Source organism: Nymphaea colorata, chromosome 10, assembly GCF_008831285.2.
Source record: "Nymphaea colorata isolate Beijing-Zhang1983 chromosome 10, ASM883128v2, whole genome shotgun sequence".
Taxonomy (NCBI): domain Eukaryota; kingdom Viridiplantae; phylum Streptophyta; class Magnoliopsida; order Nymphaeales; family Nymphaeaceae; genus Nymphaea; species Nymphaea colorata.
The window spans coordinates 20,580,975-20,641,922 of record NC_045147.1 but is presented as its reverse complement, the minus strand read 5'-3'; the positions used below and the strand labels follow the sequence as shown (position 1 = coordinate 20,641,922).

The 60,948-nt window shown below is 40.2% G+C and overlaps 7 protein-coding genes and 1 non-coding gene across 20 annotated transcripts; 4 read left to right on the top strand and 4 right to left on the bottom strand.

Moving 5' to 3' along the window:
* Window positions 1-2,027: 2,027 nt before the first annotated feature.
* On the bottom strand, window positions 2,028-3,308 carry LOC116262918 (RING-H2 finger protein ATL2-like). The gene has a single exon (XM_031642453.2). It carries the CDS (start codon window positions 3,151-3,153, stop codon window positions 2,599-2,601), a length of 555 nt encoding a protein of 184 aa, XP_031498313.1. The 5' UTR covers window positions 3,154-3,308; the 3' UTR covers window positions 2,028-2,598.
* Window positions 3,309-18,664: 15,356 nt separating this feature from the next.
* Window positions 18,665-19,904, top strand: LOC116262407 (uncharacterized). The gene is made up of 4 exons (XM_050080204.1): window positions 18,665-18,821; window positions 19,350-19,476; window positions 19,591-19,705; window positions 19,778-19,904. The coding sequence occupies exons 1-4, from the start codon at window positions 18,670-18,672 to the stop codon at window positions 19,846-19,848; spliced, it is 465 nt and encodes a 154-aa protein (XP_049936161.1). The 5' UTR covers window positions 18,665-18,669; the 3' UTR covers window positions 19,849-19,904.
* An 868-nt stretch (window positions 19,905-20,772) lies between these two features.
* Window positions 20,773-20,853, top strand: TRNAL-AAG (transfer RNA leucine (anticodon AAG)). Its single transcript has one exon. It is a non-coding gene; the product is annotated as a tRNA-Leu (tRNA).
* Window positions 20,854-25,382: 4,529 nt separating this feature from the next.
* On the bottom strand, window positions 25,383-29,760 carry LOC116262406 (cation/H(+) antiporter 19-like). Of its 2 annotated transcripts, none has more exons than XM_031641746.2 (4): window positions 29,627-29,760; window positions 28,593-28,854; window positions 27,293-28,294; window positions 25,383-26,861 (listed from the first exon to the last, which is right to left on the bottom strand). In XM_031641746.2, the coding sequence occupies exons 2-4, from the start codon at window positions 28,779-28,781 to the stop codon at window positions 25,641-25,643; spliced, it is 2,412 nt and encodes an 803-aa protein (XP_031497606.1). In that variant the 5' UTR covers window positions 28,782-28,854; window positions 29,627-29,760; the 3' UTR covers window positions 25,383-25,640. The 2 variants fall into 2 exon arrangements, with proteins under 2 accessions (XP_031497606.1, XP_031497607.1); XM_031641747.2 differs by lacking the exon at window positions 29,627-29,760 and adding an exon at window positions 29,306-29,579.
* Window positions 29,761-31,811: 2,051 nt separating this feature from the next.
* LOC116262968 (mannan endo-1,4-beta-mannosidase 1-like) lies at window positions 31,812-33,142 on the bottom strand. Its single transcript, XM_031642522.1, has 4 exons — window positions 32,981-33,142; window positions 32,700-32,894; window positions 32,413-32,535; window positions 31,812-32,126 (listed from the first exon to the last, which is right to left on the bottom strand). Exons 1-4 carry the CDS (start codon window positions 33,140-33,142, stop codon window positions 31,917-31,919), a joined length of 690 nt encoding a protein of 229 aa, XP_031498382.1. The 3' UTR covers window positions 31,812-31,916.
* A 2,865-nt stretch (window positions 33,143-36,007) lies between these two features.
* On the bottom strand, window positions 36,008-38,600 carry LOC116262073 (mannan endo-1,4-beta-mannosidase 4-like). The gene is made up of 5 exons (XM_031641123.2): window positions 37,929-38,600; window positions 37,622-37,816; window positions 37,168-37,290; window positions 36,869-37,074; window positions 36,008-36,593 (listed from the first exon to the last, which is right to left on the bottom strand). Exons 1-5 carry the CDS (start codon window positions 38,253-38,255, stop codon window positions 36,194-36,196), a joined length of 1,251 nt encoding a protein of 416 aa, XP_031496983.1. The 5' UTR covers window positions 38,256-38,600; the 3' UTR covers window positions 36,008-36,193.
* A 4,262-nt stretch (window positions 38,601-42,862) lies between these two features.
* Window positions 42,863-50,990, top strand: LOC116262071 (flap endonuclease 1-like). Of its 12 annotated transcripts, XM_031641113.2 has the most exons (20): window positions 44,182-44,431; window positions 44,512-44,551; window positions 44,721-44,807; window positions 44,909-45,100; window positions 45,190-45,306; window positions 45,417-45,475; window positions 45,673-45,732; window positions 45,830-45,883; window positions 45,982-46,030; window positions 46,144-46,257; window positions 46,379-46,429; window positions 46,512-46,631; window positions 46,707-46,791; window positions 48,292-48,373; window positions 48,506-48,620; window positions 48,728-48,784; window positions 48,871-48,917; window positions 48,992-49,043; window positions 49,538-49,696; window positions 50,750-50,990. In XM_031641113.2, exons 3-19 carry the CDS (start codon window positions 44,805-44,807, stop codon window positions 49,688-49,690), a joined length of 1,410 nt encoding a protein of 469 aa, XP_031496973.1. In that variant the 5' UTR covers window positions 44,182-44,431; window positions 44,512-44,551; window positions 44,721-44,804; the 3' UTR covers window positions 49,691-49,696; window positions 50,750-50,990. The 12 variants fall into 12 exon arrangements, with proteins under 12 accessions (XP_031496980.1, XP_031496976.1, XP_031496982.1 ...); XM_031641111.2 differs by lacking the exon at window positions 44,721-44,807 and having other exon boundaries at window positions 44,181-44,431; window positions 49,538-49,716; XM_031641118.2 differs by lacking the exon at window positions 44,721-44,807 and having other exon boundaries at window positions 44,947-45,100.
* Window positions 50,991-55,189: 4,199 nt separating this feature from the next.
* Window positions 55,190-57,863, top strand: LOC116261888 (uncharacterized protein C24B11.05). The gene is made up of 8 exons (XM_031640817.2): window positions 55,190-55,509; window positions 55,802-55,867; window positions 56,033-56,098; window positions 56,244-56,341; window positions 56,705-56,830; window positions 56,951-57,247; window positions 57,328-57,393; window positions 57,533-57,863. The coding sequence occupies exons 2-8, from the start codon at window positions 55,816-55,818 to the stop codon at window positions 57,686-57,688; spliced, it is 861 nt and encodes a 286-aa protein (XP_031496677.1). The 5' UTR covers window positions 55,190-55,509; window positions 55,802-55,815; the 3' UTR covers window positions 57,689-57,863.
* The last annotated feature ends 3,085 nt before the right edge of the window (window positions 57,864-60,948 follow it).

Genomic DNA, 60,948 nt, shown 5'->3' with positions numbered 1-60,948 from the left:
ACCAATATTAATAACAATATTAGTAGCAATAATGTTTGACGAGCTGTTTGTGAAGATGTAACAAAGGGGAGAAAAAAAAAAGGAAGGATGTATGGGAGACGTTGTGTGAGTTTCTTGCTCGCCTGATTTCTCCAGCCAGCGGGATGGATCTGGCAAGAATTAGAAGATGAAGAGATGGCGAGATCCGGCGAGGGCCAACAAGTTCATGTGGGTTGTGGCAGAGGAGGGCCGTAGGGAAGAAGACGGCAACTGTAGACCAATGCCTTCTCTCATTGCTTGTTTGTCAATGGGTGAGCAGAGGAGTCACCCTTTTGCCGTTCTCCACTTTCAATTTTTGAGTTTTTGCTGAACGGAAACAGACAAGACGAAAGATCCTAATGAGTCATTTGGCAATGGAACTGTAACAAACTGTTTCATGAATCTGCCTTGAAGATTGGACAGATTCATGTAACACTACGTTACAGTGTTTTATGAATTTACCCAGTCTTTGGGTCCCATTTATGATAGCTTGTTACTGTTCTTATTGCCAAACAATCCATGAAGAGTATCAATGTCATTTTCAAATTATTCAGGGGCTCCACCCATTCTTTTTTGACATTCTGATTCAGTGAAAAATTAGCAGACCTGTCAAACACCTTTGAATATTCTTTGCATTGACAACTTAAAACATGCCCGGCATTCTGCCTTGACGAAATTGTTAGTTGGGATTCTGTCTAGATGTTGTAAAATTCAAATATCTCAATGCTAAGCAGTTTTGGTCACCTAGAATCATATAGATGTCATGTGCATGATCTGTTTGGTTACATATGGTTCTTGAATGGGACTGAAATCGATGGTCACATAAAATGCCAAAATTTGATGACCTAAAAGTTTAATTTTTACGTCAAAATAGAGCAATTTAAAGTTATATTCCTATGGGCATTTGAATCACAACTACAAGAAAAGACAATAATTAAAAAGTCAACTGATTAACGGTTCTTCTGAAATGGACTCTGGTAAATCAATTGTTTTGGTGCGATCAGTTAACAGTTTCTGTTATGAGGACTCGGTTTGATGTTCTATTTGAATCATCCATAGCCTTTTGAGATATGAAGGCCCCATTTTTCACCTACCACCCACGACTCCATATTAGCATCTCAGACTTGAACTCGTCGCTGACTGGAAAATTTTTCATTCATGCATTCAAATTATTGGACTGTTAACCTCATTTGACTCGAGCAATTTTTCTTCATCAACGTCACCGTCCTAAGAAGCTCGTTAAAGTCGGTCAAGGGCAGCTACTCATGGTGGTTTCCTAGTAATTTCGTGGGGAACTCGATGTCATGCACTTGGAAGAAGGGGTCAAACCCTTCAACTCTTTTCTTGATCTTCTTTTTCTTCTGTTTATGTTTGAGGAAATAAAAGTCATCTTCATTTGCTGTCTGTTTTATTTTATTATTTTCTTAAGCAATAACCCTTCGAACTCTACGTAATAACCACACAGAGAGAGAAAGAGCCAATAAAATGAGAACATATAACAAAATTTGGGGACAAGAGATCCCCTAAATACAAAATCAATCCGCAAAAAAGAGAGAGAAGTCAAGACTGTCTAGCCTAACACCCCAGAAGTTTAGTCCTGTATCGAAGATTGTGAGGAATCTTCAAAGACTTATAAAGGAAGGCCACTAATGAGATGATTGTCCTGGTTCCTAGCCTTTTTAGAATTGGAATCGAAACTGCTAGGGGACGGGTTGAGATCCGTCAAACCAGGGGCCCGAGCCCGAGAGTGGGTCGGGTTGTTATAGTGGTATCAGAGCAGTATCAACACTCGGACCTGGGGTCCCACACGCGCGGACGCGTGTGCCTTAAGGGGGGTGGATTGTAACACCCCAGAAGTTTAGTCCTGTATCGAAGATTGTGAGGAATCTTCAAGGACTTATAAAGGAAGGCCACTAATGAGATGATTGTCCTGATTCCTATCCTTTTTAGGAATCCAAGCCCGAGAGTGGGTCGGGTTGTTATAGTCTAGCCATTCGCCAGGGTAGTAATTTTTTGAAGGAGAAAAAGAAATAATTTTATTTGATGATTCGACTACAAAAATGTCATTGGCATTCAAAGAATTTTATTTGATGATTCGACTACAGAAATGTGATTGGCATTCCTTGTACATTGCTTGGGATGCCATCGTAGGTATATTAACTATGTACTCCAGCCCATCTTGTTTCAAAATTAATGTAATCCCATCTTCTTTTTTCCCCCAGTTTGGAGCATATGTGCCTCGAAAACTTAAAATGACGGCCTCCTTGGTAATTCCAAAACGATGCTAGAATCCTGGTTTTAGCATCAAAATTAGTTTAACGAATTTTATGCTAAAGCCAGGATTCTAACGTGGTTTCGTTTTTAGTAGATGGACAGATGAGTATTGCCCTTACTCATCCATGCACCAATGAACTGCAACGACCTCCATGCTCCAGCAACCTTTTCTGCTACTCCCTGAGAGAGGAAGCCCGTCTGCTTGACGCTCCGACACCAATTGAAGGCTGACTAAAGCTCCCATCTCCCCCAAATCCATCTCTGTTGTGTCCCTTAAGCAATTCCTGGGATCGCCCACAAGAAAATTTACTCCCCAATTGGAACTGAAACAAATTGCTCCCTTGGAGGAACAGACGAAGAAGAGGCAGCATCATTGGTACTCTGTTTCTTCAAGACCTGTGCCTGAGATTCTGATTTATGGCAAGGGTCGACTGCCAACCTACAGATTGGACAAGTACAGTGAGATTGGAACCACATATCAATGCAACCGATATGAAATCGATGATGGCATCCTGGAAGCTCTCTCCCTATTTCCTTATCCTTGAACCCCTCCAGACAGATGGCACAATCTAAGCCTTCCTTCTGGGAATCCGCCGCGAAAATGAGGGTGGGGAGTGACTGAACGATTGATGGATCCAGGCCTTTGGGAGAGAGGCGCCTGAAGCGGGCAGAGGTTGAAGAAGGACCTTGAGGCTCACCGAGGTTGAGGTTCCTTTCAGGAAGGTGGTAGGTGTCACATGACATCTCAAGAATGAAACTCACGAAGAGCTTCAGAATGGGTAAGAGATGAAGGGTCAGTAAGCACACGACACAGACTATTAAAAAGATTAAGAAACCTGCAGCTATGCTTGTGAAATCCATCCACGTAAGAAGAGGATGGAGAGAGCAAGAGAGAGAGACGAGGAGCAGAGAAGGAGAGGCTTCAATGCTTTGGAGTTTGCACCATGTTGATTTTATAGGCGTGACCGATGTTTTAAGAGGATATTTGGTTGGACATTCCTTCTCAGACCATGGTTGTGAGGAGAAATTTCTAAGAGCGGAGAGGACTTGTTATAGATTAATATTTGTGGGTGGAAAATGCTGCAGGCGACCACCCGGAGATCATTCAAAAGGAGGAACTGGCAAACTATCGTTAATATCGTTTACATACAGTCAAGAATAAACAATTATTCTTGCTGGTAGTTCTTTTTCTGTCTTTATGGAAGACAGATGCTGGCAACTGTCGTTCATATCGTTTACATACAGTTAAGAATAAACAATTATTCTTGCTGGTAATTCTTTTTCTGTCTTTATGGAAGACAGATGAGCAAACTTGAAAATTTTGCAGTTGGAAACGTTAAATCTGTAAGTATTTCTGGTAAAATCACTCTTTCTTGACTTTGAATTTCAATAAGCTTGTGCGTTGTGGAAAAAGAAGAAAACTCGTTGGTATATTTTGGAGGTTCATTCATCGAGATTTACCTTCTTAAAGGATAATTTGTCCAGGATAAAACTTGTGACGTCTGTTCTTGGAAAATTCCACGATAGCGCTTATGACTTTGTGATTTTGTTGGTTTGCACGGCAAGCCTTCATATGCCCATTTATTTCATTGGAAGCAGTAATCTTCACGTCTCTGACCGAAGATCCTTCTGTGGGACAGAAGTATGCTAAAAAGCAGTATCAAAGACGCCGGGGATTCAGTTCCCGGGCTACAAGTTATTGTTTGATTTCCATATGCGTCACTTTCTGCATAAACTAATTTTGTTTGTTTTCTCCAGAGTTGGGCAGACTCCTACTTGAAACCAAACCGAATTCTTCCCTTGAGCACTCTTTGCAATATCTTAAGTTCTCCGCCGGCCAGGCGGCCGGAGTTCTTGTTGGCAGAGACCAAAATGAAAAACATGAACGCGACTTGATTTGTAGGAACTTTTACTCTGCCCGAGCGAGGAAGGTTCAGTCTCTGTTTCGAACTTGTTCAAGAAAGTAGTAAAATAACTCAAACCATCTCTCTCTCTCCCTGTCTCTGTGTTTCTGTCTCTCTCCGAACCACAAGAAGCAGCTAAGGATGTTAATTTTAAGGAACAAGGAACAGACGAATGCCAATTATTTGATGGGAGTTGCTTGTAGTTCCAGAAGCAAGAAACGTCTCTCAACTTCCCATCCAAATCTGGCGGCTGAATCGCCCACCGCCTTCCCATTTTTTGAGCGATTATGAGTGGTGATCTGTTGAAAGTAATGGGATTAAGAAAAAATCTTTTGTCGTAAACAAATTCTCTTCAGACTTGTCAAGCTTTAGCCCACAAGAAAAAACACAGGTTCAAATTTCACTGCCCGTGATCAACCATTGGTTGATATTCACAAAGCAAGAAAACATAAAGGCCAAGAAAACAAATAAAATAAAGGTTTCGAGTGTGGATCTTAGGTTTAAAGCAAGATCCTCGGTTGAATAAATGGCGGACTTTACTGTGAATGAATCTTTTATCACATCAGATTCATAGATTTCAAATCTGAAGTAATCGAATTCCCAAGTTTACTCTGTTGAAAGGCTCAGTTCACGGATCAGAGACCAGGATGGTGTTTGTTTTCTCAAAATATATCAAGAAGCTTGTCCTTCGTAATAATTGTTTTGATAATTTAAGATTTTCCGCTGCTTATAATAAGCTTTGTCATCATAGTCAGAACCGTGTGTTTTCAATGCTTTTGAGATTATCTGAAAAGAACACGAACCATGATCACGGTTTTGGATCTGATCACTGTATCTTGGATCAGATCCGATCTGTTTTCCCTTGCAAAAACAGAGTGGCCCTCAGCCATCTCAGAGGGGTTGTTCTTTATTTCACTTTCATATAGAGTCGTGCACGATTTTAGAACTTTCGGGAACCCACGTATGGATAAGTTCAAATACAAGGGGAGGGGGCAGGGTTTCGGGCCGAGGTCCACTTTGTTGGGCATTCGGCTGGCCCGACTCGATAAGAAGTTGGGTTGAGACTGGGCCACAGACCATGACCATACATGGGTTAACTTGATTGCGCGCAGCTAAGGTTTGACTTGATTGGAATAAAAAATACATATACTTTTAATATATAAATACATATGTTTAAATAAAATAATATTCAAAATAACACTTGGGCCTACACCCAATTTTAGGGTTCAAACCTGAGCCCGAGCTAGACAAGGTACCAGCCGCCATGCTCACCCCTAAAGATCGGGCTGCATGTGGATTGGGTCACCCCTGAATCGCTTACTCTTGCCATCCATTCCCAAGTTTCGATTTTAATATGATTAATTTGAATATAAAACAAAGAAGGGGACGGTGTTTGAGTGATTTATTAATAATTAATTACGTGCTCTACTTGATTTAAGAAGGAAGGGCAGTGCAACATTGATGACTTTCTTGTTACTGCCGTCAGTGTTTGTCATCCTTCCAAGGACGCCTTGCTCCTCTTCTCTATATCGTTCCAATTTTATTGGATGTTTCCACAAAGACATCAGGGTTCGCTGCCGGAATCAGGTTATCGGCCGATTTCAATTTCAGAAAATGGCGACAAACGTCGATCTTTGATAGTTTCGTTACTGTAATATGACTACATGTCTCCGGAACTTCTCTTTTCCTCGAGAAATTTGCTGAAGACTTTTTTTAGATTTTGTGTTTTCAAAACATTTCATTACAAATGCAAATTATAGTCAAAGCTATAATTCGATACCATTTTACATAAGTGCATGGGGATGGAGGGGACGTGATCCGTTTCCGGCTTAGACTTGGGCGGCAGGTCGAGCCATCTCCGTCAATCTTCTTTCAAATCAATATGGAGCAGGGACAGAGCCAAAATGTTTCATAAGGCGGACTTCATTAAAGTTTTTAAATTTTGAATATGACCGAAATACTATTTTTTAAAATTTTTATATAAAATAAGTGACATTTTTTAAATTTTACAAGTAAATTTTGAAGATTTTTTTTTTTTTTTTGGAGGCAGGGCCCGGGCCCATTTGGCCCTACCTTGGCTCCGCCCATGATAGGGAGGGCTTGGTGCACCAGCAGCTATGGAGTAGACGAGTCCATGGCTGGAGCGATCTAAACGAATCGGGTTTGCGGCCAAGATTTTTGTAATTTTTGGTTGTATTGGATCTGATTCACGTCAAGTTCTGTACTTGATGTGGATCTGATCTTCTTGGAGACTTTAGTTTTAGGTGCCCATGAGGTTGTTTGACAAAGTCTAAAAAATAGGGCAGTTCATTGTTGGATGAATCTAAGAGCAGAGCCAAAAATTTTGAACTAAAGTTTTTAAATTTCAACAGGGGCCGAAATACCAACACATTGTTCGATGAATCAGTCCCATCTTTTGGAGCTAGTTTGGTCCGTGTACTGTAACATTGATATGGAAAATCTTCTAAACTCAAACCTGGATCCGGCTCGCGTTAGATCCGACCTTTAGAGTCAGTCTTATTCAAACGCCCCACTGCTAGCAAACACCTATGCAATAACACCATTAAATCAAGTGATTCGGGTTTGGAAGGAACTGCTGGAAAAAATTGGATCTTAACCGGAACGAACTTGAGGCAGGAGCTGATCCAAACCTTACTGGACTAGCTCACAAGGATCCATTCAGACAGTAGCGGAGCCAGCGTGGGGCGAGCGTGGGCGCCTACCCACACCAGCGCAAGAAAGCTCCATAGTGAAATGGAGCCTCAGTCTGCCTCATGCTTGTGTTGACGCCGTGTTGCCCACACCAAAAATCGATCCGGTCCCAATCTGTGCATCTTACACACTCTTTCGTTTCGCCGCCACAGCAGTTCTCCACAGCTACAACATCAGGCTATCAGCAAGTTTGCTTGGATCTTCTCCCCTCTGCAGCTGCAGGACAGAGCTCCGGCAACAGCAGGTCTGCTGACTCTGCTCCTCCTTTCGACCTTCCCTCGTCCACCGCAGGTTGGCTCTTCCGCTTCTCAGTTCTCCCCTCCACATCTTCAGCCCTGTAGCGATTTTGGGTGTTTGGTTTTGGGCGTTTAATGTCTATTATGTTCTCTCTCGTTTGTGTGCTATTTAAATTTCATATTACTGGCATTTTTTGTTTGTTTTTGGTTTCATTTTTGTTTTCTGAAATGTGATTGAAGTTGGACACTACATGGTTTTTGTTGTTTTCGTTTTTGTTTTTGCCTTTGTTCGTGTGGAGACCAGGGGATGAACTTTAGCGTTTAGCCCAGCTGAGACCTTACACTTGATAAAGCAAGTGCAGCAGTTCGTCGCAGCGATATTAAAGCTGTACAAGAAAATGCTTAATGAAGATTTCTTTTACTAATGAAGTATTACAAAGTTGGTTTGAAATAGCCTTCAAGATGATCAGGCAAAGAGACAAACGTTGGATGTATACCAATGTGGGCAGAACGGGAAAGCTCAAATTTGTCCCTCATATGAAGAAAATTTGATCCAATGTAACAGAAAAGTTGTCTATAATAGGCTTAGTCTTGATTCCTTGCAACAGAAAATTGTCTATGATTTGACGAAGAAGAAAGAGATATGAAAGTTACTTTCATATACTAAGTGCTGAAATTAAATCCAATGTACTAGTTACCATGAAATTTAGTAGTTAAAAAAATAAAATTTTAAGTTTAAAGTAATAGAAAAGTTAGTTTTTTTTGGAAGAAAGCTCTCAAGTAGTTGAAAATGCTTACCAACTTTTATGTATTTTAAAATAACATATATTTTAATTTAAGAATTTTTTCACATACTATGAATTAGTGTCTCATAGCAAAAAATTTCTGGCTTCGCCACTGCATTCGAGTTTACGATGATCTTTCCATTTAAGATTACGTTTCAAGACTAGAAGCCACATTCGAGATGTTGTCAATCATCTTAAATAAACGACCAGTTAGGAAGGTTTGTTTGATTATTATTTACACTTAGTCTTGCTTTTATGTGACTCTCCTTGTCCATTAACAGAAGAGTTCCATTGTAATAAGACAATGTTTAGACCTGAATGACATTATGAATTCTCATTTTTACCAATTTTCCATGCTTGGACTCCTATGTTTGCAATTCCTTGTCTGACTAACTAGCTTAATTTTCTATATAATCTTTTGAGGTGAACAAGAGTTGAAGTTTTTACCCAACCCTTTACCCCTTTAAGAGGTCGTTTGATTGCTGTCCATTAGAACAGAACGGACAAGACGTCATGTCCATTATACTACTGTCATGTCCTCATGGACAATGATATTCCTTGTCTACCGTTTGATTACTTTACGAACAAAATACTATGTTCTTTTTGTCCGACGTTTGTTTCGTATATGTCTGTTCTGTCCATTCTGTCTGATATTTGCTTTTGTCTTGCCCGATCTATTGATACTGTTTGGTGTTTGTTTTTATGTTTTGTTCGAACTGTCCCTTTTAAAACACAAAGAATTTTCTACATAATCTTAGTTTCTAAAATCATTGTGGGTCTACCTTTGTTTCAAACCAATGGTAGAATTACATTAAAATTTGAACACCACAGATATTCCTTCATCCAGACGTTGGAAAGTGCAAAGTGATGGGGAATAATAATATGAAGGAAGCTTTAATTCAAACGGAGGCTGGGCAAAAGAGGGGGCAGGGATCCAAAACCCTTCCATTTCGCTGGGCCAGTCATTGTCTCTCTGCAAAGTAAGAGGAAGAAGAGGACTCAAAGTGGGGGCTCTTCAATGCAAGGACCGTCTTATTTAAACTCCACTCCAACCGTTGGAGGAAGATTCTCTCTCTCTCTCTCTCTCTAAGGGTACCGACATTTGCTGCATTTCGGCGACACATGTTAGAATGGGGATGAGAGAAGAATAAGATTTTCCCACATATCATATGAATATCTTGTAGATTAATTTTATATGATTTATTTTTTTCTAACTCAGTTTTCATGTTTTTGAAAGTTATTGTTAGTTAATGTGTAATGTTTTTATTCATATCACTTGTTTATTTAAATGTTGCCTTCTTTTTTATTTTTTATGATATTTTACATATATACATATATGTATATTGTGTCATACTTCATATTTGTATTTTCTAAAGTTTTGCTCTGTTCTAACCCATATTTCCGTACTCATACCCATGAACGGTTTTTATACCTATGTGACTTAGCTTATAAAAAGTAGTACTAAAAAAATTATTTCCCTTTTCTTGAAAGGAAGGAAAAAATGAGAAAAAGAATAATGTGAACTATTATTGGCATTTTAAACTTTGTGAAAATTAAAACAATAACGTTTTCTTGTGATTTGTTCCACAAGATTTTTAGTATATTTAAATTTTTTGAAGTTTGTTTTAACATTTTAATAAGCCATTTTGAAATCGTATCAACATTTTATTAAGTAAATAAGTATCAGATTTTCAATTCTTTTCGAATTTCCAAAATTTTATTGATAATCAAAAGCAAGATTCACAATCAATATGGCAGGAAACCTCGCGGCTCTCATAACCAAGATTGGTAGAGAGGTAGGCCGCATCCACACCCCGATTCCATACATTCAAAAATGAAAGGAACACTTATAGAAAGACATTAACATTTGAACTCTAATGCTTCACTTCACAACTAGAAGGTGAAGCGAAAAAAGAAAAAAAAAAGGTCCAATTTTTAAAAGCAAAAGGAAAAGTAAAAGAAAAAGAAAAACGCTGACCATTTTAAAATCAAATTTTTCGTTTGTAAGTTTTCCCAAAAGCAAGCACAAATTTGAATTCTACACAATCAACACCTTAAATTAATCAATTATAAAAGAAAGAAGCAGTTAGAATGGCCAAAGAATATATATGGGTGAATAAATGTCATTCGGTTTGATTTTTGTAGGTGTTATTCTTTTTATTTTTGTGGGTGTTATTCTATTAAATATAATATAAAGTATGGCGCCGCACTCATTCTCCCTACCTAAACCAGAATGGAGCTCTAAACGAATTGGTGACAAAAATGAACAAGAAAAGAAGAGAAAAAATCACAAGTTTCACACTGCATAACCACTTGCCATACATCTTGGTTCTAAAAATCAGTTCAACATGAAGGAAGGGTTTTATTTTTCTTCGAAACGACAAAAATACAGATGGAAACTTTAAAAAAACAAACGCAGAATTGCTACAAACACATAACCTGTCCATTCCATGAGTGAAGTGTAAATGACTCAAACACGAACAGTTTTGTTTCTGATTATTCTATCGAAATTCGAGGCGCCAATTTTGTGATGGATGTGATGTGATTCATGCAATTGACTTTTGAGGAACCAACCCTCTTGAATGGCGTTCGGGCTTGAAGTAACGAGTAGGTTTCTCGATATCCGGATACTCAATAACTTTAAAAAAAAAAAACTTGAAAGCGTAATTAAAAAAGAATAAGGTCGTGTTCTGTCAATAAACAATTTGCTGTGGGCGAGACTTGCTTTCCCCGGCTCCACGCCAAAATGAATGAATTGCCGCAAGCAATCAATGTATTGCTTGGATGAGACTGTGTTTGTTTGAGTAGAAGACATCCGTCGTTCCTTTAGCTGTTAAGAATTGCACCTTCGCCTACTCTACCCCTCCGACCTGTTCTTGTTTGAAAGAACACGTTCTCACCACTTCGCTTGTGGTCACATCGTGGCCGCACTGGTTCCTGCATATTATTTTTTTCATTAGAAGCAAACGCATGGCTTACGCAAGGGCATCTCATCATCTTCGATGTGGTGCTAGAATATGCATGCGTCATGATCCTTACCAACCATACAAATAGCATAAACATAGCTATATGTGTAGACGCATGTTAATAAATCTCCTCATTTATGTCGACTTTCTTGTGTTATACACAATAATAAGTTCCCCGTACATATCAAGTTACTTGTTATACACATGATAATAAATTCCCCGTATATAACAAGTTGATAAGAGATTGCCTAGGTATTAACATCACAGAGATGAGAGAAACGGAATCCCGTTTCCATGTATAATGTAACTCCGTTATTGAAGATTTACATGACATGGTGGATGGATATCGACGTATGCATGACCGCGAGCACTTGCTTACGTGTAGCCACGACTCGGAGAGAGAGAGAGAGAGCCGTAGCGAGGCGGCGCTGCACGACCCCGACGGCATCTTCCACGTTCCGTTTCAAATATTGAATCCTGGACCAAAACTGTTCAGTATAAACGCGCACCTCTCTCTCCTTTGTGCGGTGGCCGGTGGGGAAGGGTTGCGTCCTTTCTCTCCCCGCGTCTCCTTTTTCTCTCTGTCACTCGTCCCCTTTACTAATACAGAGAAACCAACCTCCTTTCTCCCTTCTTCTTCACTTATCTCTTCTTCTCTCGCTCTCTCACGGAACCCTGTACTCTGCCATCCTTCTCTCTAGGAGATCTGTGGTTATGGCGATGGTGAGCATCCCCTCGATGCCGATATTCAGGCCGGACTTCGCGTACTCGGACCACGGCTACCCCAACTCTTGCTCATCCTACTTCGAGAAGCGGCAGGCTTTCCTCCGGAGCTACCACTTCTCCCGGAAGAGGGGTATCGCGGAGAGGATCAGGCTCTCGCTCGCCCGCGCCAAGAGGGCCGTCTGGCGCAAGCTGAGGTCGGCCAGGAGGGTCCGTCGCACCTTCTGGCTCAGGCTGAGGAACGTCGTCATCGGTCGCCGGAGATTCCACCGCCTCCTCGTCCGGTCCTCTCCCTCCGACTACTTCTGCCCCTCTTCGTCCTCCTCCTTCTCGTGCTGGTGACCGCCGACTCCATCTTCGAGTCCGGTTCGGTAAAGCTGCTCTTTCTTACAGTGGGTTCCCCAAGCCCATTCTTCCTGCGTCCTCGATCATCGGTCCGCAACGGCCGGGACGTCCACTGGTGAGGCCTTCCGGCGTGCTTGTAATATAAATCCCTATGTGATAGAAAGGAATTGCTGCATTAGCGGTGCATGTGATTGCTTCGGTTTATTGTTCCTTTGATTTATTTTAAGAAAAGAAGTTGTTACTGCAAATCAGCGCGTCTTCCTTCTCTTGGTCCTCTCAGTTTATGACTTTTGCAGGCAAGAAATTTCTTATGCAAATTGCACTGATCAAAAGCGTGATCACCGATCAGGGAAGGTTCATTTTTCGCCGATTGTCCTGCTTCCGGTCCGCTGCCGTGGATGACGCACGCGTTGCCTTTGGCTGTATGCTAGATTCAGGGGCGATGGGAAGGGTATCTGAATGTGGGATGCATAAGGGCCCAACCTCGTGGCCGGAAGTATTGCCGGAAAAGGTTCCGGCCGAGAAGTGTTGCAGATTTTCGGTGGCCGTAGGTCATTGATGGCGGGCGTTAATTGTTCTTGCGTTTCTTTTGACGAATGACAGAAGTCAGGGGACGCTCTGTGTTTCAAGAAAATGACGACGACCCGACATTTTTAACATGACCATGTGCCCCGGCATGTGCCTTCGTCTACCATTGAATTCGTGCCTCATTATCTCATCAAAAAGGAAAAAGGGTTGTGTAAATCTTTCTTGTAAATTTTTTAACAAGATACAGAAATTGAAGTAGGGTTATTTATTTATGAACGGGATGATTCATTGGCGACCATGCCACCACCAAAGGCTGCGGTGGAAGATGGCTTGACTGAGGTTGGTGGCGTGTTAATGACTACATGTTCATGGTATCACCAGTTATTAAATTCTTCACTTCAATGTCGATGGGTACACGATGAAAGTGAAGTCGCTGTTGGGTTTCATCTAAATAATTAATTCGGAAATGGTTTCATTTCTTTATTAGATGCATTTTTAACATTATTCATGTGAAGGTGAATGGGGTATAGAAAAGATAAATAATTTATAATACTCGAACTTATGAGCATCATCTTGGGACTTACCTTGGCCAATTAGCCCCCACATGTAGGAGATGACTTTTTTTTTTTTTTTTTAATTTTAAAAGTCCAAAGCCTGAAGTCAGACATGGATATTATGATGAGTTCGAATCTGTTTTCAAGGGAGCAGTCAAGGCCAAGTCAAACTGGGTTTGGAAGAGCAAGCCAACGTGCTGAGAACTAGACGGACAAACTCTCGTTTGGTCTGGTCATGTTTGAGTAGAGCCCGCTCTAACTTCGCACTGAGTGAGCACTTAATCTGTAACCTTGAGGAGAAACACACATATAATTACTAAGAAAGCCCAGCAATGGTGGTATTAGTTTCGAGGGTCGTTTGACAATAATAATAATATGTTACTATTTCATGTATCGGGTAAATCAAACACAAGGTTCTTTTTTAACTTTGATGGAGATGAAACATATTGTCCATGTTGAATTTGGTAGGTGCTAAATCTGAGGGGATACATAATACACATGCATATATTATATAATAAGGATAAATTTTTATAGAAATTTTAATTAAAAAAAAGTTGGCATTCGGAGGTTCCCACCATTTTTGCTTGAAAACTTTGACCCAGTTCACCGACCCGACATACACATTGCCCAAGTTCTTTGAATCTCGCCTTTTGGGTTGGCCGGAGCGTTGGCCCGACCCTCCTTTTTCACAGCCTGCCCGACCGAGATTGTCCACTGATCTGGTTACTAGGCGGGCTGCCGGCCGGTCAAACCGTGAACGGACCATGCCGGCAGTCTTTTTCCTGTGGAATCATTGTCTGCTGATCGTGTTTGACCTGTCCTGACTGGTCAAACGGCAACACGGCCAATCCAAGAAACTGGGCTGGGTCCACCCGCGGTCCGAGCATTGCTTTATACATATGCGATCGGACCCACCAACTTTGCTTTATTAGATTCATGTTTCTCATGCGATTTCCACATGGACAGATGCCCAACCTGAGCCGTTTCCTACAGAACAACACTAGGTACAGAAAATGACACTCTAACTCAATTGTATCTGCTTGGACTAGCAGCCCTCTATAAGCCGAAGGGGCTGGGGCTGAGTGCGGTTTCCTTGACTAATCTGAAAAAAAAGAAAAAAACTGATCTTGCAAATAATTCTACTTTTTGAAGGTTTAGAACAAAAACTAATAACACAATCATAATACTTCATCAGCTTGTCTCACTATTTGGTACCTACACAAATTCTAGACCCTAAAAACAAGGGAACAAAGGAAAGCTTCGGCTCGTTTGGGTCGTAAGATAACCTCCTGCCACCCCAAGAGGTTATAGTGCACTGGCGCAGGAGAAGTGCTCTGTCCGCTAAGAACCCGAGTCAAGTCCTTGAGCATCACCTGCCCGCTCCAAACGCACTTCAACCCCTGGCCCGTAACAGGGTCCGAAGCAAGCTCGAAACCCATGGAAAGGGTGACGAGGGGGGGCCGGTGGCCTCTCTTAGGGCGGTGGAATGAACCACTCACCCTAAGGAAAAGAAATAAAAAAAAAACTCCAACACACCTAATCATATTAATCTATTATAATAACCATATTATGGTTTGTTTATCTTAATGAACATTTGGGACCATGCACGTCACAACAATCTCCTTCAGTGGATTCCACTAACTTTAGAATGACAAATAGTTTTTTGCTTTCTCTTAAATCATATTAAAATATTGGCCGAGTATATCCGCTTTGGAGCACCAGGAGCTTTCTTCTTTAGCTTTACCGCCGGCCAACTCCGCTTGCTTTTCTTTATCAATAATCCCTTTGAATGATTGTTATAAAGTTTAAAATTTCTGCGAGGAATAAGCTTGGATTTGGTGGAACACGACTAGTTTATAATCTATGTCGAGATGCGTGCACTCTGGGTATCGAAGTGCTGATCTTCTTCAGAGCTTGAAGGTGTTAAGTCTAACTGATTGTGGAATTCTACTCATGATCCACAACCATTTAATTACTAATAGCACGCAATACAATGGTTAGGGTGCAGGCAACTTGATTACATGGTCCCCCATTATCTCGGGAATCATTGACGTAATGGGTTGCTTTCAGAAAAACGAGATAAGTAGGTGGTTAGGTCGTGCTAATATATATATATATATATATATATATATATATATATATATATATATATATGGTATTTGTGGCTGTAATCTATCTTATGATAAGTGAAAATGTCACGTTTTATTTGTAAGTATTTGGAGTTGATCACTAAGATGGCACATGATTACCAAACCTTTCTCTAAACTTTTGTTGGCAAGTCTCATATTAATGGCCTCAAGGGGTGTAGCGCACTAGAAGGTAAGACACTCCACTTCAAAAGGGTTTATGTTACGTCGCTTTCATATGATCCTGACCCTGACCCTGTACGCTACTTCATTAGACTATAGAAGGTCTCGAATCATGGTCTGTGAACCCCAGGGGCAAAGGGCACGAGGGGGTTATGTTGCACAGCTTGTGATTGAATGTACATCCTTAAAGGTCTTCTTTAGCATGCTCACCTAACTCTTAGCTTCCAACTGCCAGTTGACAACCGAAAACTTTGGTCCTAAGTTTACGGCCAAAAAAACGTTGAATTTGGAGGTGGTTGGTTTTGTCATGTCTCCTAAAACCCCTCAAAGAATTTTAAGCGTGCTAATGACCAATGAAGGAAGAAGGCATTTAAAGTCTTAGATTTGATGATAGAGGTGGAAAATGTGGTTACAAAGAAATTAACCAAGTTTTTCTCATAAAAGCTTGGATGCCAAAAACTTTCGTTTAACACAAAGAAAAATAACTACGATTAAAACATATATAGCAACATTTTCTGTTATCGCCCACTGGCGGGCCAGGAGGTGACACAGCTGAGATTGCCCGCCTCCTGCCACCCATTTTGAGGCCGGCATGTTCTTGGGAAGATACGAAGAGGCCATACTTTCCGCTTTGAGAATTGGGTAAAAAATGATATACCTATCAACTAAAGTGTCACACATCTATGGTATACAGTTTCAACGATTAAATGTTCATTAGGCAGCCAGAATGTTGCTGATAAACTACTAAAAAACTAAAAAGAGAGGATTTTTACTGGTCAGATAAGGATTTGACCGGGGACGACTGGATGGTGTAAGAATTTCTCCACCACCTGTCAAAGTATCACCGAAACATCCCAGTCCTTTGTATATTGGTCATGTATGAATCAAATCAAGCCCATTCAGATTCGATCCACTGGAAGCCTATGCATAAAATGAGTATGTGTATGAGGAGCATCTATGAATGCATCATGTACTTAATGGCCTACGGGGCCAACTTTCGGTTGGAAGCGAGAAAAGTAAGAGCACATTTGTCTACAAACACAAAAAAAGTGGGTGAATTAAATATAAATGATTCATATAAAGAAAACACCTTTAAACATTAACTTACGCAAACACCTATTAAAATTCTCTAACATTATAGACGAACAATGTACACACTGATGTAGCTTTATATAAACCACCAAACGTTCTTGAGCTAAGTCATTTGAAAGAACTGGTTCTAATGGCGACTTATCTTACCTCTCTTTTCACTCCTTTCCTTACTTCCCTCAAGCTTCCACCCTTGTGAGATGTGAGCTTAGGGCTAAGGGCTGCGGTAGGTCTGCTGTTCAAAGGCAGCCTTCCAAATACCAGCCAAGTATATGGAACCATCACTTCATGGTTGTGGGGAAGAATGCATGAGCCACAGTTGTCACATCGCAAGGGTCTCCTACTTGATGGCCAATGTCGAAGACATCATTATTTCTCTAATTGACTTGCTATCAATGATGGTTCGTCTCTCGGCTGACCTCCGGAGATTTCAGTCCAACATCATCCACTTGTTATTGATGATAGTTCATCTCTCGGCTCACCTCCAAAGATTCAAGGTTGGTTTAGTTTATTAGTTTCTTAGTTTCCGAGAGACGAACTATCATCCATAACAAGTGGATGATGTTGGACTGAAATCTCCGGAGGTAGGTCAGCCGAGAGACGAACCATCATCGATAGCAAGTCAATTAGAGAAATAATGATGTCTTCGACATTGGCCATCAAGTAGGAAACCCTTGCGATGTGACAACTGTGGCTCATGCATCTTCCCCACAACCATGAAGTGATGGTTCCATATACTTGGCTGGTATTTGGAAGGCTGCCTTTGAACAGCAGACCTACCGCAGCCCTTAGCCCTAAGCTCACATCTCACAATTCTAGGCAAGTAAATCGTTTTTCTTAAATCCTTGATACCTGTTTGATTACTTACTCCTCTTTAGATTCAGCACCTTCAGCATTGTCTTCCTCCTGGGGAGGATTATCATCAGGCTTGCTGAGTAGTTCATTAGCTTCCTTCAGAGCTTTTAACCTCTCTCTACGAGCAATAGCAGCCTGTTCAATCGACTCTTCTTCTGCAGTCATAGTTTTTTTTGTACAGTTCCCTGATTTCCAAAGACAATCAGACAGTTAATATTCAAACGATCGCTTCCTTCACCAAGGGCATCTTAGCACAAACTCCACAGATTTCCAGCAGACTAAAAAACAAAAAATGACAGTTCGAGAGAATTCCTCGTTCTAAGTTACTTCTAACACACATACTTCCAGAAACAGTGATGCTTATATGGGTATTTACGAACAAAATTGACAGATGTTTATCATCTTGACAAAAGCTATTGCAGATGGAGTTAAGGTGGTAGAAGAATCCATCCATTGTTACGCCAGAGGGAAGATGATCCAATATACCGAAATATCAAATTATTAAATACAGAAGAAAACTAACAGCAACTGCACCAAAGAACGTCCAAGACGCATCGGAATACCTGGCCTCTCTTGCTCAATTTCATCTGCTCCAGCAGCTCCCGCGCCTCGCCCTCTCCCGAATGCAACCTTAATCAAATTTTCACATTATAAACAGAAATCATTTTCTATAACATTCTCAATTAAGAAACTAATAAACTAAACCAACCTTGAATCTTTGGAGGTGAGCCTATGCTTATTAATTGCGCTCATCCGCTTTTAAATAGTGGAACTTGTTCAATGCCGTAGAAAACAAAAAGGCGTATATATATTCCATAGATTCAAGGTTGATTTAGTTTATTAGTTTCTTAATTGAGAATGTTATAGAAAATGATTTCTGTTTATATGGTGAAAATTTGATTAAGGTTGCATTTGGGAGAGGGCCAGGCGCGGGAGCTGCTGGAGCAGATGAAATTGAGCAAGAGAGGCCAGGTATTCCGATGCGTCTTGGACGTTCTTTGGTGCAGTTGCTGTTAGTTTTCTTCTGTATTTAATAATTTGATATTTCGGTATATTGGATCATCTTCCCTCTGGCGTAACAATGGATGGATTCTTCTACCACCTTACTCCATCTGCAATAGCTTTTGTCAAGATGATAAACATCTGTCAATTTTGTTCGTAAATACCCATATAACCATCACTGTTTCTGGAAGTATGTGTGTTAGAAGTAACTTAGAACGAGGAATTCTCTGGAACTGTCATTTTTTGTTTTTCAGTCTGCTGAAAATCTGTGGAGTTTGTGCTAAGATGCCCTTGGTGAAGGAAGCGATCGTTTGAATATTAACTGTCTGATTGTCTTTGGAAGTAATGGAACTCTATAAAAAAAAAACTATGACTGCAGAGGAAGAGTCGATTGAACAGGCTGCTATTGCTCGTAGAGAGAGGTTAAAAGCTCTGAAGGAAGCTAATGAACTGCTCAGCAAGCCTGATGATAATCCTCCTCAGGAGGAAGACAATGATGAAGGTGTTGAATCTGAAGAGGAGTAAGTTCTGTATCTTTTGGTTGCGCTGGAAGGTCCATTAAGAATGAAGTTTCGCGTCTCATTGTTCTAATTGAATTAATCATTTGGGTTCGAGACATTCAAATGCAATGGACCGCTATTTATTGGTTTGGAAGTCTATGATTTACACTAGAAATTGATTTTCCTTTTGTGAAGCTGGGGAACAAAATTGACTGGAAAAGCATGCATCTCATGTTCATTCCTTAATGTACAGATCAAATTTACAATCTCTAACATTGTGAAGGCAATTACTTTGCTTGAATCCCTGCAAAACAGCTAATTCAAGCTTTGCAGAGGTTTCATAAACATGCTGATCCTCGAACCCAGGTTCCCATGCTTCAGTTGTCTGAAATCTTAATCTGTATAGGTTCTGTTTCATATGTTTACACATTCATGCTTTGCTGAGACTTTAACCGGTTTCGGTGTGTTTTCTTTATGTATGTTTTCTGTGATTGGAAACTAAATCTGTCCAAACATCTATTGCTATTCAAATTTCAACAGGGAAATAAGGGTGAAGTTTAGGAACTATCTACCACATGATAAGCAACTTCAAGAGAATAAGCTTGCTCCTCCTGTCTTACCCAAGTTTGAAGACCCAGCTTCTTCTACACCTGCTGCACCACTAGATATAGCTGCGGTATCTTTTTTATGAACCTCATCTGAATATAACATAAATGCAGCTATTCTTGTTTCGGTCATGCCCCTTGGTCTTTTCTATCTGACCATTTCTCTTGATTCCGAGGATATGCAGGATCCTTTCATAAACATAGCACCAAAGAAACCGAATTGGGATCTCCGCAGAGACATCCAAAAGAAGCTGGATAAGCTTGAAAAGCGAACTCAGAAGGCTCTATATGAGATCATGAGTATGTAGTTTACCTAATCATATTTTCATCTCCAAACGTCAAAATACCTCACCAATTATATGGCGCGTGCAGGAGAACAAGAGCAGCAGGAACTGGCCTCTGCTGGAGAGAATGGTGAAGAATCTGAGCGAACTGGGGAGTGAGAGTGCAGGCTTTATTTATGTTGGTTTTCCTTTGGACATTTTCCAAGCTTTGTAACTTGAACAAAATGAGCTGGTTTTGGTCAATGAATCAACGGTCTTTGGGTCGACGAATAGGTTCCTTAACCTCATGATAGACACAAGGATTGATATCTTAATGGCAAATTAGCCTTTGTTTTAATGGCAAACAGGCAGTGACTTAACTCCCATTTGTCTCCGCAAACATCGTCTTGTCAGAGATAAAATCTCTCTTGATTGATTAAGAACAAAAACACAAATATTTCTTCATTGACAACTCCTTATGTAAGCCGCGGCAAAGTTTATTTCCCTGTTTTGTGGAGGTTTTACAGCTGCTCTCTTGGGGGTGCCTGGATGGAGGACCTGGTTTTCCGTTGGCTGGGAGAAAAGAATCATAGAACAAGTTCTTACTAATTCTATCCTTCTTGCCTTTCATTAGTTTTTCTTGAACTTTTCTTCCAGTTTAACGTTTATTCTCTTCTCCGGAAGAGATTGGGCAAGCCATGACATACTATTCACAGTTTTCCACTCGGGGAGTGGATGTGAACCTCATTTATAGACCAGCATATCAAATTTCTTGATGTTTATCGTCCAATGCACTCAAAGGCCTGAAGGTTTAGGAGAAATACCCCACTCGGGGAGTGGATGTGAAATACAAATCTGAGTAGGACCAGTGGAGATACGGATATTATCTCTGTAATCTCGTACCAGAATGGGGGCAGGCCGACTAAGGAGAACAAAGTTTATGCAAAACACATAACCTTTTTTCTTTCCCTGGCCCAATTATGGTAACGGTTCATATATTACCCCAAACATGCTTCCGGCTCACATCTGCGAGGGAGCCAATCTGTGATAATAAGAAAGGGTTATTTTTATGTATAGATTGTAGCAGAGGAGACTTACAACACCGTTGAGATGGCCGAGTTGGTCTAAGGCGCCAGATTAAGGTTCTGGTCCGAAAGGGCGTGGGTTCAAATCCCACTCTCAACAACTTTGCTTTTTAGTGTATTTTTATGCCACGTTCCATTTTCTTCTCTCTCTCTATTCGATTTGAATTATAATTCAAATCAATATCCTATGTACAATGTTCATGCATTTTGGAAGTCTCATTTTAATATTTAACGATGCAGTTCTGATCCGGTTGCGTGTTTAAAAGTCGAATTCAGGTTCGGTTATAAATTTAAAGTCAGATTCAGATTTCAATTTTAAAATTTGGCCTCAGATATCTAAGATGTTTCTTTATTTTCATTTGGATATGAAGCCAAACCCAAATATGTGACGTCTGATAAATGCTACACGCGATTTCTATTTCCGCTCTTTCTAACTTCTCTTTGCGACTGGTGGGCACAAAATGCGTTGGTGTGGATGACATCAATTTTTATGTTACTTTATTGCCAACTACTCAGAAATAGACCGACAACTATATAATATTTTATTGGACATACACAAACATTACAAAAATTGCTCACGAGCCGCGATTCAATATCTTTTAAAAAATAAATACGACAAAAGTAAAAAAGTAAAGATAATTCCAAATATCAGAAAATATTTCAAACTGACACGTGTCGAGCGTCCATTTGCTGCCAATTTAATTCGAATAAACTAGAAACGGGTTAGCACATCAGCAAAAAATTGTTTTTCTTTAATTTCTCTTTGAAATTGCCTTTTTTCTTTTCTTTTTCTGATCGATAGGCTTCCTCGGAATATTCGAGAAAATCTTTGTGTTGCAGAGGACGGTTTGACGTAACATAATTTTTTATGTGAAGTGCACCAGCTTCAAGTGCAAGATCGGCTTCGAGAAAAACAATATGATTCCAATGAGAAAGTCAGAGAATAATAAAGTTTCTTTCATACTTTGTGAAGGAATTAGTCCCCCTGTATGATCTCCGCCCTTTTTTGTATTCTTTTTGTTCAGTTTTTAATCATCGTCCTCAAGTAAATTTGACGTTGAATTTGGGCCCGGAATTCATTGCCTCCACCTATTATGTCCGATATTGCGCTCCCCAAAGAAGATCATGGCGATGAACCATCAAAGGGGCAGAGCAGGGGGCTGAGGCGCTGGTCGAAAAAGTTCGTCGGTTCGCAGCGCAGGAGGCTCAAGAGATTGTACAGGAAGCAACCACGGGCAGAAAATCACGGCAAGCGTCGCTCTCTTTCTTGCTTTCATTGCTTCTCCCTTCCATCGCCTCCTGAGTCGCCGGGGACGGACACGTACCGGGAGCCGAAGGGCGAGTCTGTCAGGTCTTTGCTTGAGAGCAACGATTTCTACGCCAAGGAATGCAATGTTCATGGAAGAGATTGATGTGAACGGGGTTCTTGACAGATGGGGGTTCGCCTTCTTGGATCTTCCTTCTTCCGGATTTTTGAGGTTAGGAGTTCTTTAATTGATGTTGGTGGCGGTTGGTTTACGGTTTTTGGCAGATGGGCTGCGCGGAAAGCATCTGGTTTTGAAGCGATTTTTTAAGATTTGAGAGGCGAAGATAGTGTATTTTAATCAATTGTTCAATATTTTTTGTTCCCAAAAATTGGCAAAGGAAAAATGAATCGTATTCGTTGAAGATGGGAGTATAGTTTCTTCAAATTATTTTCCAAATTATGTTGGATATTGGTTACTCAATTGATCGCGTCGACATATGGGAATTGGGCACCAGAGAAAGAATCAAAGAACCGTGGTGAATAGTTAACCAAGTATCTGTTGCTTGTCCCCAAAAAAATTTGTGGTCTGTACCAATCTCGATGGGAAACGCGTTGATCGTGATAATGGCCGGAGAGTAAAGATGTCTTCTCAGTTTCCACAGTGGAAGGAAAGCTTTTCTCGCATACAGGTTTGGGTTTGCCTCTGCAGGTAATGATCCAGGGCGTTTGCTTTACGAACTTGAGAGAATTGATTGCCATGGAAGAAAACAAAAACCAAATCGAAACAGGGTAGTGGAAGACAGCAAAAAAAAAAAGCCTTTTGTGGATGTTCTGCACAAGAAACAAGAAATTGAGGGTTGGATCCAGAAATCTGTCCTTGAAAGTGCGAAAATTGCGGGAGAATGAAATAAACATTTGACGTTCTAAAAAATGGTGAGTTTCTAAAACTTCTCGGGGAGGATCTTCTCTCAGCATTATGATCGGTGCTGATTCTTTCCTTTGGCTTTTGTCTCCTTCCTCTTCCTCTCAGCATTATGTTTTATGGAAATGTTGGAGCAATTTCAAGAGAACGTTTATCTAATGAAAATCTGAAACATGGCAACTCTTGGATGAAACTGATCCAAGTACAATATTTTTCTGCAAAAAAGCGGCGGTTCCTTCCTTCATTGCGTTTCCTTCTTTCCTTGTCTACTTTGCAAAAGACAGAAAACTATTTTTTTTTCTTTGGGATGAGACCAGGGCGAAGGAAATTTTGTAATCTCATAAATGTTCTCATTACTTTTTGTGAAAAATTTGTAATCTGTCATCTATTGCTCATAAATTCTCACCGTTGTAAGCATCAACGTGACATCTTTTGTTGGCTTTTTTCATCTCTCTGTGACAGTGCACCAACAAGGACTTGCTGAAAGAACTTACCTCGTAATGTTCGTAATTTTGTTTTCATGTGCAATGGCGGCTATCTACCCAACGTCGCTTGCCGCAAAAGAGAAAGGAAAAATGAATCAGTTGTGGATTTCCCTACTGTATGCTAAATCCAAAAGCACCAAGTACTCGGAATTGTCGACCTTTTTTAATTTAAGAGCATGTTTGATTGCCTGGATACTTTATATAAAATTCTTTACTGTACTAAAGGCAATCAATTGCATGGACGGAACATATTTTTAGACTTGAAACAAGTTAAAGCGGAGTTTTTAAGTTCTAGTTGCAGGGGAGCAGTATCTGGACAATAAAGACTGAAAGGTGTCTTAAATTAAGGTCTTAAATTCAACATCTGCCAAAAACACATAAAAACAACTAAAATATTTCAAGATCAATGTCGCCTGCCTTGCTAGGTGGCGCTTCACTTTATACCCACCAAAAAGTTCGCGCATCCAAACATATCATTTTTAGTATAAATATGATGGCGATCTGGTAGGACGGGCCCTGAAGGGGGGTGCAAACCTACCTCGGTGCTTGGCCGGGGTGGGCCGTCGCCTCTCGGCATCGTCGGCCTCTTCTCTCACCGGGCTCCTAGGTTGGCATGTAACACCAATCGTTATCTCCTGCACTTTATATCCCTCTGGGAAGAAAAAGGAAGGGTTCATCTTTTGTCACTATGGGGCCAACATGGCCAATGCCCAAACTGATTAAAGCTAAAGACTGTTTGATTTCTTCTTACAACTTAAGTTGTAAAGTCCTTCTGTATACACATAAAATTGCCTCTTTTTGTTTCCTTTCAATTAAAAAATTCACACAAGAACTACCCACTGAAATTTCTAGCTTCGCAGCCACTTGGCTCGAAACCCAATTTCCATCCAATATGGTAATGCAATATTTTTTCAAAATTTTTGTGTCCTCTTAAAGTCCATTTGCCGGCAGCTAAGTTCAGAGGTTTTTCGTTCCACAATTTCACTTTTATTGTGGAGTACAAGCCAAAATCTGTTGGCAACTTAGAATCCAGGTGCCTTCCTCTGGTTCCCTGTATATCTTTCATGATAACATCCTGCCATGGATGAAATCATATTGAGTATGAAGAATGGCGTGCCTGTTTTCTTTTTTTTTTTTCCTTTTCTCTTCGCCAAGTTTATTTGTGAAATTGAAAATCTTATCCGTTAGCCATCAAAAGAAGTTCTAGATATGTAGTTGAAATCGTGGCTTTGTGAATGCTCAGCTAGGATCTGTTTCATTTGGTGATGAGCATTTTGGATATAGAAGGAAGAATTTTGGCGTGGCAATTCCCATCTTATGATACAATTTGTTAGCTTTGTTTGTCCATCGTTGAGGCTATAGACTATCTAAATGATTAGATGCAACAAGTTTAATAAAGAACAGAGACCTTAAAAGGCAAGAATTATTTCAGAAGCTAACCACAGAGAAATACGAGTGGTAACTGAATAGAAGCACTTCTGATGTTGGAAAACCTGACAACTGGTGAGATCGAGCCCCAGCGCGTTCTTTTGGACCTTTGATTTATATCTAATTTCTGCCACTCAGAAAAGAAAAAGCTAATCTTCAGGTTGCTCATTTTTGTTACTAATTTGTCTGACTACTCGTGAAAAAAAGGGGGGAGGGAACCCAGTCGGACGTTTGATTAAGGATTTATACTTGTGTGACCCGATTGCTAGCAATGTCCATTAGTATTGGATATAATGGCTGCAGCAGAAAAGCATAGGCCTTTGAACCCGAAGTTATATGAAGGTAGCAGGCACGCTAAAAGATGTTCACCCTTCCTCCTATTTCAAAGCACCTAGCTTACTGGTTTTCCAGTTTCAATGCTTCCGTCTTTATTTTATATTTAAGAGAATAACTGACCTTTCAGAGCAACGGTTGTAAGTGGCTGTGAGCTAGGGGGTGGGGGAAGAGAGAGAGAGAGAGAGAGGGAGGGAGAGATTCTAAAATTCTCACTTTGCGACGAACTGATTACAAAAAAAGACAAAAACCAGGGGTTCATATATATAGATAAAGCACCAGAGGTCTTATTTTGCCTCTAATGGCTTTTCACAAGGTGCACAGTTAAAAACAACAAGACCTTTATGTATATGGACCTGGGATGCTATTTTCCAAAACCCTCTTGCCTGGCATAGGAAAGGGGAGGAAACACTTGTCTTGTTCATGGCCGCCTTTCTACCTCCTTTTTCCTCATTTCCCCGCCTCTTCCTTCCTTACTTCGTTCTATTATTATGTACAGATTCCGACTCGGAATCGTAGGCTACAGACCTTGGTGTATCCACCATGTCTTCGCTTGAAGATGCGGCGTTGACCATCCGGTTGTACTGCTGCACCACCAACACGGACGCGTTGATCGGGAACTCGGACGACGCCAGCAGGGATCCCACTGGCCCCAGCTCCGGCGAGTCGGTTCGGTCAGCGAGCGCCTCCGTTCTGGCAGACCTCCCCACCAGGATCAGATCGCACCGGCTATGCTCCTTAATCACGGGCAAGATGTCCGCCTTCCCCGTCACTTCCTTTTCTAAATAGACGATCGAATAAGAGGAAAGCAGCTTCCCCTTGCAGTCGGCCAGGAAGTCCTCATCTTCCGACCGCTCGTCGGCGTCGACGGCGATTCGGACACTGCCACGGCGGGCCAGGAGAGGGACTTCCACGAGGAACCGCACTACAGTCAGACTGATCCCAGGGTGCTCCGCCATCCTGATGCCGTAGGCTAACGCTTCCCTGTCGTCGGGCCCGCCGAAGAAGAAGACGGCGATCGAGTGGGCAACTTCGCTCGCGGTGACCTGGGTTGTGCCGCCGAGGCCCCTGTCGACGAGGATGCCTACCGAGCACGGGGCGTTTTCTAGGACCTTTACATTGACTGCATGGAAGCCAGTGGCCCCGGGCTCGAGCATTCCGTCGAAGCGCTGGTGCTTGTGGTAGGGGAGGATGATGATGGCTGCTCGTTTCTGCTCGGCGCTGGCGCAGATGTCCTCGTGGATGTCTGCTAGGTCAGAGATGGCGGTCATGGGGCGGACAGAGACGCTGCTGAGCTGCTGGTAGGCCTCGAAGGCGACGACGATCTGGTCAGCGTCTGGGCGAACCCTGTTCCAAAAGGGGAGACCATTGTTCCGGGCCTTGTGGACCATGAGGATCGCGGAGGGACGCTCCGAGAGTTCCATGAGGTGCATGGCGTAGACGCCGACGGGGCGGCGGCTGCGGGTGCCGCGGGAGGCCTCGATGAGGTTTATGATGGTGGGGACGTTTCGGACGCTGTGAAGGCAGGCGAGGATGCGCAGCTGGCTCTCGGGGTTCTTCCGCTGGATCGTGCGGTGCTTGTAAGGGGCGGACTTGCGGGCCGGCTTGTAGAAGGCGGTCACAAGAGGGGTGGTGATGAAGGTGGTGAAGAGGGCCATCAGCACGAAAATGGCGAATGTCTGATCATTCAATACCTGAAGTGTTGCCAAGAAACCAAAAATATCAGAAGCTGTATGTGAGACCTTGCTTTCGGATGTGGTCTATGCAGCATAGAGACACGATGTAAACTCTACGTGGCTTAAATGCCAGCACCGTCTTGCACGCGACTCAACGCTTCTCCTTTTTTCACCCGTAATTAAGATTGAGAGGGGGTGGGAGAGAGAATTTTGTATTGCACCTCGCGTCTTTAAGACAAGCAGAAAGAGTGAACGTGGCGGCTAAACCGAGCCCAGAAAGGATGATCGGGTGGCCACCACCCGTTTCAGTAGATTAAATCCCCCAGCAACTAATGGTTTTCCAGTTTATTAGAAGAAAGACAACTTTGCAGAGTTTACGCCTTTTCAAGTTGTATTATAACGAAAGTTTTAGTCTGCAGGTATGACAATCAAAATGAACAGGTTCATACCTTTCTATCCTTGCCGATGTTGAGGACGATAAGCTCCACGAGTCCTTTTGTGTTCATAAGGAGACCGAGCGCGAAGGCCTCCCGGAAGGGAAGCTTGCAAAGCAAGGAGACGACGAAGGTGCCAATGATCTTCCCGAAGCAGGCGGTGAAAATGACGAGCACTAGCAGTGCCCAGGAAAGCCCTCCTTCTATGGTGGCAACGTTGGTCTTTAGGCCACTTGATACGAAATAGAGAGGCAAGAAGAGGCCTGAGACGAGATCCTCGATCTTCTCCACCAGCACGCCGGCGAAAGGTCCGTCCTTGGGCACGATAAGTCCCACGATGAATGCCCCGAAGAGCGCGTGGATTCCAATCATGTCCGTCACGAACCCCATGGCCAGAACGAGCGTAAGGGTAGCGCAGATGTATATCTCCTTCACGGGCTCGCCATCGGCGCAACGCCTAGCCATCCAGCCGAGCGCCGGGCGGACGATGGCCACCGCGAAGGCGACGAAGGCAATCCCCAAGAGGAGAACCCATAGAGAGATGAGCGGCGACTTGCCGGAGCTGGAGAGGGCAATGGCAAGGGCGAGGAGAATCCACGCGGCGACATCGTTGACGGCCGCGGCCGACATAGCCATCCGGCCGACGTCGGTTGTGAGGAGCTTGAGCTCCGCGAGGATGCGGGCGAGCACAGGGAAGGCAGTGATAGAGAGGGCGACGCCCATGAAGACGAGGAAGGACGGACCGGACACTCCCTTGGAGATGGTGTGTCTGAGCACGAAGGACGCGCCAATGCCGAGCACGAAGGGAAAGGTGATACCCGCTATGGCGATGCCGAGCGCCTTCTTGCCCGTGCGGCGGATGGACCTTGGGTCGAGCTCGAGGCCTACCAGGAAAAGGAAATAGAGGAGGCCGATGTTCGCAAGAGTGTCCAGCACGGTGAGGCTTCGTTTCGGAAAGACCGCGTCCAGATACGGCGTGTACCGACCCAGTGCCGAAGGCCCCAGTAGGATTCCTCCCTGCACTCCATCGGTTGCATTACAGATCGTCAGATAGTCAGTTTCATGCTTTTACAGAAATCGACGTCATTGGGAAAGAAAAATAAGTCAGTGAAATACAAATCAATGGAATTAATTTGAAAGTTCCTTGTTGAAATACTGAAAGAAAAACTATGGCTAGTTAAAAGGAGAACTTCCAAAACTTTCAATCCAAAATTTGCTTGTCCAAAAGTGCGAATTAGGGCGGTGACTCGGTGGAAGCATTTTGAATTGAGGTGGTATAATTTCAGAGAGAGAGAGAGAGAGTTAGTTTTCTCACGATGATCTCCGCTATGACGCGCGGCTGGCGCATCGGCTTGAGGAGGAGAGCGAGGACGCGGGTTACGACGACGACGAGGCAGATCTGCACGATGAGCAACGGTAGGGCGTAGTCAAGCGGCTTGCTGTCCTGGAAGATCCCGTTCGACGTTGCCGCCATCGGCGCAGGACAGGCCGTCAAGTTCGTCATCTCTGAACGGCCCCTTTCTTACACAGGAACGACGACGATCTACCTCTATCTGAGAACGCAAATCGCTCTCTTCCTGCACGAGCAAACAAAGACGATCAACTAACTCAGAATGCCAGTGTTTCTGGGAAGAAATACTTGAACGGCAATTCTGACTATATATGACAGGTTTCATTGTAAAAGAAAAGATGAAATGAAATAATTCATCCGGTTAATCGATTGAAGAAAAACGATCATTCGTTTAAGAAACCTGCAAAACAAATAACGCTAATCGACAGCAAAGACTTTCAGAATAAATCCAAATATAAATCGAAGAAATCTATTTTTAAAACACGTAAACCCTAAGTGAGACGTCTCCAAAATCAGGGAGAACAAATTATCAAAATCATAAAAATCACGACTAGCAGGTGATCGGAGAGCCCTTTTCTTCTTTTTTTTCCTCCCTTTCCAGTGGACAAAAGAAAACAATCACAAAAGCAGCAACAATTCAAAAAAAATAAATCGTCAACCGGGGAAGAAAGCCTAACACGTGTTTCTATCCATCCACACGCTAAACCGTACAAAATTGCAGAAAAATCGGCGGGAAATCAACCACCCTCTCCTCCATATCCATCGAAAACCAAATGACCTAATTAATGAAGAAAGGAAACGTAAAACTCATCGTCAAATCAGGAGAAGCAAAGCCTGGAACAAGAGAAAAGAAAAAAGGAGAAACAAGGACACGAAAGGCAGCCGCAGAAAGCGACCACAAGAAAGGTCGGCAAGAACCTAAAGCGGCACAGTGAAGAGAACAGAAACAGAAAGAAAGAAAGAAAGCAGAAGAAGAAGGAGGAGACAGAAGCGAACACCTGTTTCCCGGGAAAGCAGGGAGGGGAAGCAAGTCGGAAATGCTTTCTGGTTGACAGGGAGAGGTCGCAGGTTCGAATTCCCAAATCACCGGGAGCCGCTCTCAAAGGTTGCGTCTCACTCCTACAGAAGAGACCCCTGCCATTTATAGCCTCTTACATTGTCACTTCCATGAAAACCACAGAACCCTCTCTCTTTCCGCCACCTTCCTTTGGAAACTACCGACTCCACGGGAACTAAATGGTGCCCATTCTGCGTAGAATTACAAGGCTGCCATTATAGTAACACGACGAAATTATCCCGCATGTTCCTTTTGGATGAGAGGATAGACGAGTCTTTTCCTTGTTTTTTACGTTTTAACATTTATGTAAAAAATAAAGTTCTCTTTTTATTTTTTGAATATTGAGAAAAGGGCGACTTACATTTTCTTTTTTTCCTTTTTGAGGTTTCTTTACCAAAGCTGGTTGTGCAGTCTGAAGCCTTGTTTTGCATATCTGGGCTCGTGCTATTTTTGTTTGATCGGTTAGCCTCACTCTACTGGTTTGAAAAATAGACATTTGTATGTATTTTTTTCTGTGGAATTATGTTGTTTTTAATTAAAATAATTTTTAATTTTTAATTTTTTAAGTACAGAAATAGTTTCCTTTTGGGGTTTTTACATTGCCCTTTGCTTTCATTACAAAGATAAAGATAAGATCGGGGTGAGGTATTTAATGCGACCCTTATCGAGATTTTGAAGTTACCCAGGCATTTTCCAAAATGAGATAAGAATAATTCTCTCTCTTAAACAGTTCCCCAAGATTGCATTTGATATCGCCTTATCTCGAGATTCTCATAGAAGATTCAGGTTAGTCATCTGGAAACCTGCCATGACGTAAAATTCAAAAAAAAAAAAAAAAAAACTCAATGTTTTCATGAAATAACAAATCATGAAATAATACCCTTTTCAATGGTAACTGTGATTAGAAAAACTATATCAGATGGCAGACATTTATAAGTAATTAAAATGACCAATTTGTCCTAACATTTATGAAATACCCATAATGCCCTTCAACTTTGCCTTCGCATTTGCGAAATACCCAAAATGCCCTTTGCAGTGTAGTTCGTTTGCACTTCATTCTATGCAAAAATCCCAAAAAAATATGCAAAAATTTCGGCCCCAAAACATGCTTTTAACTAATCAAGTATGTGGCAACCTTATCCCTTGCCCGACACGGTACTCAGTCCCGTTTGTGAATGTCCTCCAGTCAAACACGAGAGGAGAAATCGTGTTTCTTGTTCACATTGGAAAATTCCTTGAATTAAAGGCCACCGCGTTCGATCTTCAACCATACGTTTTCCCGATGGCTTTTGCGGGCAGCGTTATAAAATTCAGAAAATGACCTGAATCGGTTGAATATTAGCAAGAAATAGTATTTTCATATTTATTTTACCAAAAGACAGTGAAAAACATATAAAAACCCTTAAAATAGTTTAAAACAATAATCTTCTGTGAAACCTTGGGTTCTTCACTAAATTAACTTAAAAGTGAGGACGTGTGGCATGTTCCATTTATTTTTAACATTTTACGCTTTTGACTTTTTACTTTAAAAATATAAAATAATGTGTTCAAATTCACAAACAATTTTGATTCAGAATCAGTTCTGACTTGTCCAGTCTGCTGTTCCGATCACGTACTAAATCTCGATCTAATTCAGAATCAGAATGTTCGTTCCTCTTAGTTGTGTTACAATTTCTTTTTCTTGATTACATATAAATTGAAAGAAACATGATATATCCAGTTGGTCCAAATTTCAATCTTGAGGATCACCATATGACCTGGGGAGAAGTTTTCAGAAATTATCTGCGCATGGCAGAAGAAAACTCTCTCAATTTTTGTGATTGGCTTCTGATGAGGGCAGCAGTTGAGGGGTCGTCACTGAACACCACCTCATATCCATCCTTGAGTTGATCCATCCCTTCAACGAGCAACTGCCAGAAGAGTGAACCAACAGCAGAACCGCCAGATCTGGCTGAGGAATAGACAGCATCATAAGCCGCTTGATAATACTCATCATTCAGTGTCCGTGAGAAGATCCGGTCTTTGGAAGACAACCCAAATTCGCTCAACAGCAATGGCTTCTTTATCAAGTGATCTGTGTCATTGGTGTGGACAGAGATCCATCTCTTTAGGAAATCGATCTGATCCACCTGCTTTGAGCTTGATGGCAGCCTGGAAACATCAAAGTTTTGATCGTTGATGTATTGAAGCAAGGAATCGGAAGAACATGTATATATGAATTTGAAGAGTGACTACCATTGGTCTGAATATGCATGAATGGTGGCGAAGTCGATCTCTGGCACTTGATTGTTGGCAAGGAAATCGGTTCCAACTTCACCGTCAGGATTAAATTGCTTCCTGTCAGGCATCGATGAGCCCCCATAGAAACCCTCAAGGCCGATTTCCAGCAAATGTTTGCTGTCTATGCTCTTTAAATAAGCAGCCATTTCCGCAACCCACCTCTGTGGCATTGTTTTAGGAACAAAATAAGCGAAGAACTAAGATCAGATTCACATTTTTGGTTCATCATTAATTCACAAATATACGCAAATCCATGCTTGAGTTAGGTTTTCCTCTATGAATGTATTAGAAGCAAGACTGTAACACTTGCAGAATTTTGAAAATATTAGGTTTTAAACCATTCAGTTCATGTGAAAATTGATTTTAGTAGTTACACATTTTTTCCCTGAGAAATTTTCCGCCATTTTAATCCAGGTATCAAGGATTTAAGAAAAACGATTTACTTGCCTGGAATGTGGCGCCACTTAAATCACTCATACAACGAGGCTCATTCATGAGCTCCCACGCAAAAATGGTGGGATCGTCCTTGTATGCAAGGCCACTGATTGTATTCACTCTGGTAAGAACAGTCTGCAGCCACATTCAATATAACACGCACAGATGTGTCAGAGAATGAAGATTTAAGCTAGTGAAAGCAAAGCAGATTCAGCTTTCATCTCTGTAAAGAAAAAGAACTCACACACAGATGTTCATGCAATGAAATTAAAAGAAGATGAATGTCACAGTATATATACTTTCACGTGGTTCTTGTAGTAGCTTTTTACGACAGGGTTCGTGTAGAAATCATCGTCCGATTTTAATTTCTGTCCGCTCTGCTTCGCCCATTCCACATACTGAGGCCTTCCACCGAAGTCTTTGTAATTGTTCACCAAGCTCAAGATCAGTTTGATCCCATGTTTTCCTGCTTCATACACCACAAAATCTAGGGCCTGTATTTTCGAAGAAAACTTAATCACTAAAATGTTCATTTCTTCAGTGTTATACCATCATCTATATATATATATCCAGACCTTACCTTGAACATGGATTCATCGTAGCGGCCAGGAGCATACTGCAAAGGTCTGTAGCCGCCATCACTGAAAGCCCAAGTTCTAGCGACGGTCAACCCAGATGCAGTAGCCTGGGCGAGAGCATCGGTGACTTTGCCTACCAGAGATGGATCAGAGGCGCACAGCATTAACCAGTAGGCATTGAAGCCATTAAAGTAGATGGGCTTCCCGTCGAGGACAAAGTGGTTTCCGCTCCTTCCAACGAACCCTCTCTGAGCTGCAGCCCCTCCGGCGGACCAGTGACAGCAGATGAGAAGCACAACGAGGAAGACACATGACGAATGATTCCTCTGATCCATGGAACGCTCAAGCCAAGTAGTGCCGGATGAAATGGGAGTGGATGAAATCTCACCAATTTCCAAACAAGAATCCGACTGCTAACTACAGTTTGAATGAAAAAAGAAAACCTCTAAAACTGTTTACCACTGTTATCGCAGGCCTGATCATCCACCTGAAGGAAGAGAATATCAGAGGGGGAGAGAGAGACTTGTGGCTGCATTCCAAGGCAGAAGCTCTACATATAACAAGAAAGCTAGAAGGTCGACCATGGCAGATAAATATTTCTGCTTTTGAATTTTATGTTGTTATTATCTTTACATATAACCGCTGCTAAAACTTTTCATAGTATTCGGAAAGAAATGATTGTGGTGGTGCCCCCAATTTAATGTGCTTTTATTGCCTGTTGGACCGGCTTTTGCTTTCTTGTATTGCAGACTCAAAATTTGTTCTTTCATATTATGTTCTTAGATATGCTATATATATATATATATTGATTGAGCGATGACTCTAAATGCGTTGTATAAGAGAACAGTACAGTTCTGCGTTTTGTTTTTTGAAAGAAATTTCTTCATCTGTTCTCAATAAATTTCATCAATCCTTAAATGTACGATATGCATAATTCAAATATTTTTTCAATTAGATGTGGGCTTAATATAGATGAATCCAGTTCGGATCCATATTAAAGCCAATCCAAAATTAATGCAATTACATTTTCCCATGTAAGCTACGTGTCTTTGATCAATTCCATTATTTGTGTAGGATCCAATTCATCCTCTTCACTCATTTACAACCGAATTCTAATTTAGATCTAACGGTGGATTTTGAATTTCAACGCGGAAGAACAGAAGCCTAAAGGACTTAGCTCAAAAAAGTTAAAATATATCGTTAATGCAAATATTGTCATATTGCTTATGATATTTGATAATTTGATCAAGACTGGCATCGGGTTGGTCGCATCCCATGACAGCGGCCTGGGTGTGGCTGTCATGGGATGTCTGGCCTGGTTCTGCCCAATTAACATTGAAAAATAACATTTTAAATATAAAATCATATATAAATATAATTGATTATAATATATATATAATTACATATATAAGTTATAAAATAATCTTAAATATAAGTTATCGGGTGAGACAAGTCCGGTCAAGCTTAATCGGGTGATAGCCAATACGCCGAATTTCTGGGCCGAGTCGGGATGAGTACCGGGTATCCATGATCCCCCATACTTAATAAATTTAAGTGACAGAGCTACATGTTAATTACAAGAGCAACAACATTTAAATGAAAAAACATCAAACTTAAAGTGCGTATAGAACAATTAATTAATGATCTTACAAGAATGCAACCTGCTTGTACTTGGGCAGACTTAATTAAAGCGTTTTTATGGGAAAAAAATATATAAATATTGTTAATTCCAAACACTATACCCGAGTGAAGGGAACTCTTTTGTTAACTTTTCTGTCCTTATCAACCCTTTCATGTATATATTATGGTTTTAAATGCTCTTGTATGAACATGTGCACTCTCCAAATCCGTTCCTTTAATGGATCTGATCTTATTTATGTCACAAAAAATATTGCATCTGTTAATACCTAAAGTGTGGATCGTCAGAAATGGACAGTGAAGATTTTACATTTACCTTGAAATGGGATTTCTCAGATAATTACATTTCTTTAAAATTTCATTCAATTTCCTTAGCTGGATCTTGCTGCGGATCCGGATCCCGGTTCGACGTCAGCAGCAGATCTAGGTCCGCACGACTTTGCAATTTGGGAGCGAATCTCATTTTTTTTCCGTAAATGGCCCTGTGGTCTTTGAGATTCGCAGGTTCAAAAGCACATATGTGAAAGGAAAACAACAAAAAGCTAAAGGTTGTTTGGTAATTAGAAGGAAATATTCCTTTTATTGATAGAGATGCCAACTCTGAAAATAACTCGCTAAGGCCTAATTTATTGAGGATATACGCATAGCCATCCTGACTTTTCTTAATTACGCCAAACTGCACCATTAGGATCTTTGCCATTCCCAACTTTTCCCTCAAGCTGGGATATAAGATGTTGCGAAAAATCTTGTTTCCATAAAAAAAAAAAAGGAAAAAACCTGTTGAAACTATGCTTGGGAGGCAATTCACTTGGTTCAAATCATAGTCACGTATATTGTTAATCGATTTTGAAGGGCGACGGACATTTTTCGGCAAAACTGAAAATCTCGGGAAAAAATTCGGTTATTTTCTTAGGTAATAAGAAATTCTAAAATTAGGAAAAGTAAATGAATAAAAAACTAACAAGCAAACAAAGAAAATTGATAAAATGATGTTTTAATAATGATAAAAATGAAGATAAATAACGTAACTTGAGTTTTAAACTTTAAACCAAAAATAATTAGACAAAAGATGTAAAAATCCAGTTTTGGGTTTTGAGTAAAAAAGGAAATTTTCAGGTTTTTTTCATTTTTTTAACGTTTTTATCGGATTTATAAAATACACGGGGTCACTTTACAGCATGGGTTCTTTTCACAGGGCCGAAGTATCTTCCCAAAACTTCATGTAACAAAGGAGAACGGCATCTTGCAATTGAAACGTGGCGGCAATTTTTATATTATAAGCTTTCGAGTCCTGCTAGAATTTGCGAATCGAAAGGTGCCAAATACTGTTTCAGATAGGCATGCTTACATTTTCTCGATGGAGATATCTTTCAGATATTGCTAAAGAACAGTTGCACAGCAAATCTTCCTGTAATATATAGATATCTGAAAGTCCATTACAGCTTCTTTACACAGTAACATCTCTAGATTTCTGTAGATAAAAAACAAACGTCTTTAAACTTACACGTCACAACCATTACCAACATCTGATTTATGTTCATACCAATTGCTTCTTATTGTAGAGCACGTCATTTGAATTAGCCCTTGATTTTTCTATCTGCAGCCAATTTTTCATACATAACGCCGATGTCTGATAGTTTACGTGATTGATCAGTGATCATATTTGCAATTGAGGGGTCCTCACTGATTATCACCTCATACCCATCTCTCATTCCATCCATCCCCTGATCCAACATTTGCCAGAACAGTGCGCCGGCGCCGGCGCCGCCACTTCTAGCCGAGGCATAAATGTTGTTGTAGACTGTTTGGTACAAGGTGTTCCTCTTATTTATAGTGAATCCCGGCATTTTCGAGGACTTGCCGAACTCCGCGAAGAGAAGCGGCTTTTTGAGAACACTGTTTGAGTCTTCAATGTGTGATTGAACCCATCTTTGAATGAATGATAGTTGGTCTTGTTCACTTGAGCCTCCTGGCAGCCTGCAAGCAGGAAGAAGGAATTATGACAAGAGAAAACCGATTAATGAATTACTTTAGCTGCTTGAGATGCTCTTTTTTTGTGGTTTTCCAATTATTGGTACATCTAGTTTTCTTCTGATTTTTTTTTTGTGAAAAAGTTGGTAAGCTAAAACATAAAAAGGAGAAAATAAAAGCTAAAAAACAGCAGTTCAATAAATACAGCATCATTTGGACAAAGGGAAAAGGGTGGGGGTAAAAGGTTTTAGTTAAAAACTGCAGTAAAAATGTTTAATTACCATTGATCAGGATATGCGTGAATTGTGGTGAAATCAATCCCTGGCGCTTGGTTGTTGGTGATGAAATCTGCGCCAACTACATAAGAACCTGGGTTATATTGTATCCTTGAAGGCGTTGATTCTCCATAGAAACCTTCCAGGCCCACTTCTAGCAGATGCTGGTTGTCGATGGACTTCAAGTAACCAGCCATTTCCGTAATCCAACCCTGTGATATTCCAAAATATACATTTTTTAATATAGGTTCTAAACGAATCTGCTAATTAATGAACCTTAGCACAGAACTAAAGAGTCTCCTTGCCTGGAGAGTTCTGCCAGAGAGGTCACTTTGACATCGAGGTTCATTCATGAGCTCCCATGCAAAGATAGTGGGATCGTCCTTGTATCTTACGCCAGTGAAGGAGTTCACCCTGTTAAGAATGGCCTGCCAAGTTCAAAAAACAGGGGTTTTTTTACTGCAGAGTTACACCATATGCTCCATTCTGAAGAAATCTCAAAAGTAGCAGAATGTGTGCTACCAACTATCAGTTGGAACAGCGTTGCACATATCAATTCTACTTAACTTTCTTCGATAGAAGTCTAAGGAGGATTATATATTTTCATGTGATTAGTAAGGGAGAAGAAAGCGAAGTCGGATGCTCTAAAAATAAATTTTAGATAGTGGTGAGAACGGTTAAAAACAAAAAGGCCCTTGTTTGCATCTACATGTGAGTTGTGCATATGAGAGAGAGAGAGAGAGAGAGAGAGAGAGAGACCTTGATATGGTTCTTGTAGTAGTTTTTAACAACTGGGTTTCTGTAGAAATCGTCATCAGAATTTAACTGTTGTCCTCTCTCTCTTGCCCATTCCACATACTGTCGTCTTCCACCGAAGTCGTTGTAGTTATTCACTAAGCTCAAGATCAGGTGGATGCCATATTTTCTCGCCTCTGAGACTACAAAATCCAGGCCCTGTAATGGCCAAGAAATTTTATCAAATGAAAAAAAAAAAACCATTTTTTCTGTATTCTGAAATGCCAACATCATTGAACTATCATAATTTCCATCAGTAAGCTAGATTCACCTTGAACATATCTTCATGGTAGACGCCAGGAGAGTACTGCAAAGGCCTGTATCCACCATCGCTAAAAGCCCAGGTTCTAGCAAGAGTCATCCCACACCTGGAAGCCTGCTGCAGAACAGAGCTCACCTTGCCTCTCGTTGAAGGATCAGCAGCCATGTACATTAACCAGTAGGCATTGAAACCATTCACATAAAACGGCCTGCCGTTGAGGACAAAATGGTTGCCTCTGGTTCCTACAAAACCTCTTGGAGCAAAAGCATGGGAACCCATGAAGAAACACACCAGAAAGCCAATAAAATAGAGAAGCACAGAACGCCTTCCCTCCATGGTTTCTCTAAGCTTTAGATACAAAACGAAATACCAAGATAAGCAGATAGAAAGCAAGGGAAGAAGTTCACCAAAGAGAGAAAAGGAAAACAGGAGATTTCTTTTTTCAGTACACAATGGTATAGAGCTAATATAACACTTGGATTTTCTAAATCCAATTACATAAATTCATGGGACTTAGTTCAAGAAAATGGGTATCACAGGCCTTTGAGAGAATCTAGATTTCATGAAAGAAGAACCGAGAGCACGTTATTGTAACAGTAACTGCAAAGGGCTGCAGTTACAGACTCAGGAAAGACCAGATGGAAAGAAGGCACTCTTCTCTTCCACTGTGTGGTTGAACCTAGAACACCCGAAGGCATTTATATAGACTTCTAGAGCCCGCAATCGAACTGCTTAGGTCATGCTCCTTCATGGATTGGATATGAAGAGTGAAGACGGCAGAGAAGGATGGGCCCTCATGCCATGCCTATAATGAGGATGGTGAGTAATGTAAATCCTTTTCTTCTTCCTCGAGAGATTTTCTGTTGTTTTTTGTTTTTGAGTGCAGAAATTCCGTTGAGCAGTTAAATCAAGAAGCAAACACCATCACTCTGTTCCACGTCAGGACAGTCTGAACTTTGAGTTTTCCCCAGTTCCCCTTCTGTTCTTCTTATATGTAAGGTTTTCTGTTATCTCGAGAGTATTTCTTAAGACTTTTGCCCATTTCAAATGATTCAGAAATAACATCTTGGTTGGTGTTCCGTGTTGCATGAAATTAGTTGCTGCATAGCATTTGAATGCACTACAGTTTGCTTTTATACGTCAACTTTCCTGCTCTCTCTCTCTCTAGATCTTCAGCTTGTTGTTTGAATTTTCAAGTAATCGGATTAATTTATTTCATTTTGTCAACCAAAGGCGATCCCTGAATGAGGGAAAAGGAATGAGAAAAGAGAGAGAGAGAGAACAGAACAAGGGGAAAAAGAAAAAGTAGAAAGCAGTTAGGAAGAATGTGGTTGGTTGAGCATTTCCCTCAGAAGTTTCATATTTAAAATGAACGACAATATCCCATGACTCGCCTATTTTTCATCACCTCATCTTTTGTTTTCTCCAACTACCTATTCAACTAAACCTATTAACTATTAATAGTATTTGCATCAGCAGCAGCCCTGCAACTCTCATGAGTTGTTATGTAAAGGCCGTTTGATGGCATCACGAAGAAAGTATAAGGGCGGCTTTTTCCGTGTGCATGGAAAGTTTTCTTAGCAAATGTAACAAGGTGAAAATTTTCTCCTCATATTGATTTCAGGATCACGAGATCAAACGCCCCCGAAGAGATTCCCTAGCTTATTGCATGAGCTATAGGTTATCCTGAGCCAACAATATCCATGAAAATGTAAGGTCGCCGAAGTTGCAAACTTGGTACAAATTATCCGTGAGCCGCAATATGATCGATAGAATTTCTAAGGCCTTGAAATAATGCACGTACAAAGGCTACTTCAATCACTTTCAGCTTGTATTGTTCTGAACTGACAAAACCTCCGGATGAACGGTCCACATTTTAAAGTCGTTTAAGCATTGCGATACAACTCAGCTCATGCACATTTTAAGTCGTGGAATCGTTTGTCCCTGCTAATTTCTTCCGGCTTTCTTTTCCGGATATTAGCCTCGGGGCTTTTCATCTCTCTTTGCTCCAACGCAGTTTCTTAGTAAGAAAGGAAAAAGTGGACATTTGGCATTGCAGTGACCAAATTAAACAACTTGTATAATTATTGGATTAGGTTGAGCTACAAGTTTGGGTCCCATCATACACACGACAAGGATTTCATGTTAATCCAAACTGCACTGGACCCAAGGGGCATAGCATAACTAGTCGGATTGGTGGACAGGTGAGAGCTTAGATTCTTCTATAAACTGCAAAAGTTAGCAGACATTATTATGGAGTTGAAGGAGTAACTATAAGTTTGCCCACATCCGACACAGCTCCAAACCCCGAGAGGGTGTGGGAAAAAGAAAAGGGGGGGGTTGGGTTTGGGGAGGGTGCAACTTCACCCTCCCGTCGTGGTTGAAAGAGTAACTATAAGTTCGCCCACATTCCAACATAGTTCTGAGGCTGTCGGAAAGAAGAAAAAAGGTTCCGTTAGGGGAGGGTGCCGCTTCACCCTCCCATCGGGGCAGTGGCGTTTCTCTTCCGCTCACCAGGAATAAATAAGTATCATTTTGAGACCCATACGACAAAGCCATGACCACACCTATGACTCGACCACACCTATCACTCTTGCCTCTTTCAGAGTACTGTCTATAATCGACCCAAATGAAAAAGTATGTAAGTATTTCATGAATCTACCTCAATTTTTTTTGTCATACTCATGTAACATTTACATATTTGCCAAAAGTGTACCAAAGTTGAACCACGTAATCATATGCGCCTAGACAAAGTAAACTCCAACAATCAGAAATGTATTATTAACAATTGTCCCGTCATACAAGCCGCTAAAATTTGAACTCTTACAAGCAAGACAATTTGTTTGATACCTATCATATTTATGGGATATGAATATATTTAATTTGATTAAGATAAGAAATACTAATTGATCAGATAAAGATAAACTGAACATAAATGCAGAAGGGTGCATATAGCTTTCCAATCTAATCGGATTGAAAACGATCCATAATTGTACTTGAGATAAACCCCCTTGTCCTAATTGTTCTTTTCTAATAAAGTTGGGGAGCCTATCTCCCACCTGTCCTGATCTTAATTTACTTGTTGTCTTCTTTGGTATGACTATCTTCCACGGAACTCTCTCTCTCTCTCTCTCTCTCTCTCTGACAGTTGTTCTAAGATGTTCATATAAAAATAAATATTTTTTGTAGTTTTGTGTGGGCAATTGCCCACACATACCTCCACCCCTAACTACTAGTCTCCGGCCTCTTTTAAATCTTCGTGAAATTTGACCCAAAAAAATCATGTATATGATGAGTAAGGAAGAACAGCAGCATGGGAGGAGGCAGTTCTACATGCTAATAGAATCCAAAAACACATTTGTAATCCTTTCTTTCTTTTCTCTGAATTTAAATATCCAAATACAAGATTTTGCCAAACCTTTTAATTGTCAATTCATTGTTTGGTTGCTATGATCATCCTTTTTTGTCGACAAAGGTAGGTCCTCTGGTTGCTTGTACAAACTGCTAACAATGTCCAAAATGATTGGACTCCAAATTGCCCACGTTGTCTCAATTACAAAACCATACATAATATATAAACAAATTTTAGGACATTTTTTAATGACCTTTGACATTGAGATGACCAATTTCAGTGGATTGATTTGAACTTCTCTTGACTAGGAAAGAAGCACGACCATGGCCCAGACGGCTATTATATTCGATTTAGACGTTGAAGCTGGTTCCGGTCTCATAGAGGCAGAGGGGGAGGGGCTCGCCTAGGTCATGACCCCACACCAATTAATTGAGAAAAAAAATTACATTAAAAAGATTGATTTTTTTTGTTGCATCTATGTATTGTTTGGATTTGGGTTTAGTTTGATACTAATTATTTGGATTTAACCCACAAAACTCATCCCCTCTCGTTGGACCGTTTAGCCTGCCTTTGAAAAAAATCATGGTCTCAAGATTGAGGGGGAGATAGACGAGTTTCGAGTGCTCGAAGTTAAAGAAGCCAAGCCAGAACCACCATTATCCTGAGTTATCCTCCTGGAACTCAGATTGTTTGAGCAAACCTTGCCGTTGTGCATTAGGATTGTTAGGTATGATAGATGGAGTGTCCCTCTCCGAATGACTAGGACATGGATCAAGTATCAGATAGAACACAGGTCAAGCATCATAGACCCACAAATACATATAAAAATATACATTTATATATATCTTGGAAGGCGCATTGGAGACTCAATAAATATATCTGTTAAAAATGTACTATTCGGATAACCATTTCCATGCTCATCTGATGAATCTGCTAGAACTGTTTGTGCTTGAGTACAGACGGTGCATAGAGAATGATGTTTACGCTATTTGTATTCCATCGCCCCAACTTGATATAGACTTTTTCTGGTCCTCATATTGTTGTTGGTGCTAAAATCCGGGAGGGAATGTGTGTTTGGACTCTAACGTGGAAGGATCGACACGAGGAAGAAGGATGGTGGTGGAGGCAATCTTGGAGATAAATATGGAGAGGTTTGTGGGCACACACACGGGATGGGACACAAAGTTGTGATTTTGTTTATTTTTTTCCTAAACATATATATATATTATATCCAAAAAATTATCAGAAAAATAAAAGGAAAGTATAAAATCTAGGTGGAAAGGGAAAAATCAAAATTATAGCAAAAAATAAGTTTAAAAATATAAATTTTTTAGTTTTAAAATAAAATTATGTCCACGTACTTGTGTCGCAATATCGACATGGGTACTTGGGCCGATCACATGTGTTTGTGTTACTTATGCCTTGAGACACCGGGCTACAAGGCAGCTCAACTCACTCACTTATGTCCAGTCCAGTGTTTGAATCTCGTGGTCGTTGTTAAATTCTTGTTGTATCATGGGTCCGTGTTTGTATCAACATAAGGACATAGGTTTTTATGCAGTAGATCGTATCGTAGTTGAAATAGGCGCCGGCCCACCACACCACACACCCGTAGATCTACCCATTACCTTTCCCGCCAAAACCACCATTTTCGCGCTTCCTCTCTCTCTTTCTCTCCCCCCTTCCTCTTCATCTGCCTCCTCCTCCTCTGCGGGTTAATGCTCACAGTCCCACAGATCCCTTCGTTCTCTTTCTCAGGTACAAATTTTCTCCCGTTCTCCCCTTGTCTGGCGCATTCTTTTTCGGGCAGCTTGCGTTTGCGTTGGGGTAATTTCTTTGCCTTCTCCTCCCTCCCATTTTCGTTGATGAATGCATAAATAAGTGTGGGTTTGTGCGTTCCCACTTTCTCCGATGGGATTGACATCATTCATGTTAATTATTTATCTTCGGCATCCATCTGTGGTGCTTCGTAAGGGTTTTGATTGGATTTCCGGACAAGCCTTTTTCCTTTTGTTCTGAAGCTTCTTTGTTTTTTTCACGTCTTCTTGATCTTTTCTTGGCTCAGATACTGATGTCCGTCGATTTGCTATTTTCTCATTCTCGTTATCGTCGGCCAGATCTCGAACCCTGAACATTTTATCTGGTCGTGATCTTATGAAATTGTCACTAGGTTGTGCGGTGTCGATTTTACTTTTCCAGTGATATTTCTCCCATTACTAAGCTTGATGCGAGCAAACTGAGAGCTGCTAATTATTTATCCTCTCCATATCAAGATTGAAAATAATTAGCAGATGGCTGCGATACGCGATGTCAAATCCTGTTCCATCACATGCGGTCTGCTAGTGCTGGGAAATAAATCTCAAGGAGACATTTTTTCCTACTACAAACACAACTCCTCATCCAAGATAGCCCACTGGCCATCTTCCTTCCACCATTTATAACATTCAAGGTTGATATGAAATTCATGCTGCATGAGATCCATTGTCTAAACAAACAAAACAAGTAATCTCAGCAGGCTGAGGTTTGAGGACAGGGATCGGACTTGGGATCCATGGCTATGGGATCGTTCACCTGGGATCTCAAATCCACCAGCAAACACACCCAAATGATCCAAATCCTAGAGTGCATTTGTCAATATTGGATCTCTATCAAAGCTTTTGCATTTTAAAGAAAGGAGGAGGAAATTTCTCGACCAAAAAAATACGGACCTAGGCAGTTTTGCGGTCAAGGTTTTATGAGAAAAAAAAGTATGCCATTTTGCTTTTTGCTGGTTTCATAAGCAAAATTGAACTATTGGCACTTACATCTCAACCTCAGCTTGCTAATTACTATTTTATTTATACGCCCTCTTTAACTCATCATATTTTAATTTTAATGTTTCACTTACCACAGAACAAATAGGAAGACATTTCTGATCGAATATATTTTCCAAGAAAAATGTTCCGTAACATTCCTCAAGTCTAGGGTGGACATCGGGCGGGAGGAAATTCTGGGACTCAAAAAATTCCCGCTAGGGCTGAGGCACTAAGGCTGCCATCGCCTTGAACCGCAAGTTCACCGTAGCCTTACTGCATTTCCTCCGATTCTCAGACGCTGCATCTCCACCGATTTTTGGCCGTCTTCTTGGGCCATTTTTTTGAGGTTTCCGACTACCATCAAGGTCTTTTCTCTCTTATCCCGACCCTTCCAACATCTTACCGTTCATGTCAAGGGTTTTACTGTTTGTTCTTGCGTTTTCAGCCTGCTCCGGCGACCGCCGATGCCTCGGAGGCAAAAGCAGGTCATTTTCTGGCTTTTTAAATCATTTTTCTTTTAAAAACAACTGAGCGGCGGCGGTTTCGGCCTGCTCTGGCGACCGGCGATGTGTCGGACTGAGACGAAGCCCTCAGTGGCGTCTTAGCAGCGAGCAGCCGCGAAATCATTTCCCTTTTTGTTTCGGCATTCTCCAGCGACCAGCAACACGTCCTAGTGAGCCAAAACCCACGGCAGCGTCTTAGCAGCAGTAGCCTCCCTCTAACGTCGGTCACCTATAGATGGTGAGAGGGAGAGAATGTTAATATGTTCGAGACATTCTGTCCATAGTTTGCTGGAGATGGATGAAATTTTAAAAATTTGAATTTTGTTTCCTGTGCTACAGTGCATTTCCGATGTAACAAACGCGCCCCGTGGATGCAGAACTAGGGCTGTTGCGTTCTTGGTTCTATACACACGAAGGCGGGAAACCTCTGCATGTGAAAGCTCCGAACCCTTTCTCACTCACAGGCGCGTCATTCTCTTTTTATCTCACTTCTTCTCGATTCATTCATCCCCTTCTGCCATGGGAATCAAGGTAAGCAGATCAAGAAAACGATTGCCATTCTTTCTCTCTCTCTCTCTCTCTCTCTGTGGGCTTTGTGTCACCATCTTGCTACATTTTAGGGATTAACCAAATTGATAGCTGATAATGCCCCGAAGGCGATGAAAGAGCAGAAGTTCGAGAGCTATTTTGGTCGCAAAATCGCAATCGATGCTAGCATGAGCATCTACCAGTTCCTGGTTAGGATTTTCCGCTTTGATTGTCTATATGTTTCATATTTTTCCTTGGAACTCCAGTTTCTCCATTTATTTTCTGTCTCCTTATGGTGGTTTTTTGTCTTTTGCCTTAGATCGTGGTGGGGAGGACCGGAGCCGAAACACTTACGAACGAAGCAGGTGAAGTAACAAGGTATTTCTGATGCTAAGAATTGCATTTTTTAGGTAAGTAAGTTGTTCATATTTAGAGTTTATGATGCATAAGCGCAAGGGTCCTGACTTGTGTGGTTGTTGCTTTTTAACATCCTGAATCTTCATGCTGAGTTTTTCTCTTCTTTGATTCGTTTTTGTGTTTTAAGAAGTGAAGATGATCAATTTGTTTGGGTGCAGCCATCTTCAGGGAATGTTTTCTCGGACCATAAGGCTGCTTGAAGCTGGATTGAAGCCAATGTACTATCCTTCTCTTTCTCTAAAGACTCGGTACCTTGGTTTTTCTTTGAATTCTTTGTAGCTTGTCCCAACAAAACTAACCTCCTCCCTATTGTAGGTATGTCTTTGATGGGAAACCACCAGAACTAAAGAAGCAAGAACTTGCAAAAAGGTTGGCTTCATGTTCCTTCCTGGTGGAATTTCTTCCCTACTTATGATGAAAATTGTGGGAATTGCTTGTGATTACCGATGTATCCTCTTTGTTGGCAGGTTCTCCAAAAGAGCAGACGCCACTGACGATTTGGCAGAAGCAATAGAGGTAAACATCATGATATATTATTGGTCCTCTCTTTTAGGGTTTTGAGGACGACAAATTTTGATGTTGGCATATGATTGGATACTTGTATATGCTTGTTCTTGTCAATCTACCAGACAGGAGTTAAAGAGGATATTGAAAAGTATAGCAAACGGACGGTGAAGGTCACAAGGCAACATAATGAGGATTGCAAAAGACTCTTAAGACTGATGGGTGTCCCAGTTGTGGAGGTGAAAGCGAAATAAATTTGCCTTTTTTCTTTGTTATCTGCTATATGTTTTCTTATTCCTGTTTGGTTCTCTTTTGAATTTTAGATGCCAAAGGATATTATATTTGTTTACTTGTGGTCAGGCTCCATCAGAGGCAGAAGCAGAGTGTGCTTCGTTTTGCAAAAGTGGAAAGGCAAGTGCCACATCACTTGAATTTCAGGCCATTTTCTAATGCACGAAAACTCAGCTGTCCGATATTGTATCTTGCATTATAGGTATTTGCTGTGGCTTCTGAAGATATGGATTCTCTGACTTTTGGTGCACCAAGATTTCTTCGACACTTAATGGACCCGAGTTCAAAGAAGATCCCTGTAATGGAGTTTGAAGTTGCAAAGGTAGAGTAATAGGTACATTCTTTTTTTGTTTTCTAAAAACTTGGACTTACTTATTCTAGCATATCCTATCTTTAGATATTGGAGGAGCTGAACATGACCATGGATCAATTTATTGACCTATGCATCTTATGTGGGTGTGACTACTGTGAAAGCATAAGAGGTATATCTTACCTTGCGTGATAGCTATATCTTGTCCTTGCATGATAGCATTCTAGAAATTTGTTGTCCGGATTCACGTTTTTGCTGTATTAGTTTTGGAAGATATAGTCTCACTTGTCCATTTCTTTGATACCTCACAGTTGGTAACTTGGTACATACTTTATTATCTGATTTGTTTTGTGCATGTACTCCTGCAGTGTCATGTTTGCAGGTATTTTATGCCTTTTGTTATTTAATATTTAATAATTGCAGCGGAAGGTTCACTAGGCAAGTCTGAAGGGTGGGGGCCCGGAAATTGTAGCGAATCTGCTTGCTTATCAAGCTGCTTCATATGTTTGATGAATGATTGATGATTTCTAGGCTTACCGTCTTTGAACTCACAAAAGCTTGGAGCTTATCAGCTTATAAGCTGGTTGATTGAGGAAAATGCAGTTGCGTTAGGCAGGTTAAATATGGTGTATGGAATCTCCTCCTTTTTACTTGGATCAAGTCATTATTTTGGCACTCAAGGGTTTATTAGTCAACATTCAGATAGTTTGTATGTCTTATCAATTTGGCGTTCGTAAAAATTCATTGAGTATTTTATGGCAGTATAGCAGGGTATGCATATCAATGATATTTTGTCATTTCTTCTATATAATTGTGCTTTATGTGAGCTTATGTTGTACTGATTTGCTCAAGTATAGTGGTTCTCCTAATTTTTTATGGTTGTTTCCATGGTCACAAATATCGCTTTTGCTTTTGAAATGGTGATGTTTTTCTTGGGTATAATACAACAAGCTTAAAAAAATAGGAAAAAGAGAAAATTACATTAATTTTAAAAAAATTAAAAAAAAATCTTAAAAACTAGGGAAAAATAAAATAAATGAGAAACTAATAAGATAACACAGGAAATAAGTAGATAAGTAATAAATACAAATTAGAAAATGGAAACAAGTAATCTAGCATTGAAAACGTGAAAAAACTTATAAAATAAAAAAGGGGAAAAAACCCGAAAAAAATGGTTTTTTCATTTTGGCATTTAAAAAACGGCATTTTTTGCCAGTTTTTTCAGTTGACTTATTTTTCATGTTTTAAACTCGTTTTTTCAGAATAAAACACATTTTTTGTGACCATAGTTGTCATAGTGGGCTAGTAGCTATTCTCATCCTTACGGTTTCACAAAGATCGTTCTTTTTAATTTTTTATTGGTGAGGGATTTTCTTCATCTTTCATCATAAAGAGTTGTTTTTTTCCCCATCTCCTTAACCAAATGGAATATAAAGCTATACCTCCATCCAGGACCCAAGATTGATCAGAAATAGATAGCTTTGTTCCCTATAAATGTTAGATCATAGATGAGCAGTTCGGACTGCTTTCTGCTTTTGCCTCACTTTCATGTGGCATGTGTAGGTTGTTCATTTTAATGGTGATATTTTTATTGAGATTATGGTATCTTTCACAATCTTTTGGGTCACTGGATTAGTTGCAAGCTATACTCAAGCATGTTGATCTTTCATAGGCATTGGTGGACAGACAGCATTAAAACTTATTCGTCAACATGGTTCCATAGAAGCTATATTGGAGAACATAAACAGAGAAAGGTGCTTGTTTACACTCCATGCCTTTTCTCCTTTCATATTGATAATTTGGATTTTACTTTTTTCTCCATGTTATTGACAAATGTATCAAGCTTGTTTATCACAGTTCGCTGCTGTAAAATTCTGTTGGTCTAGGTATCAGATACCAGAGAATTGGCCATACCAGGATGCACGCCGTCTTTTCAAGGAACCCATAGTGTCTCCTGTGGAAGAACAAGAGGAGCCTAAGTGGACTGCTCCAGATGAAGAGGTGATACATGGAATAATAAAATTGGGCATCCTTTATGAGTTAATTGTAGTCTTGTAGAGTATTTGAGCCTTTCTTATTCCTCTCTCTTTATTTCTTTGCATGTTCAGGGTCTTATAGCATTTCTTGTCAATGAAAATGGTTTCAACCATGATCGTGTAACAAAGGCATGTATCAATGTGGTTATTTATTTGAAAATCCATGCATTATTCTCAACGTTAAGTGCTGATTCTGTTAAATTTTCCTGTTGTAGGCAATAGAAAAGATCAAAGCGGCCAAGAACAAATCATCCCAGGGCAGGTAATAAAATCATGCTTACTTTTGTGTAAAATATGTATGCACCATGCATCCTAATTCAAATATGCAATTCACAGATTGGAGTCCTTCTTCAAGCCTGTTCCTAAAGATTCAACACCCAAAAGAAAGGTATACATTTCCTTCATGAGTGGCTTGAAACATTCTTGTTTTCTAATTTTACCGTGAAATGGTCTTTCTAGGTGGTTAAATCTCCTTGGGAGTTTTTTCTCGTTGTCTATTCTCATAGAGTGTGATAGTTCAATGATTCCAAATGCAGGTGCACACACAACACGTGCACACATACTTTCAGATTATTTATTTTTGTATTTTCATGTTCATCCTTACCTTTAGTTATAGAGGGAGTTTATGATGTTTCACAACATGCCATCTTGTTTACATGATCCTTTCGATGTTGTTGATGAAGGCACATCCAACCTCTAAGCACCTACTGCTCATAGGCTCATAGCCTTGTGACTGTTTAACTGCACATAAAAACTTATTAAGTTGTCCTAGTAATAATTAGTAAAGATAAATTATGATTGTTGAGGTTGATAAATTTCCATATGAAAGATGCTTGAGCTGATATACTTTCAATTTTTTTGTCATTGCCCACTGGTTGCTAGGGTTCGATCTGCAAACTTCATTCTCCCATCCAAGCAGTGGGTGCAAAGATGTTTGGACTGCACGTGTGCAGCACATCAAGAGCCAAAACTAATGGAAGCTTCTACCTGCCTATGGCAGAGCTGAGTTCTAGGCACCTGGTTTTAAAGGCCTAATCCTTGGTACATAAAGTGGAAAATTGGTGATCTCCTTATGATAAACTATCATTGTTTGAAATTTCTCATCAAGTCTTAGTTTTCAAAGTTGACTGTTATCAACTTGGTCTTGTGTTGGCATGATATTTGTAAGAGGTGTCATAGGATTATTATTCTTATTTCCAAGAGTAGTGAGTGATGGGGAGAGGATGTTGAAGCCTGTATTTAGGTCCCGTATAAAAGGAAATAAACCAAGGAGGTTTAGTGTTTAGGTACGTTAAATTGGGAGGGTTAATGGCAACTCTTTCTAAGTTTCTCCTCTCCAAACTGGTGGAAGATGTTGGGATGGTTTCCTCGCGGACTCCTTCTGGCAAGGTATTGCTGCGCCAACAATTTTTATAGGGATGCCTTCATGTGTCTCTACTAACACATTCTGAATCATTCTTTGATTTCTGATCAGCCATGAAACTAGAGCAGCACCGTTGATGGGGCTTTTCTGGTGAAGACAAATGCCATATTCTTTATGGTTGACCTTGTTGTCTGGGAGACTGCTTAACCAACCCAGCTGAGATCGATGAAGTCACCTAATATGTGAAAATTCTGCATCATCAAAACTTAGGATATTTGTATGTTACTTCCAGCCTAGGTTAATGAGTCGTCTGACAGTATGAAATTCCTGTGTCGTTAAATCTTTCAAAATTTGTGCTACTTCCATTACATCACTTTTGTAGTATCAATAACACATAGAGGTGCGAAGTTTTAAGCTTTAAGTAGGTTGAAGGAACTTGACTGTCACACGGATGATGAGGGTTTCACTTTGACTTTTGCAGTTTAACTATATGACCTTTAGGTGTTCAGACAAAATGAATAGGAAATTTTAGGGTTAACTTCTCTTTCGCAGTTTTGCTATATGTTCCAGTCTAGTGTCACTTTAAGATGCCTTCTTTCTAGGAAAAGTAGTTTGTCCATACTGTTGATTGTGGAATCGATTTTGTTTTGCTTGAGTTTGTTAAGCCATCTTCTAGTTTCCTCTTATATTCACTAGTCTTGCTTTTTTTTTTTTTGAATTTTGTTTTTCAGGAAGTACCAGAAAAAAACTCAAAGGAAGCTACGATCAAGAAAACAAAGTCTAGTGGCGGAAAAAAGAAATAGAAAAGATATGATTCTGTTAATGTTTATTGTGCAAACATTTCTTTTCCTATTGTAGATCAGTGTCCTTTTCTTCAGTTGTTTATGTAGCTTTCAATTTGTTGTTGGCTACGTTAACGTTATCGTGGTATAGTTCCACTACGATATGAAAGGAAAAGGAACTTTTCAGATCTTGTGCGAGTCATCTAAATCCCTGAAGGTGCCATTTGATCAACTGAACGGAGCATGAACTTCTCTATTTGAGCCATTGGACTAGGGTCTAGGATCTTCGAATATGAGACGGTTACTTCTTTGGGGAAAGAAGTTTTACCGAAATTTCCGATTCAGGATGGCCGAGATCTGGTAAATATTTATTGGACATTTGTTGCAAGATTATTAAATTGATTACTAAAACGAATCGCTTGAGAAGATTAGGGTCGGTTGAATGTAATGCAAATAATTTTTTGGATTGAAAGAATTAATTTTTTAAAGTTTTCTGGAAGATCCAAAAGCACAAAAACAAGACTTTTTTGATTAAAAATTATGTTCGAAATTTATGAAAATGAAGCAAATCGTGATTCATAAGGTTTAATCAATTCGAAATGGAAAAATTAATAATTTATAAACAATCACAAGTACGAAATAGAGGAAACTAAATTAAATGTTTGCAGATGATCCCACTAACTCAATGCATTGGGTATTCCGTTTGGGTTTGATTGCATTGGTTAATGATTTTGATTTAGGTGGCATTGGTTTATGAGTGCATATCGGATTACAGATAGTGCTTTTACTTAAATAAGGGGGTGAAATGCTTACCTGAATCACTATGAGTGATGGAAGTCTGTGATCTTTACATGCCGTCCTGGGAAATTTTGGGTTTGATCTTTAAAGAAAACATTACATATGAAAGTTTCACTGGTGCAAATAGAGAAAGACTTTCTAAAGGTTCCTTCAATGGCAGACTTCTAAAGACATTTGATATAATTGCAAAAGTGTATTTGGACATTGGCACGCAAGACCACTATCGAAGTGCGTTCAGAGCATTATTTCAACATCACAATACAGTAATACGAAATCTTTTTATTGCTTCAAGGAGCACGTCTTTCTGTCTTTTCTCCAAAGAACCTTTAAATTTGCATGGGCGCCCTCGCACTTCGCATGTCCTCATAGTGTACTTTGAAATGAGACCCATACCACATATTATATCAAATTTTTAGTGTGTAATCTAACATAATTATAGTTAGTATATTACTAAAAGTTTATATTTTACATATGCATATACATTATTATACATGTTATGTGTGATATATTAGTCTTATAATGAAGTAGAAGACATGATTTTATACACGTGAAAAAGTACCTCATGCAAAAAATTAAGTCATCAAAGCCCAGCCCAGTGACTGAGTTGACCTAATGGGACACTCTTGGTCCGAGTCGAGTTCTGAGTCATTAGGTTTTAAACTTTTGTTCCCAGCAACCTCAACATCATGATGAAGCTCGTTGATGCGACGAGAGTCACGACAGGGAGCGAAAGGTAGTCGATGGACAACGCACTAAAATTTAATGGTTCCACATCGTGAAGTGACAGGCTTGGGACAACGACCATTTAACAAGAAGGAAACGAAGTTGGAAGCCGAAGTGGCTCCACTAGTTGCACGAACAAGTTATTGGAGTTCAGATTTGGAAAAACCAAGCAACCTTGGGAACGGACGAAGCATACTGATTCTCTTGCGAAAAGTTTAATTCTGAGTCAAAGGCTACTTTACTTTTGTGGAATCTCTTTTCATCAATCGGAACTTGGAGTCTGCACTCAAATGATTCGCTGTCCCTTTCTCTTCCTGTTCTTTATTGCTATCAATTTTATGATTAAAATAACTACCAGCGCCATGGCTAACCTCAGTGACTGGCAAGGAAACCAGAAGGAAAGGATAAAAAGTGGTTCGATAATTGCGGTTTAAAGCATGCCAATTTCTAGCTCATGGCCACAACTGGCAGGACTATCCCCAATTAGAACAGCAGAAAGGCTGGCCAGATTGTATTGTCTCCATCTTCATTCTTTTTTCTTCGAAAGCAATTCTCAGTCTCATCGCTTCTAGTTGCTTTTATCGAATTAAGTAATTCTCAGTCTCATTGCTTCTAGTTGCTTTTATCGATGTCTTTTATAATGAAGATCGGCAATAAATTGCTGGAACTCAGTGTGCCATGGTGATATTTTGACAAGAAAATTGGCAGTGTTAATCAGAAGAAAGTCATCTTTAAACATGGTATGAGATCTAACTCTATGAATCAACAATGTCGAGTTCGTTTCCACCGAATTGATTCAAAGCCTTGGGTTTAGAGTGTGAACACAGAGAGAGATGTATAACTTAATATGGACAGTGCAGTCAATGTTCTGTGCAGTGATGAATCGTTTAGTAAAAAGAATTTTTTCTTTTTGATGGTAAGATTTTTTTCTTTTAGTGCAGTCAATACATGCCAACCAGAGTTGCATTCTGGGTGTTGATTTCTTGATCCTGGACACCAAGTTGCAACCCTCTCTGCAACTGGAATTTTTTGTTTGCCATTGCTTTTGTACCTGGTGATGCTATCTTTCATGCGGATTGACTGTGAACTAGAGAAAATATTACCTGCAGTTAGGATAAGGTGGATGCTCCACTAAGATTGATGTATTTTATTTCATCAATTCACTTTGTGGCTGTGTTACCTGACATTTTCTTTAGCTTGTTCTAGAAGGAGAACGACCGACCTCCTCCTTTTTCTTTCTTCTTCCTGTTTTTGCTTATGCACCAATTTCTTGTTGGTGTAGAACCAGAGGCATAAAAAAGATCATATCTCAATCCAATTAGCAGATTCGATGAGGAACTATTGGATTCATAAACAGCTGCCTAGCTACTGGATGAAGATCTCAGCATTTGTGGGAACTCTTGGATTGTAGATATGGTTGGAGAAAATCAGTGTCTTCGTCTTAATGTGCATGGTTGCAACCTTCACTAGTATTATCCAGGACACTGCTGGAAAAGTATAAATGGGATGTTGTAGTTGGCAGAATATGCAGTATGCTGAAAGGCATAAGCCAAATATCCTTGTTCCTAAGTTGAAAGCACCCTGCAGATTAGGTCCAACTTTTTATTCTCCTTCTCTGTATGCAGCTTTGTTCTCGGGACGAGATTCCATCGAAACAAATCAAGACATCGAAAAAGGCAAGCGGACTAGGAAGAAAATGTGAAAGGTTTGCATTTTCAAAACTCCGATTCAGGCATCTTTGCATGGGACCAAAATTAATTTTGTTGGACCAACCAGACACCGCCCAAGTTGTTGACCAAAAAAAAAGAAAAATGTTTTGGTCCTGTTACCTAAATGCAGAAGCCAGTCTTTTAAAACTGATTTCAAATCTCTTTTTTAAAAAACTAGCTTTTACAAAACCTTTTTTTTTTAGTATGTCTCCAAACCGTAGTTAGAAAAAATTCGTGTTTTTCCAAAAAGAAAAAAAGCGAAAAAAATGCGATAAATTAAATGACTGTTTAAAACTAAAAAAAAACACTTTTTTTCACTTTTTTTAGTTTTTTAATGCGAAACAGTTTTTCTTATTTTTTATTTGTTATAAATCTACTTTGTGTTATTAGAAGTTTGAAACTCACTATAATCCAAACACTGCCTAAATATTGTCATTTGAATCAATTCTTATTCTTTTTCATAGTATTTCATGTCAATATACATTTTCACTGTTGATTGTGTGAATAAAAAACTGTGAGATCAGCCGTCGAACTTCACAATACTTATGCCTACCTCTACACGTGGTAATTGACAACTTAACGTGGAAATATGTTAGAAGCCCCTCCAGCCTAAATTGACCGAGCAAAGCCGCTGAATTTGACAAAACTCTCACTTTAGCAACCCCAATTAAGATTACTGTCACGGTGACACGGCAAAACTGAACAATCAGATTGGATCATCGAGTAGCATCAAATTCAGATCCAATTCATTCCGGTCAACTTGAGCCTGGAAATGTCGCCACTGTGGATCAGTATTCTATGGTAGCTCTTGTATCATTTCAGTAGATATTTCGATCTCGGATCGATCCGGTGGGGGCTGATAGGGAACAGTACGAACACATTTGAGACGGATGGTTTCTTGGATTTACGGGGACGGACAGAGTAAAATGAGGAGCCGTGGCATGAGCTTCATGACAACTATGCAGAACAAAGTCCAGCATAAATCCACCGCTTGATTTCCAGGAGTCCCACCACCCTCAACTTCACCACCACCAACATGCAACCAACACCCAATTGTGGGCGCAGAACGAATCCTATCCTCAATTCCTCGCTTTCATTTTGTTGACACGAAGCGAGCGGCAATGTTTCTGTATAAAGGTGGGTTGCCAACATCATGATTCCATAAAAATTGGCACATCCGAGTATTGGGTACTAATATTCTAACATCATATTGGACCATACGTGGCTCCCATCGTGAGGCGGTGGAGGGAGAGAAGTGCAATTATGATTCTTCGGTCTTCTGAGCCAGAAGCAGGATCGCTGTTGGGATTGGAAAAGGCCCCCGTGGATTAAAAGAATATGTACCCCCCAAGTTGGATTCTCTTTTGCCCTCTGGGAACTCGTTGAGGACCAATATAAATAGGGGCTTGAAGCAGCGTTTTTCCTCAAGGATTTGGTTTTGTGGGCAGGGCGGGTCTCCATTGTCGACAGTCTGCAAAGGTATGCCATCTATGTTCGTCGGTTTTTGTCTTCGTTATGTACTTTTTTGTGTCTATATACTGTTGTCCTTTTAAGAGTTTTCTTCTTTTCTGAGATTGTTGTTCATGGTTGTGGTTACGGGAATTCGTGTGGATTATGGTAGATTTCTTGTGTAATGCAGTGAAGTTTAGGATCTTGGTATTTTGAAATACGAGTGTTCATTTTTAGGTTTTCTTGGGTGTGCGATTTTCGGGGAACTTTGAACGAACTTTTCAGATTTATGTGTTTTCCCCTGGTCCTTTTTTTTTCGCAGCCGAGTTCTTCACCATGGACGCCGTTGAGATATCGGTCCAAGCCAAATATGAATGCCTGCTGTTTGGTGAGAAAACGCTCCCTCTCGTATTTTTCACAAAAACAAGCAAGTAATAGACCAACGTCCGAAGTTCTTCTCTTTTTCTTTGAGAAAAAGGTTGACAGTTCTTTTGCTTTGCCTAGTAAAAGTGTGGCGCTCCGCTTTGATTAAAATTTCTTGTGAATGCTGCAGACATGGATGATACGCTGTACCCTCTAAGCACGGGCTTAAACTTGGCTTGTCGAAGGAATATTGAAGGTATTTTCTTTGTTTTTTTGTTTCTCTGTGAGTGCGTCCTCGCATGTGTACCTTAATTGGATTTCTTTTCATCGAAACTGTTGTATTTGCTTCAAACTTTTAATTTCCAAACAGCACCTGAAATGCTAGAATATGTCTTCTGCAGAATACATGATTAATCACCTTAACATAGATGAGAAGGAAGTCCCAAAGATGTGCCTCGAACTGTACAGGGAACATGGCACAACAATGGCTGGTCTCAAGGTATTATATTCTTCCCCTTTTTCCTCTTTTCCTTATCGTTTGGTTTCGGTGAAGTGAAAAAATGTACCTAGATGATGGCAACTTCTTATCGGATCCCGGTCCAGTTAATGACTGATATGTTAGTAAACTGCATGAGTACAATAGTGGTTGGCGCTAGCCGGAAAAATTGTCGGGAAAAAGTTAGCCAATGGTAGAAGGAGAAAAGATTATATCGGGCTTTTTTTCCTGCAAGTTTTTCAACTGGGAACTTTCAGTGGGGCATTTTGCAGAAGCAATCAAGTTACTTTAGTCCTGTTCATGCTGTAGTCTTCCAGTAAGTTGATTTTAATTATCAGAGTTTGTTCCTTTCTTTTTCTTATGCAGGCGTTGGGTTTTGAATTCGACAATGATGAGTTTCATGAATATGTGCATGGCAGACTGCCCTACGAAAATCTTAAGCCAGATCCCGTCTTGAGGAACTTGCTGCTTTCAATGCCTCAACGGAAAATAGTATGCCTATTTGCTTTTTTTTGTAGTCAAGAAACTTGGCTTCTTTGCGTCTCTTGATTGGAATCGAGTCACAGGTCTTTTTCTTTGATCCAGGGCTAAAAAGCATATATGATTCTGCAGATATTCACAAATGCTGACAAAGCCCACGCTGCTAAAGTTCTTTGCAAGCTAGGCCTCGAAGATTGTTTTGAAGGAGTCATTTGCTTTGAAACACTTAATCCCTCAAATGACAATCATGGTGATTCAGATCATTTCTCCATGACTGAAACTAGTGTGGACAATATTGATTCAGACGATTCCTCAGAATATGAGACGGACGAGTCAGTTAGCGGCGGTTGCTCGCACATAGTTTGTAAGCCATCTCCTGAAGCTTTCCATGCTGCTATACGCCTCGCAAACGTCAACCCCAAAAAGACAGTAAGTGATTTGCCAAGTACTTCTGCGGCCTTTCCCTCCATTCCTAAACGATGTCAGAGCTAATACTTGCTTCTTTGCAGATCTTCTTTGATGACAGTGTGCGGAACATAGCGACAGCCAAGACAACTGGTCTCGTTACTGTCATAGTAAATCTCCTCCCATAAGCAATTCTCTCAGAAGCATTCTAGATACTCACCGATACTTCTAGATGTTAATTTCCATGACCTCTGTCTTCCTCAGTCCAAGTAGTCTTCTAAAGTTGTAATGGTTTATCGCATGTCTCAGGTGGGTAAGGAAGCGCTTGTACCAGGTGCGGATTTTGCACTGAACAGCATCCACAACATTCGAGAAGCAATACCAGAGATATGGGAGTGTGGAGAAGAGGATCAGATGGAGCAAGTTCTTCCCCTAACAGGGGTAGAAACAGTAGTCCTTGCATAAAAATCTCAGAGCAAACATTAGAAGTGTAGCACTTCTGTCTTCTCCACCTTAATGTAGTAGAATGTAAGCCTACAGAAAAAATGTAATCCTCCCGAGTTTCCGTTCATAATCGAAAAGGAGGGCTGTTCTGTTACTCATACAGACTAGTGATGATAATAACAAGCATTTACTGAAACGTGCCCCGAGTTCAACTTGTGATCTTCATATTCAAAAGCCTTAAATCTGCCTGGCTTAGGTCAAACAAAGCTTACTATGATAACGAGCAGCTCAATGACGGAACCTGTTTTACGCATGGAGAAAGAGAAAAAAGAAAAAGAAAAACCATCGCTTCTTGTCTATCGATACCAAAGGCCCAAAAAATTGTATTCATCCGAACATTCGGCTCCGCCACCACATGCCTCTACGTATCGCATCTACCTGTGTCATTTTATTCTTAATATTTGGTTCATAGCAGCATCACTCATCAGAGCCCAATTGGCCGATACGATATAAGGCCAATTGCAGGTTTTATTTTTTATTTTTATTTTTAATCAAACTTTAAATATTTTAATTTTTTTAAAAAAATTAGAAAAGAGCAATATCAGTACGTATCGCCCTGTATCTTGGATCGGTAAGCAGACTTTATGGCGATGATACTCAGTTTGTTGACCACAAAATTCTAACTGAACATTTTGCAGCATGCAACTACTGAAATATATAACAGAAGAAGGCATATTAGCAGAAGAAGTTATGTTTTTGTTTTTGCAAATGAGGTTGATTAATTTTTATTGCAAAAGTTTTTAAATTCTTATGATGGAATCTTGTGTTGCATTATAAGTTGTTCTAAACTCCATTAAAAATTAACCATTTCTATTTCATTTTGAGTGGTCTTGTTTCATAAATGATACTGTTCACATGTAAAGGGTGTCATTTGTGAACTTTCCATAGATTTATAAAGGCATAGTAAAATGACCCTTTGTATATAAAAGATTTTGGCAAACTATGTCCTGGAAATTTTTGTTTGGCTTGATTGTTTCATTAATATGCTATGTTTTTCAGAAAAAAATGGCATTTTCTTTTGCCTACTTGACAGTTATTTGAATGAGGCAAGTTGAGAGGAGCACTAGCTTTAACTGAGGAGGGGAATCCATCTTGGACGAAATGTGGCTCTGCCACTGAGTGCACACAGTTTTACTTGGTTGCATGTCCCTGTTGTTTCATTTTTAAAGGGATAAGAATACTGTTTTGTTCAGTGGAAGAGACCAACTGCCCTTCTGCAATCAAGGAGCTTGTAACATTCTTCTGAGAATGTAATTTTTTTCCTTAAACTTTCAGGGTGTGTTTGATAGCAGATTTAATGTGCAATCTCCATTAATGTTCAATCTCCTCTTTGATCTCTCGATCTCGATCTGTCCCTTACTTTATTTTTTGTCAAACGATTGGGCGATTTCTGTACACCTCTCTCACTCTCCGGTTCCCTCTCTCCCTCGATTGGCCATTCTAATCGTTTTTCGTTCGATCTCCTCTTTGATCTCTCGATCTCGATCTGTCCCTTTCTTTATTTTTTGTCTACCGATTGGCGATTTCTTTACACCTCTCTCACTCTCCGGTTCCCCCTCTCCCTCGATTGGCCATTCTGATTGTTTTTCTCTTGATCTGTGTCTCTTGATCTAGACCTCTAGCTGACTATCCATCTACCAACATTGTTGTCGCTACTTGCTTCACTTGCTCGCTGTTTGCCCTAAGCATGGGAGAAATTTCATTTCCCAGACTGATTGAGCGAAATTTCAAGTTAATTGATCATTCTTGCTTGCCTCGCTCACCGTCTGCCCTAAGCATAGGACAAATTTTGTCAAACTGATTGGGTGAAGTTGCGATTTGATTGAGTAAGTATTCTCTCTTTCTCTATCTCTTCTAGTTCTAGGGTTTGATTTTTGTGAAACTGTGTTCTCTTCTTGAGGTATGAAACCATAAGAGTATTATGGATGGGTATGTTGTGCCTGCTTAAGCCCAAACTTTCTTAGGTCGAAGCCGTATTGCTTGGCAGCTGTTTACGCCATTCGTCATCAATCATCTCGTTTTGTTTTCCTGTTGAAAATCGGATAAACCTCATGTAGATATTGATTTTTCATGTTTGCAGACTTCACTACATGGGAATTGCCCTGTAATAAAAGGTGAAAACGGGGTCTTGAGCAAGTATGCTGCTGGTGGAGAGCTCAAACCACCAGTCGGTTAGTGAAGTTCATGTTTTATCATCTTTTGGGTTCAATCATACCTTTATTCTTTTCTCTATTTTGCTTCACTAATCTCGCTAAAGTAGAGACTTAGTTTTTTTTTTTTTTCCCTTTTTGTTGTTCAACTATGTGGACTAGGCCCTTTTACCTGGAGTTAGAAGAGATTGGGGCCGATCCACAAACTAACGACTTTCTTGCATTACATCAACTGAATCCGAACTTGGAAAATAAGTTTTTGGGGACAGATGCCTTATAAATTATAATGCATATTCATTAGCACAACAATTTGTAAATTTCCATATCAATGATTTATGTAATTATGTTTTGCACTGTTATATCTATTTCTCTTAATTTTTGATAAATTTATATGTTGATTCAATTGACATAAAAGTCGCTCATACATGACTAATTCTAGAACGCTAGTACAATTCAAAGTCTTGAATGTGGTGCCCTCAGTAGATCAAATAGGCATGCTTCATATAATGATATTCCCATCGTATCAGAAATTCCCATGTTTTTATGCCACTGGTACTGCCTATAATGATAACTCAGTATGCAATGGCTGTATGCATGTGCCAAATTGTTTTCATTGCATAATCGTTTTCTGGTCACGAAGCAAACATATTAAAATACAATTTTTATAAAGATTTTTTAACAAGAATAAATTATTAAATGTAAAGATATCTAGTCCAGCTCATGTAGAACTACGAATCTCCTAAACTCTTGAACTTTTGTGCAATCAAATATGAGACTACTGTAAAACCTGGTCCAGTATGTACCAATAAAACAGATGAAAGATCTATATGACCCTCCTCTTTGTTGATCAACCGGAAGCTTCAATGATGTGTTCCCCAGAGGGAAGTGTAAAGAAACTATCCTCTATATCATTTTGCAGGTGCTTGTGGAACAAGAAAAACATTTCAAGGTTAACTTCGTTGGAGAAATTAACACCTATGCATAAAACACTGAAAGATTTATTGAAATATTTTTCTTCTTCACTATGAAATTGGCAAGGCTTTTCCATGTCTTTCTTGTCCCCATAAAAAT

Coding starts and splice junctions, on each gene's coding strand:
- LOC116262918 (XM_031642453.2), bottom strand. CDS start 3,153: ATGGATTTCACAAGCATAGCTGCAGGTTTCTTAATCTTTTTAATAGTC.
- LOC116262407 (XM_050080204.1), top strand. CDS start 18,670: ATGACTGCAGAGGAAGAGTCGATTGAACAGGCTGCTATTGCTCGTAGA. Junction 18,822..19,349: donor GGTGTTGAATCTGAAGAGGA/GTAAGTTCTGTA, acceptor CAGGGAAATAAG/GGTGAAGTTTAGGAACTATC. Junction 19,477..19,590: donor CACCACTAGATATAGCTGCG/GTATCTTTTTTA, acceptor GAGGATATGCAG/GATCCTTTCATAAACATAGC.
- LOC116262406 (XM_031641746.2), bottom strand. CDS start 28,781: ATGACGAACTTGACGGCCTGTCCTGCGCCGATGGCGGCAACGTCGAAC. Junction 28,295..28,592: donor GCGTCATAGCGGAGATCATC/GTGAGAAAACTA, acceptor GATGGAGTGCAG/GGAGGAATCCTACTGGGGCC. Junction 26,862..27,292: donor ACATCGGCAAGGATAGAAAG/GTATGAACCTGT, acceptor GCAACACTTCAG/GTATTGAATGATCAGACATT.
- LOC116262968 (XM_031642522.1), bottom strand. CDS start 33,142: ATGCTGTGCGCCTCTGATCCATCTCTGGTAGGCAAAGTCACCGATGCT. Junction 32,536..32,699: donor ACTACAAGAACCACGTGAAA/GTATATATACTG, acceptor ATGTGGCTGCAG/ACTGTTCTTACCAGAGTGAA. Junction 32,127..32,412: donor TAAGTGGCGCCACATTCCAG/GCAAGTAAATCG, acceptor ACAATGCCACAG/AGGTGGGTTGCGGAAATGGC.
- LOC116262073 (XM_031641123.2), bottom strand. CDS start 38,255: ATGGAGGGAAGGCGTTCTGTGCTTCTCTATTTTATTGGCTTTCTGGTG. Junction 37,817..37,928: donor ACCATGAAGATATGTTCAAG/GTGAATCTAGCT, acceptor TGGCCATTACAG/GGCCTGGATTTTGTAGTCTC. Junction 36,594..36,868: donor CACGCATATCCTGATCAATG/GTAATTAAACAT, acceptor TCCTGCTTGCAG/GCTGCCAGGAGGCTCAAGTG.
- LOC116262071 (XM_031641111.2), top strand. CDS start 44,531: ATGCCTCGGAGGCAAAAGCAG. Junction 48,621..48,727: donor GGACTGCTCCAGATGAAGAG/GTGATACATGGA, acceptor TTGCATGTTCAG/GGTCTTATAGCATTTCTTGT. Junction 49,044..49,537: donor ATTCAACACCCAAAAGAAAG/GTATACATTTCC, acceptor ACTGGTTGCTAG/GGTTCGATCTGCAAACTTCA.
- LOC116261888 (XM_031640817.2), top strand. CDS start 55,816: ATGGACGCCGTTGAGATATCGGTCCAAGCCAAATATGAATGCCTGCTG. Junction 56,831..56,950: donor CAATGCCTCAACGGAAAATA/GTATGCCTATTT, acceptor ATGATTCTGCAG/ATATTCACAAATGCTGACAA. Junction 57,394..57,532: donor CTGGTCTCGTTACTGTCATA/GTAAATCTCCTC, acceptor CGCATGTCTCAG/GTGGGTAAGGAAGCGCTTGT.